At 39.3% G+C, this 72,089-nt stretch overlaps 3 protein-coding genes across 4 annotated transcripts; 1 reads left to right on the top strand and 2 right to left on the bottom strand.

Moving 5' to 3' along the window:
• Positions 1–26,292: 26,292 nt before the first annotated feature.
• On the bottom strand, positions 26,293–49,130 carry LOC309687692 (NLR family CARD domain-containing protein 3-like). 2 transcript variants are annotated; one of them, XM_082502820.1, is made up of 17 exons: positions 49,045–49,130; positions 48,829–48,937; positions 48,600–48,722; positions 48,411–48,521; positions 48,061–48,132; positions 47,824–47,955; positions 47,632–47,703; positions 47,288–47,395; positions 46,834–46,918; positions 46,499–46,712; positions 34,529–36,332; positions 34,249–34,422; positions 33,860–34,033; positions 28,598–28,771; positions 28,167–28,337; positions 28,008–28,054; positions 26,293–27,848 (listed from the first exon to the last, which is right to left on the bottom strand). In XM_082502820.1, the coding sequence occupies exons 2-17, from the start codon at positions 48,909–48,911 to the stop codon at positions 27,265–27,267; spliced, it is 4,128 nt and encodes a 1,375-aa protein (XP_082358946.1). In that variant the 5' UTR covers positions 48,912–48,937; positions 49,045–49,130; the 3' UTR covers positions 26,293–27,264. The 2 variants fall into 2 exon arrangements, with proteins under 2 accessions (XP_082358946.1, XP_082358947.1); XM_082502821.1 differs by lacking the exons at positions 47,632–47,703; positions 48,061–48,132; positions 48,411–48,521; ... (1 more) ...; positions 48,829–48,937; positions 49,045–49,130 and having other exon boundaries at positions 47,288–47,579; positions 47,824–47,903.
• Positions 36,758–44,592, top strand: LOC309687699 (uncharacterized protein). The gene is made up of 2 exons (XM_082502842.1): positions 36,758–37,364; positions 41,699–44,592. Exon 2 carries the CDS (start codon positions 41,991–41,993, stop codon positions 43,551–43,553), a length of 1,563 nt encoding a protein of 520 aa, XP_082358968.1. The 5' UTR covers positions 36,758–37,364; positions 41,699–41,990; the 3' UTR covers positions 43,554–44,592.
• Positions 49,131–51,377: 2,247 nt separating the features above from the next.
• On the bottom strand, positions 51,378–64,042 carry slc25a48 (solute carrier family 25 member 48). Its single transcript, XM_082547617.1, has 7 exons — positions 63,320–64,042; positions 61,110–61,153; positions 60,502–60,573; positions 59,267–59,519; positions 57,196–57,486; positions 54,141–54,274; positions 51,378–52,776 (listed from the first exon to the last, which is right to left on the bottom strand). Exons 1-7 carry the CDS (start codon positions 63,372–63,374, stop codon positions 52,672–52,674), a joined length of 954 nt encoding a protein of 317 aa, XP_082403743.1. The 5' UTR covers positions 63,375–64,042; the 3' UTR covers positions 51,378–52,671.
• Positions 64,043–72,089: the final 8,047 nt, after the last annotated feature.

The raw sequence follows: 72,089 nt of genomic DNA, 5'->3' as shown, positions 1-72,089 counted from the left end.
TTCACATAATGAAAACCTATACTTTGTTTCAGGCGAGTTTCCCATTCAAATGCATGTAACAGTGAGAAACGCATTGTCTTGGCGAAATAAAGCGTTTTTGAACAACTTCATATAAATCGCTGTAACTTTTGATAGAAGACTCAGACAAACATGTTTATGGCTTTATCTTATAGAACTCAATATCCCCGTGCTGGGAAAACAGGTTTTGCAGCCGTTTGAGCTAAGATTTTAAAATTATTCACATAATGAAAACCTATACTTTGTTTCAGGCGAGTTTCCCATTCAAATGCATGTAACAGTGAGAAACACACTGTCTTGGCGAAATAAAGCGTTTTTCAACCACTTCATATAAATCGCTGTAACTTTTGATAGAAGACTCAGACAAACATGTTTATGGCTTTATCTTATAGAACTCAATATCCCCGTGCTGCAATGGCGTGTCCAGCGGGGTGGCCTGGGGGGGCACAGGCCACCCCCCAAACCAGACTGGCCACCCCAGGTGCCACCCCAAAGGCAAAACGATAAAATTCAATCAAATATCAAATGTCCGATTATGTTTTCACGGTGACGCTCAGATATCCGAGTGTAAGTGAATGCAGCATCGCTTCTGCGCTATGCGCATCACGTTAGCAAAGGTAGGAGAGCCAAGCGCGAAAGACGGCACTGCAGGAAACAATTTTTCGGTGAAAGAAAATGAGGACAGAATAAATGTCCCGGTAAGTAATATCAAGTTTGTTGAGTTTAGTAAACTTCGGTGAAATTAGAATACCAAGGAAAAAAATAACACTTAAAGAATTATTGCAGCTGTGGAATATTTCAGACAGTATGCTACTGAGGGCAGCTAACATAAGAGTTATGCGTTATAAGATATAATCTAAGTCGTAACATTGCTGTATGGAGCTGCAGATTTGGTTGCAGGTTAACATAGCTGGACTGGCCATCGGGCTTATTTGACTTATTTTTTATTTTTTTTGTAACGGCATGAACAATGAGAGGTGGTGGATTGGCCAGATGCAGGTCGATGTGTAGAAATAACTCCGTTGTTTGGTGGTGGCTATGACGGGGCTTCCACAGAGGCAACAGGTGGACGAGGGAAGGGGAGGCAGGAGGAGAGACCCGAAGCAGCCGCCAGTCCGAGTGTCAGGTGAACTGAACTTCAGGTAAGAAGTTATGACCTGCAGTCTATCTGGGTCAGATATAAACCAAGTTTAGGTGGAGTTTATTTTCATGTTGCTGACTTTTTACTGTCAGTTGCAATAACTCATACTGCGTTCTAGCCAGTTTGACGGAGTTTTTATACAGCTGGGTGGGTGCTATGATGTTACTGATAGTGAACTTTATTTTATTCATAAGGTTAGTAGAGTTGCCAACGGCTCCTTAAAAAAATGGAATGGTCCCTCATTCAGAGAAAATATTACGCGTTTCGTATTGAGCTGAAAAGAGACGCAGTTTGTCCCGTACTTTAGCTAGAATGGAAAAAAGACACAAAACTGGATTTATTCTGTCTTTATGCTGCACAGCTGCCTCTTCTCTCATCCTGCCTCTCCTGTTGCTACTTCAATCATGAAACTGATCAATGATCAGCTGATCGGCTTTTCTCTCTTGTTTGTTTATCGCCCACTTTGCGCCAGAAAGAGGAAACCAGCAGATATTGCGCTAAACAACAGCAGCACGTTTAAGCTTGATCAGCTGTTGTTAGAATGTATTTAATATTAATTTCTAGTATCAGCTGATGTTTGCTGGAGCCACAGCTGTAAAGCTGCTGGTCATGATGTCTGTTTAGATATGTGGTGAGAGGGAAACATGAAGATGAAACCAGGAGATGTCCTTACTGAATCATCAGAGCTGAACAGGTGATGGAGAAACAGGTTTACCTTTTAGGTGACATGAATGAGTTGAAGTTATCAACTGTTTCTGAGAGATAAATAACACCAGGATCCTTTTTTATGTAGCTGACAGCTGGTAACTGTGCAGGGGCGGGTCTAGCAAAGTTTTGCCAGGGGGCCAGGTAGGGCATTAACAGGGAAAGGGGGGCACAAAGAAATACTTTTCTTTCTTATTCTCATTTAAAATACCTAGTTTTTATTAAATAATTATCTAAATCTTACAACCAAAGTTTTTATCTGACGTAAAATGTATAGAAATCATACATATACCAACAAGACAGTGTACATCACTGTCACAACAGCGTTTGTTTTCAGTCAAAGTCTTTATGGCTTTACTACCTGGTGGGTCGGCCTGTAGTGAAAATGCCCAATTTTTCTGTCCCAGTCCAGCCCTGCAGGTTAATACTGGCAGTGTCACCATGCCAGCTGACTGTATTTCATCATCAGCCAGTGTTGTTCTTTATCAATATTACCAAAGTTTATCATAAGGCAGCATAGAAAGTATTTACTTGCTTTCAGGTTTTATTCAAATGTTAGTCTTTTCAGTTGTTTCTCCACTTTTTTCCTGTTTCAAAATCAAACACCAGTTTGTGAGAAGATTATCTTCTTTTTTTAACAGGCAGATAAAGTTTTGCATTGGAACTGGCTAATTTGTCAATTGTTTGTTACAAATGTTCGTATTTTAATTTTCAAAAATGTTTTTGCCCAAAACATATGTGCACTATATGTCAGTAAAAATACTATGCAAATATTGATGTCCTTGAATGCTGAGTAAACACTGACAAAGCACTGATTGTATCTCTTGTACTTTATCAACGCAGTATCTAAAAACTTTGCACCGTAGTGGTTAAAATCTCATTCTAATAAGAGTTAAAAGTGCATTTGGTTATTAGGTTTATAGGATTATTGAATTATGGTTAAGGGTTGGTAGAATTTTTTTTTAAACATTATCTGCCAATTAAATCTGCCACCCTTCTCCAAATCTGTGCCCCTACCTGGCCCCCCCAACAAAAATTTTCTAGACACGCCACTGCCGTGCTGGGCAAGCAGAACAGGTTTTGCAGCCGTTTGAGCTAAGATTTTAAAATTATTCACATAATGAAAACCTATACTTTGTTTCAGGCGAGTTTCCCATTCAAATGCATGTAACAGTGAGAAACGCATTGTCTTGGCGAAATAAAGCGTTTTTGAACAACTTCATATAAATCGCTGTAACTTTTGATAGAAGACTCAGACAAACATGTTTATGGCTTTATCTTATAGAACTCAATATCCCCGTGCTGGGCAAACAGGTTTTGCAGCCGTTTGAGCTAAGATTTTAAAATTATTCACATAATGAAAACCTATACTTTGTTTCAGGCGAGTTTCCCATTCAAATGCATGTAACAGTGAGAAACGCATTGTCTTGGCGAAATAAAGCGTTTTCGTACAACTTCATATAAATCGCTGTAACTTTTGATAGAAGACTCAGACAAACATGTTTATGGCTTTATCTTATAGAACTCAATATCCCCGTGCTGGGCAAACAGAACAGGTTTTGCAGCCGTTTGAGCTAAGATTTTAAAATTATTCACATAATGAAAACCTATACTTTGTTTCAGGCGAGTTTCCCATTCAAATGCATGTAACAGTGAGAAATACACTGTCTTGGCGAAATAAAGCGTTTTTCAACCACTTCATATAAATCGCTGTAACTTTTGATAGAAGACTCAGACAAACATGTTTATGGCTTTATCTTATAGAACTCAATATCCCCGTGCTGGGCAAACAGAACAGGTTTTGCAGCCGTTTGAGCTAAGATTTTAAAATTATTCACATAATGAAAACCTATACTTTGTTTCAGGCGAGTTTCCCATTCAAATGCATGTAACAGTGAGAAACGCATTGTCTTGGCGAAATAAAGCGTTTTCGTACAACTTCATATAAATCGCTGTAACTTTTGATAGAAGACTCAGACAAACATGTTTATGGCTTTATCTTATAGAACTCAATATCCCCGTGCTGGGCAAACAGGTTTTGCAGCCGTTTGAGCTAAGATTTTAAAATTATTCACATAATGAAAACCTATACTTTGTCTCAGGCGAGTTTCCCATTCAAATGCATGTAACAGTGAGAAACGCATTGTCTTGGCGAAATAAAGCGTTTTCGTACAACTTCATATAAATCGCTGTAACTTTTGATAGAAGACTCAGACAAACATGTTTATGGCTTTATCTTATAGAACTCAATATCCCCGTGCTGGGCAAACAGAACAGGTTTTGCAGCCGTTTGAGCTAAGATTTTAAAATTATTCACATAATGAAAACCTATACTTTGTTTCAGGCGAGTTTCCCATTCAAATGCATGTAACAGTGAGAAATACACTGTCTTGGCGAAATAAACCGTTTTTCAACCACTTCATATAAATCGCTGTAACTTTTGATAGAAGACTCAGACAAACATGTTTATGGCTTTATCTTATAGAACTCAATATCCCCGTGCTGGGCAAGCAGAACAGGTTTTGCAGCCGTTTGAGCTAAGATTTTAAAATTATTCACATAATGAAAACCTATACTTTGTTTCAGGCGAGTTTCCCATTCAAATGCATGTAACAGTGAGAAACGCATTGTCTTGGCGAAATAAAGCGTTTTTGAACAACTTCATATAAATCGCTGTAACTTTTGATAGAAGACTCAGACAAACATGTTTATGGCTTTATCTTATAGAACTCAATATCCCCGTGCTGGGCAAACAGGTTTTGCAGCCGTTTGAGCTAAGATTTTAAAATTATTCACATAATGAAAACCTATACTTTGTCTCAGGCGAGTTTCCCATTCAAATGCATGTAACAGTGAGAAACGCATTGTCTTGGCGAAATAAAGCGTTTTCGTACAACTTCATATAAATCGCTGTAACTTTTGATAGAAGACTCAGACAAACATGTTTATGGCTTTATCTTATAGAACTCAATATCCCCGTGCTGGGCAAACAGAACAGGTTTTGCAGCCGTTTGAGCTAAGATTTTAAAATTATTCACATAATGAAAACCTATACTTTGTTTCAGGCGAGTTTCCCATTCAAATGCATGTAACAGTGAGAAACACACTGTCTTGGCGAAATAAAGCGTTTTTCAACCACTTCATATAAATCGCTGTAACTTTTGATAGAAGACTCAGACAAACATGTTTATGGCTTTATCTTATAGAACTCAAGGTCCCCGTGCTGGGCAAGCAGAACAGGTTTTGCAGCCGTTTGAGCTAAGATTTTAAAATTATTCACATAATGAAAACCTATACTTTGTTTCAGGCGAGTTTCCCATTCAAATGCATGTAACAGTGAGAAACGCATTGTCTTGGCGAAATAAAGCGTTTTTGAACAACTTCATATAAATCGCTGTAACTTTTGATAGAAGACTCAGACAAACATGTTTATGGCTTTATCTTATAGAACTCAATATCCCCGTGCTGGGCAAACAGGTTTTGCAGCCGTTTGAGCTAAGATTTTAAAATTATTCACATAATGAAAACCTATACTTTGTTTCAGGCGAGTTTCCCATTCAAATGCATGTAACAGTGAGAAACGCATTGTCTTGGCGAAATAAAGCGTTTTCGTACAACTTCATATAAATCGCTGTAACTTTTGATAGAAGACTCAGACAAACATGTTTATGGCTTTATCTTATAGAACTCAATATCCCCGTGCTGGGCAAACAGGTTTTGCAGCCGTTTGAGCTAAGATTTTAAAATTATTCACATAATGAAAACCTATACTTTGTCTCAGGCGAGTTTCCCATTCAAATGCATGTAACAGTGAGAAACGCATTGTCTTGGCGAAATAAAGCGTTTTCGTACAACTTCATATAAATCGCTGTAACTTTTGATAGAAGACTCAGACAAACATGTTTATGGCTTTATCTTATAGAACTCAATATCCTTGTGCTGGGCAAACAGAACAGGTTTTGCAGCCGTTTGAGCTAAGATTTTAAAATTATTCACATAATGAAAACCTATACTTTGTTTCAGGCGAGTTTCCCATTCAAATGCATGTAACAGTGAGAAACGCATTGTCTTGGCGAAATAAAGCGTTTTTGAACAACTTCATATAAATCGCTGTAACTTTTGATAGAAGACTCAGACAAACATGTTTATGGCTTTATCTTATAGAACTCAATATCCCCGTGCTGGGCAAACAGGTTTTGCAGCCGTTTGAGCTAAGATTTTAAAATTATTCACATAATGAAAACCTATACTTTGTCTCAGGCGAGTTTCCCATTCAAATGCATGTAACAGTGAGAAACGCATTGTCTTGGCGAAATAAAGCGTTTCGTACAACTTCATATAAATCGCTGTAACTTTTGATAGAAGACTCAGACAAACATGTTTATGGCTTTATCTTATAGAACTCAATATCCCCGTGCTGGGCAAACAGAACAGGTTTTGCAGCTGTTTGAGCTAAGATTTTAAAATTATTCACATAATGAAAACCTATACTTTGTTTCAGGCGAGTTTCCCATTCAAATGCATGTAACAGTGAGAAACACACTGTCTTGGCGAAATAAAGCGTTTTTCAACCACTTCATATAAATCGCTGTAACTTTTGATAGAAGACTCAGACAAACATGTTTATGGCTTTATCTTATAGAACTCAATATCCCGTGCTGGGCAAGCAGAACAGGTTTTGCAGCCGTTTGAGCTAAGATTTTAAAATTATTCACATAATGAAAACCTATACTTTGTTTCAGGCGAGTTTCCCATTCAAATGCATGTAACAGTGAGAAACGCATTGTCTTGGCGAAATAAAGCGTTTTTGAACAACTTCATATAAATCGCTGTAACTTTTGATAGAAGACTCAGACAAACATGTTTATGGCTTTATCTTATAGAACTCAATATCCCCGTGCTGGGCAAACAGGTTTTGCAGCCGTTTGAGCTAAGATTTTAAAATTATTCACATAATGAAAACCTATACTTTGTTTCAGGCGAGTTTCCCATTCAAATGCATGTAACAGTGAGAAATACACTGTCTTGGCGAAATAAAGCGTTTTTCAACCACTTCATATAAATCGCTGTAACTTTTGATAGAAGACTCAGACAAACATGTTTATGGCTTTATCTTATAGAACTCAATATCCCCGTGCTGGGCAAGCAGAACAGGTTTTGCAGCCGTTTGAGCTAAGATTTTAAAATTATTCACATAATGAAAACCTATACTTTGTTTCAGGCGAGTTTCCCATTCAAATGCATGTAACAGTGAGAAACGCATTGTCTTGGCGAAATAAAGCGTTTTTGAACAACTTCATATAAATCGCTGTAACTTTTGATAGAAGACTCAGACAAACATGTTTATGGCTTTATCTTATAGAACTCAATATCCCGTGCTGGGCAAGCAGAACAGGTTTTGCAGCCGTTTGAGCTAAGATTTTAAAATTATTCACATAATGAAAACCTATACTTTGTTTCAGGCGAGTTTCCCATTCAAATGCATGTAACAGTGAGAAACGCATTGTCTTGGCGAAATAAAGCGTTTTTGAACAACTTCATATAAATCGCTGTAACTTTTGATAGAAGACTCAGACAAACATGTTTATGGCTTTATCTTATAGAACTCAATATCCCCGTGCTGGGCAAACAGGTTTTGCAGCCGTTTGAGCTAAGATTTTAAAATTATTCACATAATGAAAACCTATACTTTGTCTCAGGCGAGTTTCCCATTCAAATGCATGTAACAGTGAGAAACACACTGTCTTGGCGAAATAAAGCGTTTTCGTACAACTTCATATAAATCGCTGTAACTTTTGATAGAAGACTCAGACAAACATGTTTATGGCTTTATCTTATAGAACTCAATATCCCAGTGCTGGGCAAACAGAACAGGTTTTGCAGCCGTTTGAGCTAAGATTTTAAAATTATTCACATAATGAAAACCTATACTTTGTTTCAGGCGAGTTTCCCATTCAAATGCATGTAACAGTGAGAAATACACTGTCTTGGCGAAATAAAGCGTTTTTCAACCACTTCATATAAATCGCTGTAACTTTTGATAGAAGACTCAGACAAACATGTTTATGGCTTTATCTTATAGAACTCAATATCCCCGTGCTGGGCAAACAGGTTTTGCAGCCGTTTGAGCTAAGATTTTAAAATTATTCACATAATGAAAACCTATACTTTGTCTCAGGCGAGTTTCCCATTCAAATGCATGTAACAGTGAGAAACGCATTGTCTTGGCGAAATAAAGCGTTTTCGTACAACTTCATATAAATCGCTGTAACTTTTGATAGAAGACTCAGACAAACATGTTTATGGCTTTATCTTATAGAACTCAATATCCCCGTGCTGGGCAAACAGAACAGGTTTTGCAGCCGTTTGAGCTAAGATTTTAAAATTATTCACATAATGAAAACCTATACTTTGTTTCAGGCGAGTTTCCCATTCAAATGCATGTAACAGTGAGAAATACACTGTCTTGGCGAAATAAAGCGTTTTTCAACCACTTCATATAAATCGCTGTAACTTTTGATAGAAGACTCAGACAAACATGTTTATGGCTTTATCTTATAGAACTCAATATCCCCGTGCTGGGCAAGCAGAACAGGTTTTGCAGCCGTTTGAGCTAAGATTTTAAAATTATTCACATAATGAAAACCTATACTTTGTTTCAGGCGAGTTTCCCATTCAAATGCATGTAACAGTGAGAAACGCATTGTCTTGGCGAAATAAAGCGTTTTTGAACAACTTCATATAAATCGCTGTAACTTTTGATAGAAGACTCAGACAAACATGTTTATGGCTTTATCTTATAGAACTCAATATCCCCGTGCTGGGCAAACAGGTTTGGCAGCCGTTTGAGCTAAGATTTTAAAATTATTCACATAATGAAAACCTATACTTTGTCTCAGGCGAGTTTCCCATTCAAATGCATGTAACAGTGAGAAACACACTGTCTTGGCGAAATAAAGCGTTTTCGTACAACTTCATATAAATCGCTGTAACTTTTGATAGAAGACTCAGACAAACATGTTTATGGCTTTATCTTATAGAACTCAATATCCCAGTGCTGGGCAAACAGAACAGGTTTTGCAGCCGTTTGAGCTAAGATTTTAAAATTATTCACATAATGAAAACCTATACTTTGTTTCAGGCGAGTTTCCCATTCAAATGCATGTAACAGTGAGAAATACACTGTCTTGGCGAAATAAAGCGTTTTTCAACCACTTCATATAAATCGCTGTAACTTTTGATAGAAGACTCAGACAAACATGTTTATGGCTTTATCTTATAGAACTCAATATCCCCGTGCTGGGCAAACAGGTTTTGCAGCCGTTTGAGCTAAGATTTTAAAATTATTCACATAATGAAAACCTATACTTTGTCTCAGGCGAGTTTCCCATTCAAATGCATGTAACAGTGAGAAACGCATTGTCTTGGCGAAATAAAGCGTTTTCGTACAACTTCATATAAATCGCTGTAACTTTTGATAGAAGACTCAGACAAACATGTTTATGGCTTTATCTTATAGAACTCAATATCCCCGTGCTGGGCAAACAGAACAGGTTTTGCAGCCGTTTGAGCTAAGATTTTAAAATTATTCACATAATGAAAACCTATACTTTGTTTCAGGCGAGTTTCCCATTCAAATGCATGTAACAGTGAGAAATACACTGTCTTGGCGAAATAAAGCGTTTTTCAACCACTTCATATAAATCGCTGTAACTTTTGATAGAAGACTCAGACAAACATGTTTATGGCTTTATCTTATAGAACTCAATATCCCCGTGCTGGGCAAGCAGAACAGGTTTTGCAGCCGTTTGAGCTAAGATTTTAAAATTATTCACATAATGAAAACCTATACTTTGTTTCAGGCGAGTTTCCCATTCAAATGCATGTAACAGTGAGAAACGCATTGTCTTGGCGAAATAAAGCGTTTTTGAACAACTTCATATAAATCGCTGTAACTTTTGATAGAAGACTCAGACAAACATGTTTATGGCTTTATCTTATAGAACTCAATATCCCCGTGCTGGGCAAACAGGTTTGGCAGCCGTTTGAGCTAAGATTTTAAAATTATTCACATAATGAAAACCTATACTTTGTCTCAGGCGAGTTTCCCATTCAAATGCATGTAACAGTGAGAAATACACTGTCTTGGCTAAATAAAGCGTTTTTCAACCACTTCATATAAATCGCTGTAACTTTTGATAGAAGACTCAGACAAACATGTTTATGGCTTTATCTTATAGAACTCAATATCCCCGTGCTGGGCAAGCAGAACAGGTTTTGCAGCCGTTTGAGCTAAGATTTTAAAATTATTCACATAATGAAAACCTATACTTTGTTTCAGGCGAGTTTCCCATTCAAATGCATGTAACAGTGAGAAACGCATTGTCTTGGCGAAATAAAGCGTTTTTGAACAACTTCATATAAATCGCTGTAACTTTTGATAGAAGACTCAGACAAACATGTTTATGGCTTTATCTTATAGAACTCAATATCCCCGTGCTGGGCAAACAGGTTTTGCAGCCGTTTGAGCTAAGATTTTAAAATTATTCACATAATGAAAACCTATACTTTGTCTCAGGCGAGTTTCCCATTCAAATGCATGTAACAGTGAGAAACGCATTGTCTTGGCGAAATAAAGCGTTTTCGTACAACTTCATATAAATCGCTGTAACTTTTGATAGAAGACTCAGACAAACATGTTTATGGCTTTATCTTATAGAACTCAATATCCCCGTGCTGGGCAAACAGAACAGGTTTTGCAGCCGTTTGAGCTAAGATTTTAAAATTATTCACATAATGAAAACCTATACTTTGTTTCAGGCGAGTTTCCCATTCAAATGCATGTAACAGTGAGAAACACACTGTCTTGGCGAAATAAAGCGTTTTTCAACCACTTCATATAAATCGCTGTAACTTTTGATAGAAGACTCAGACAAACATGTTTATGGCTTTATCTTATAGAACTCAATATCCCGTGCAGGGCAAGCAGAACAGGTTTTGCAGCCGTTTGAGCTAAGATTTTAAAATTATTCACATAATGAAAACCTATACTTTGTTTCAGGCGAGTTTCCCATTCAAATGCATGTAACAGTGAGAAACGCATTGTCTTGGCGAAATAAAGCGTTTTTGAACAACTTCATATAAATCGCTGTAACTTTTGATAGAAGACTCAGACAAACATGTTTATGGCTTTATCTTATAGAACTCAATATCCCCGTGCTGGGCAAACAGGTTTTGCAGCCGTTTGAGCTAAGATTTTAAAATTATTCACATAATGAAAACCTATACTTTGTTTCAGGCGAGTTTCCCATTCAAATGCATGTAACAGTGAGAAATACACTGTCTTGGCGAAATAAAGCGTTTTTCAACCACTTCATATAAATCGCTGTAACTTTTGATAGAAGACTCAGACAAACATGTTTATGGCTTTATCTTATAGAACTCAATATCCCCGTGCTGGGCAAGCAGAACAGGTTTTGCAGCCGTTTGAGCTAAGATTTTAAAATTATTCACATAATGAAAACCTATACTTTGTTTCAGGCGAGTTTCCCATTCAAATGCATGTAACAGTGAGAAACGCATTGTCTTGGCGAAATAAAGCGTTTTTGAACAACTTCATATAAATCGCTGTAACTTTTGATAGAAGACTCAGACAAACATGTTTATGGCTTTATCTTATAGAACTCAATATCCCCGTGCTGGGCAAACAGGTTTTGCAGCCGTTTGAGCTAAGATTTTAAAATTATTCACATAATGAAAACCTATACTTTGTTTCAGGCGAGTTTCCCATTCAAATGCATGTAACAGTGAGAAATACACTGTCTTGGCGAAATAAAGCGTTTTTCAACCACTTCATATAAATCGCTGTAACTTTTGATAGAAGACTCAGACAAACATGTTTATGGCTTTATCTTATAGAACTCAATATCCCGTGCTGGGCAAGCAGAACAGGTTTTGCAGCCGGTTGAGCTAAGATTTTAAAATTATTCACATAATGAAAACCTATACTTTGTTTCAGGCGAGTTTCCCATTCAAATGCATGTAACAGTGAGAAACGCATTGTCTTGGCGAAATAAAGCGTTTTTGAACAACTTCATATAAATCGCTGTAACTTTTGATAGAAGACTCAGACAAACATGTTTATGGCTTTATCTTATAGAACTCAATATCCCCGTGCTGGGCAAACAGGTCTTGCAGCCGTTTGAGCTAAGATTTTAAAATTATTCACATAATGAAAACCTATACTTTGTTTCAGGCGAGTTTCCCATTCAAATGCATGTAACAGTGAGAAATACACTGTCTTGGCGAAATAAAGCGTTTTTCAACCACTTCATATAAATCGCTGTAACTTTTGATAGAAGACTCAGACAAACATGTTTATGGCTTTATCTTATAGAACTCAATATCCCCGTGCTGGGCAAACAGGTTTTGCAGCCGTTTGAGCTAAGATTTTAAAATTATTCACATAATGAAAACCTATACTTTGTTTCAGGCGAGTTTCCCATTCAAATGCATGTAACAGTGAGAAACGCATTGTCTTGGCGAAATAAAGCGTTTTCATACAACTTCATATAAATCGCTGTAACTTTTGATAGAAGACTCAGACAAACATATTTATGGCTTTATCTTATAGAACTCAATATCCCCGTGCTGAGCAAACAGAACAGGTTTTGTAGCCGTTTGAGCTAAGATTTTAAAATTATTCACATAATGAAAACCTATACTTTGTTTCAGGCGAGTTTCCCATTCAAATGCATGTAACAGTGAGAAACACACTGTCTTGGCGAAATAAAGCGTTTTTGTACAACTTCATATAAATAGCTGTAACTTTTGATAGAAGACTCAGACAAACATGTTTATGGCTTTATCTTATAGAACTCAAGGTCCCCATGCTGGGAAAACAGGATTTGCAGCCGTTTGAGCTAAGATTTTAAAATTATTCACATAATGAAAACCTATACTTTGTTTCAGGCGAGTTTCCCATTCAAATGCATGTAACAGTGAGAAATACACTGTCTTGGCGAAATAAAGCGTTTTTCAACCACTTCATATAAATCGCTGTAACTTTTGATAGAAGACTCAGACAAACATGTTTATGGCTTTATCTTATAGAACTCAATATCCCCGTGCTGGGCAAACAGGTTTTGCAGCCGTTTGAGCTAAGATTTTAAAATTATTCACATAATGAAAACCTATACTTTGTTTCAGGCGAGTTTCCCATTCAAATGCATGTAACAGTGAGAAACGCATTGTCTTGGCGAAATAAAGCGTTTTCGTACAACTTCATATAAATCGCTGTAACTTTTGATAGAAGACTCAGACAAACATGTTTATGGCTTCATCTTATAGAACTCAATATCCCCGTGCTGGGCAAACAGAACAGGTTTTGTAGCCTTTTGAGCTAAGATTTTAAAATTATTCACATAATGAAAACCTATACTTTGTTTCAGGCGAGTTTCCCATTCAAATGCATGTAACAGTGAGAAACACACTGTCTTGGCGAAATAAAGCGTTTTTGTACAACTTCATATAAATCGCTGTAACTTTTGATAGAAGACTCAGACAAACATGTTTATGGCTTTATCTTATAGAACTCAAGGTCCCCATGCTGGGAAAACAGGATTTGCAGCCGTTTGAGCTAAGATTTTAAAATTATTCACATAATGAAAACCTATACTTTGTTTCAGGCGAGTTTCCCATTCAAATGCATGTAACAGTGAGAAATACACTGTCTTGGCGAAATAAAGCGTTTTTCAACCACTTCATATAAATCGCTGTAACTTTTGATAGAAGACTCAGACAAACATGTTTATGGCTTTATCTTATAGAACTCAATATCCCCGTGCTGGGCAAACAGGTTTTGCAGCCGTTTGAGCTAAGATTTTAAAATTATTCACATAATGAAAACCTATACTTTGTTTCAGGCGAGTTTCCCATTCAAATGCATGTAACAGTGAGAAACGCATTGTCTTGGCGAAATAAAGCGTTTTCGTACAACTTCATATAAATCGCTGTAACTTTTGATAGAAGACTCAGACAAACATGTTTATGGCTTTATCTTATAGAACTCAAGGTCCCCATGCTGGGAAAACAGGATTTGCAGCCGTTTGAGCTAAGATTTTAAAATTATTCACATAATGAAAACCTATACTTTGTTTCAGGCGAGTTTCCCATTCAAATGCATGTAACAGTGAGAAACGCATTGTCTTGGCGAAATAAAGCGTTTTCGTACAACTTCATATAAATCGCTGTAACTTTTGATAGAAGACTCAGACAAACATATTTATGGCTTTATCTTATAGAACTCAATATCCCCGTGCTGGGCAAACAGAACAGGTTTTGTAGCCGTTTGAGCTAAGATTTTAAAATTATTCACATAATGAAAACCTATACTTTGTTTCAGGCGAGTTTCCCATTCAAATGCATGTAACAGTGAGAAACACACTGTCTTGGCGAAATAAAGCGTTTTTGTACAACTTCATATAAATCGCTGTAACTTTTGATAGAAGACTCAGACAAACATGTTTATGGCTTTATCTTATAGAACTCAAGGTCCCCATGCTGGGAAAACAGGATTTGCAGCCGTTTGAGCTAAGATTTTAAAATTATTCACATAATGAAAACCTATACTTTGTTTCAGGCGAGTTTCCCATTCAAATGCATGTAACAGTGAGAAATACACTGTCTTGGCGAAATAAAGCGTTTTTCAACCACTTCATATAAATCGCTGTAACTTTTGATAGAAGACTCAGACAAACATGTTTATGGCTTTATCTTATAGAACTCAATATCCCCGTGCTGGGCAAACAGGTTTTGCAGCCGTTTGAGCTAAGATTTTAAAATTATTCACATAATGAAAACCTATACTTTGTTTCAGGCGAGTTTCCCATTCAAATGCATGTAACAGTGAGAAACGCATTGTCTTGGCGAAATAAAGCGTTTTCGTACAACTTCATATAAATCGCTGTAACTTTTGATAGAAGACTCAGACAAACATGTTTATGGCTTTATCTTATAGAACTCAATATCCCCGTGCTGGGCAAGCAGAACAGGTTTTGCAGCCGTTTGAGCTAAGATTTTAAAATTATTCACATAATGAAAACCTATACTTTGTTTCAGGCGAGTTTCCCATTCAAATGCATGTAACAGTGAGAAACGCATTGTCTTGGCGAAATAAAGCGTTTTCGTACAACTTCATATAAATCGCTGTAACTTTTGATAGAAGACTCAGACAAACATATTTATGGCTTTATCTTATAGAACTCAATATCCCCGTGCTGGGCAAACAGGTCTTGCAGCCGTTTGAGCTAAGATTTTAAAATTATTCACATAATGAAAACCTATACTTTGTTTCAGGCGAGTTTCCCATTCAAATGCATGTAACAGTGAGAAATACACTGTCTTGGCGAAATAAAGCGTTTTTCAACCACTTCATATAAATCGCTGTAACTTTTGATAGAAGACTCAGACAAACATGTTTATGGCTTTATCTTATAGAACTCAATATCCCCGTGCTGGGCAAACAGGTTTTGCAGCCGTTTGAGCTAAGATTTTAAAATTATTCACATAATGAAAACCTATACTTTGTCTCAGGCGAGTTTCCCATTCAAATGCATGTAACAGTGAGAAACGCATTGTCTTGGCGAAATAAAGCGTTTTCGTACAACTTCATATAAATCGCTGTAACTTTTGATAGAAGACTCAGACAAACATATTTGTGGCTTTATCTTATAGAACTCAATATCCCCGTGCTGGGCAAACAGAACAGGTTTTGCAGCCGTTTGAGCTAAGATTTTAAAATTATTCACATAATGAAAACCTATACTTTGTTTCAGGCGAGTTTCCCATTCAAATGCATGTAACAGTGAGAAACACACTGTCTTGGCAAAATAAAGCGTTTTCGTACAACTTCATATAAATAGCTGTAACTTTTGATAGAAGACTCAGACAAACATGTTTATGGCTTTATCTTATAGAACTCAAGGTCCCCATGCTGGGAAAACAGGATTTGCAGCCGTTTGAGCTAAGATTTTAAAATTATTCACATAATGAAAACCTATACTTTGTTTCAGGCGAGTTTCCCATTCAAATGCATGTAACAGTGAGAAACGCATTGTCTTGGCGAAATAAAGCGTTTTCGTACAACTTCATATAAATCGCTGTAACGTTTGATAGAAGACTCAGACAAACATGTTTATGGCTTTATCTTATAGAACTCAATATCCCCGTGCTGGGCAAACAGGATTTGCAGCCGTTTGAGCTAAGATTTTAAAATTATTCACATAATGAAAACCTATACTTTGTCTCGGGCGAGTTTCCCATTCAAATGCATGTAACAGTGAGAAACGCATTGTCTTGGCGAAATAAAGCGTTTTCGTACAACTTCATATAAATCGCTGTAACTTTTGATAGAAGACTCAGACAAACATATTCATGGCTTTATCTTATAGAACTCAATATCCCCGTGCTGGGCAAACAGAACAGGTTTTGCAGCCGTTTGAGCTAAGATTTTAAAATTATTCACATAATGAAAACCTATACTTTGTTTCAGGCGAGTTTCCCATTCAAATGCATGTAACAGTGAGAAACGCATTGTCTTGGCGAAATAAAGCGTTTTTGAACAACTTCATATAAATCGCTGTAACTTTTGATAGAAGACTCAGACAAACATGTTTATGGCTTTATCTTATAGAACTCAATATCCCCGTGCTGGGCAAACAGGTTTTGCAGCCGTTTGAGCTAAGATTTTAAAATTATTCACATAATGAAAACCTATACTTTGTTTCAGGCGAGTTTCCCATTCAAATGCATGTAACAGTGAGAAATACACTGTCTTGGCGAAATAAAGCGTTTTTCAACCACTTCATATAAATCGCTGTAACTTTTGATAGAAGACTCAGACAAACATGTTTATGGCTTTATCTTATAGAACTCAATATCCCCGTGCTGGGCAAACAGGTTTTGCAGCCGTTTGAGCTAAGATTTTAAAATTATTCACATAATGAAAACCTATACTTTGTTTCAGGCGAGTTTCCCATTCAAATGCATGTAACAGTGAGAAACACACTGTCTTGGCGAAATAAAGCGTTTTTCAACCACTTCATATAAATCGCTGTAACTTTTGATAGAAGACTCAGACAAACATGTTTATGGCTTTATCTTATAGAACTCAATATCCCATGCTGGGCAAGCAGAACAGGTTTTGCAGCCGTTTGAGCTAAGATTTTAAAATTATTCACATAATGAAAACCTATACTTTGTTTCAGGCGAGTTTCCCATTCAAATGCATGTAACAGTGAGAAACGCATTGTCTTGGCGAAATAAAGCGTTTTCGTACAACTTCATATAAATCGCTGTAACTTTTGATAGAAGACTCAGACAAACATGTTTATGGCTTTATCTTATAGAACTCAATATCCCCGTGCTGGGCAAACAGGTCTTGCAGCCGTTTGAGCTAAGATTTTAAAATTATTCACATAATGAAAACCTATACTTTGTTTCAGGCGAGTTTCCCATTCAAATGCATGTAACAGTGAGAAATACACTGTCTTGGCGAAATAAAGCGTTTTTCAACCACTTCATATAAATCGCTGTAACTTTTGATAGAAGACTCAGACAAACATGTTTATGGCTTTATCTTATAGAACTCAATATCCCCGTGCTGGGCAAACAGGTTTTGCAGCCGTTTGAGCTAAGATTTTAAAATTATTCACATAATGAAAACCTATACTTTGTTTCAGGCGAGTTTCCCATTCAAATGCATGCAACAGTGAGAAACACACTGTCTTGGCGAAATAAAGCGTTTTTGTACAACTTCATATAAATAGCTGTAACTTTTGATAGAAGACTCAGACAAACATGTTTATGGCTTTATCTTATAGAACTCAAGGTCCCCATGCTGGGAAAACAGGATTTGCAGCCGTTTGAGATAAGATTTTAAAATTATTCACATAATGAAAACCTATACTTTGTTTCAGGCGAGTTTCCCATTCAAATGCATGTAACAGTGAGAAACGCATTGTCTTGGCGAAATAAAGCGTTTTCGTACAACTTCATATAAATCGCTGTAACGTTTGATAGAAGACTCAGACAAACATGTTTATGGCTTTATCTTATAGAACTCAATATCCCCGTGCTGGGCAAACAGGTTTTGCAGCCGTTTGAGCTAAGATTTTAAAATTATTCACATAATGAAAACCTATACTTTGTCTCAGGCGAGTTTCCCATTCAAATGCATGTAACAGTGAGAAACGCATTGTCTTGGCGAAATAAAGCGTTTTCGTACAACTTCATATAAATCGCTGTAACTTTTGATAGAAGACTCAGACAAACATATTTATGGCTTTATCTTATAGAACTCAATATCCCCGTGCTGGGCAAACAGAACAGGTTTTGCAGCCGTTTGAGCTAAGATTTTAAAATTATTCACATAATGAAAACCTATACTTTGTTTCAGGCGAGTTTCCCATTCAAATGCATGTAACAGTGAGAAATACACTGTCTTGGCGAAATAAAGCGTTTTTCAACCACTTCATATAAATCGCTGTAACTTTTGATAGAAGACTCAGACAAACATGTTTATGGCTTTATCTTATAGAACTCAATATCCCGTGCTGGGCAAGCAGAACAGGTTTTGCAGCCGTTTGAGCTAAGATTTTAAAATTATTCACATAATGAAAACCTATACTTTGTTTCAGGCGAGTTTCCCATTCAAATGCATGTAACAGTGAGAAACACACTGTCTTGGCGAAATAAAGCGTTTTTGTACAACTTCATATAAATAGCTGTAACTTTTGATAGAAGACTCAGACAAACATGTTTATGGCTTTATCTTATAGAACTCAAGGTCCCCATGTTGGGAAAACAGGATTTGCAACCGTTTGAGCTAAGATTTTAAAATTATTCACATAATGAAAACCTATACTTTGTTTCAGGCGAGTTTCCCATTCAAATGCATGTAACAGTGAGAAACGCATTGTCTTGGCGAAATAAAGCGTTTTCGTACAACTTCATATAAATCGCTGTAACGTTTGATAGAAGACTCAGACAAACATGTTTATGGCTTTATCTTATAGAACTCAATATCCCCGTGCTGGGCAAACAGGTTTTGCAGCCGTTTGAGCTAAGATTTTAAAATTATTCACATAATGAAAACCTATACTTTGTCTCAGGCGAGTTTCCCATTCAAATGCATGTAACAGTGAGAAACGCATTGTCTTGGCGAAATAAAGCGTTTTCGTACAACTTCATATAAATCGCTGTAACTTTTGATAGAAGACTCAGACAAACATATTCATGGCTTTATCTTATAGAACTCAATATCCCCGTGCTGGGCAAACAGAACAGGTTTTGCAGCCGTTTGAGCTAAGATTTTAAAATTATTCACATAATGAAAACCTATACTTTGTTTCAGGCGAGTTTCCCATTCAAATGCATGTAACAGTGAGAAATACACTGTCTTGGCGAAATAAAGCGTTTTTCAACCACTTCATATAAATCGCTGTAACTTTTGATAGAAGACTCAGACAAACATGTTTATGGCTTTATCTTATAGAACTCAATATCCCGTGCTGGGCAAGCAGAACAGGTTTTGCAGCCGTTTGAGCTAAGATTTTAAAATTATTCACATAATGAAAACCTATACTTTGTTTCAGGCGAGTTTCCCATTCAAATGCATGTAACAGTGAGAAACGCATTGTCTTGGCGAAATAAAGCGTTTTTGAACAACTTCATATAAATCGCTGTAACTTTTGATAGAAGACTCAGACAAACATGTTTATGGCTTTATCTTATAGAACTCAATATCCCCGTGCTGGGCAAACAGGTTTTGCAGCCGTTTGAGCTAAGATTTTAAAATTATTCACATAATGAAAACCTATACTTTGTTTCAGGCGAGTTTCCCATTCAAATGCATGTAACAGTGAGAAATACACTGTCTTGGCGAAATAAAGCGTTTTTCAACCACTTCATATAAATCGCTGTAACTTTTGATAGAAGACTCAGACAAACATGTTTATGGCTTTATCTTATAGAACTCAATAGCCCCGTGCTGGGCAAACAGGTTTTGCAGCCGTTTGAGCTAAGATTTTAAAATTATTCACATAATGAAAACCTATACTTTGTTTCAGGCGAGTTTCCCATTCAAATGCATGTAACAGTGAGAAACGCATTGTCTTGGCGAAATAAAGCGTTTTCGTACAACTTCATATAAATCGCTGTAACTTTTGATAGAAGACTCAGACAAACATGTTTATGGCTTTATCTTATAGAACTCAATATCCCCGTGCTGGGCAAACAGGTTTTGCAGCCGTTTGAGCTAAGATTTTAAAATTATTCACATAATGAAAACCTATACTTTGTTTCAGGCGAGTTTCCCATTCAAATGCATGTAACAGTGAGAAATACACTGTCTTGGCGAAATAAAGCGTTTTTCAACCACTTCATATAAATCGCTGTAACTTTTGATAGAAGACTCAGACAAACATGTTTATGGCTTTATCTTATAGAACTCAATATCCCATGCTGGGCAAGCAGAACAGGTTTTGCAGCCGTTTGAGCTAAGATTTTAAAATTATTCACATAATGAAAACCTATACTTTGTTTCAGGCGAGTTTCCCATTCAAATGCATGTAACAGTGAGAAATACACTGTCTTGGCGAAATAAAGCGTTTTTCAACCACTTCATATAAATCGCTGTAACTTTTGATAGAAGACTCAGACAAACATGTTTATGGCTTTATCTTATAGAACTCAATATCCCATGCTGGGCAAGCAGAACAGGTTTTGCAGCCGTTTGAGCTAAGATTTTAAAATTATTCACATAATGAAAACCTATACTTTGTTTCAGGCGAGTTTCCCATTCAAATGCATGTAACAGTGAGAAACGCATTGTCTTGGCGAAATAAAGCGTTTTCGTACAACTTCATATAAATCGCTGTAACTTTTGATAGAAGACTCAGACAAACATGTTTATGGCTTTATCTTATAGAACTCAATATCCCCGTGCTGGGCAAACAGGTTTTGCAGCCGTTTGAGCTAAGATTTTAAAATTATTCACATAATGAAAACCTATACTTTGTTTCAGGCGAGTTTCCCATTCAAATGCATGTAACAGTGAGAAATACACTGTCTTGGCGAAATAAAGCGTTTTTCAACCACTTCATATAAATCGCTGTAACTTTTGATAGAAGACTCAGACAAACATGTTTATGGCTTTATCTTATAGAACTCAATATCCCGTGCTGGGCAAGCAGAACAGGTTTTGCAGCCGTTTGAGCTAAGATTTTAAAATTATTCACATAATGAAAACCTATACTTTGTTTCAGGCGAGTTTCCCATTCAAATGCATGTAACAGTGAGAAACGCATTGTCTTGGCGAAATAAAGCGTTTTCGTACAACTTCATATAAATCGCTGTAACTTTTGATAGAAGACTCAGACAAACATGTTTATGGCTTTATCTTATAGAACTCAATATCCCCGTGCTGGGCAAACAGGTTTTGCAGCCGTTTGAGCTAAGATTTTAAAATTATTCACATAATGAAAACCTATACTTTGTCTCAGGCGAGTTTCCCATTCAAATGCATGTAACAGTGAGAAACACACTGTCTTGGCGAAATAAAGCGTTTTTGTACAACTTCATATAAATCGCTGTAACTTTTGATAGAAGACTCAGACAAACATGTTTATGGCTTTATCTTATAGAACTCAATATCCCCGTGCTGGGCAAACAGGTTTTGCAGCCGTTTGAGCTAAGATTTTAAAATTATTCACATAATGAAAACCTATACTTTGTTTCAGGCGAGTTTCCCATTCAAATGCATGTAACAGTGAGAAACGCATTGTCTTGGCGAAATAAAGCGTTTTTGAACAACTTCATATAAATCGCTATAACTTTTGATAGAAGACTCAGACAAACATGTTTATGGCTTTATCTTATAGAACTCAATATCCCCGTGCTGGGCAAACAGGTTTTGCAGCCGTTTGAGCTAAGATTTTAAAATTATTCACATAATGAAAACCTATACTTTGTTTCAGGCGAGTTTCCCATTCAAATGCATGTAACAGTGAGAAATACACTGTCTTGGCGAAATAAAGCGTTTTTCAACCACTTCATATAAATCGCTGTAACTTTTGATAGAAGACTCAGACAAACATATTAATGGCTTTATCTTATAGAACTCAATATCCCCGTGCTGGGCAAACAGGTTTTGCAGCCGTTTGAGCTAAGATTTTAAAATTATTCACATAATGAAAACCTATACTTTGTTTCAGGCGAGTTTCCCATTCAAATGCATGTAACAGTGAGAAATACACTGTCTTGGCGAAATAAAGCGTTTTTCAACCACTTCATATAAATCGCTGTAACTTTTGATAGAAGACTCAGACAAACATATTTATGGCTTTATCTTATAGAACTCAATATCCCCGTGCTGGGCAAACAGGTTTTGCAGCCGTTTGAGCTAAGATTTTAAAATTATTCACATAATGAAAACCTATACTTTGTTTCAGGCGAGTTTCCCATTCAAATGCATGTAACAGTGAGAAACGCATTGTCTTGGCGAAATAAAGCGTTTTTGAACAACTTCATATAAATCGCTATAACTTTTGATAGAAGACTCAGACAAACATGTTTATGGCTTTATCTTATAGAACTCAATATCCCCGTGCTGGGCAAACAGGTTTTGCAGCCGTTTGAGCTAAGATTTTAAAATTATTCACATAATGAAAACCTATACTTTGTTTCAGGCGAGTTTCCCATTCAAATGCATGTAACAGTGAGAAACGCATTGTCTTGGCGAAATAAAGCGTTTTTGAACAACTTCATATAAATCGCTATAACTTTTGATAGAAGACTCAGACAAACATGTTTATGGCTTTATCTTATAGAACTCAATATCCCGTGCTGGGCAAGCAGAACAGGTTTTGCAGCCGTTTGAGCTAAGATTTTAAAATTATTCACATAATGAAAACCTATACTTTGTTTCAGGCGAGTTTCCCATTCAAATGCATGTAACAGTGAGAAATACACTGTCTTGGCGAAATAAAGCGTTTTTCAACCACTTCATATAAATCGCTGTAACTTTTGATAGAAGACTCAGACAAACATGTTTATGGCTTTATCTTATAGAACTCAATATCCCGTGCTGGGCAAGCAGAACAGGTTTTGCAGCCGTTTGAGCTAAGATTTTAAAATTATTCACATAATGAAAACCTATACTTTGTTTCAGGCGAGTTTCCCATTCAAATGCATGTAACAGTGAGAAACGCATTGTCTTGGCGAAATAAAGCGTTTTTGAACAACTTCATATAAATCGCTGTAACTTTTGATAGAAGACTCAGACAAACATGTTTATGGCTTTATCTTATAGAACTCAATATCCCCGTGCTGGGCAAGCAGAACAGGTTTTGCAGCAGTTTGAGCTAAGATTTTAAAATTATTCACATAATGAAAACCTATACTTTGTTTCAGGCGAGTTTCCCATTCAAATGCATGTAACAGTGAGAAACGCATTGTCGTGGCGAAATAAAGCGTTTTCGTACAACTTCATATAAATCGCTGTAACTTTTGATAGAAGACTCAGACAAACATATTTATGGCTTTATCTTATAGAACTCAATATCCCCGTGCTGGGCAAACAGGTTTTGCAGCCGTTTGAGCTAAGATTTTAAAATTATTCACATAATGAAAACCTATACTTTGTTTCAGGCGAGTTTCCCATTCAAATGCATGTAACAGTGAGAAATACACTGTCTTGGCGAAATAAAGCGTTTTTCAACCACTTCATATAAATCGCTGTAACTTTTGATAGAAGACTCAGACAAACATATTTATGGCTTTATCTTATAGAACTCAATATCCCCGTGCTGGGCAAACAGGTTTTGCAGCCGTTTGAGCTAAGATTTTAAAATTATTCACATAATGAAAACCTATACTTTGTTTCAGGCGAGTTTCCCATTCAAATGCATGTAACAGTGAGAAACGCATTGTCTTGGCGAAATAAAGCGTTTTTGAACAACTTCATATAAATCGCTGTAACTTTTGATAGAAGACTCAGACAAACATGTTTATGGCTTTATCTTATAGAACTCAATATCCCCGTGCTGGGCAAACAGGTTTTGCAGCCGTTTGAGCTAAGATTTTAAAATTATTCACATAATGAAAACCTATACTTTGTTTCAGGCGAGTTTCCCATTTAAATGCATGTAACAGTGAGAAACGCATTGTCTTGGCGAAATAAAGCGTTTTTGAACAACTTCATATAAATCGCTGTAACTTTTGATAGAAGACTCAGACAAACATGTTTATGGCTTTATCTTATAGAACTCAATATCTATGGGGCTGTTTTTCTGCCAAAGGGACAGGACGACTGATCCGTGTTAAGGACAGAATGAATGGGGCCATGTATCGTGAGATTTTGAGCCAAAACCTCCTTCCATCAGTGAGAACTTTGAAGATGAAACGAGGCTGGGTCTTCCAACATGACAATGATCCAAAACACACCGCCCGGGCAACAAAGGAGTGGCTCCGTAAGAAGCATTTGAAAGTCCTGGAGTGGCCTAGCCAGTCTCCAGACCTCAACCCCATAGAAAATCTGTGGTGGGAGTTGAAAGTCTGGTGTTGCTCGGCGACAGCCCCAAAACATCACTGCTCTCGAGAAGATCTGCATGGAGGAATGGGCCAAAATACCAGCTACTGTGTGTGCAAACCTGGTAAAGACCTATAGTAAACGTTTGACCTCTGTTATTGCCAACAAAGGTTATGTTACAAAGTATTGAGTTGTATTTTTGTTATTGACCAAATACTTATTTTCCACCCTAATTTACGAATAAATTCTTTACAAATCCTACCATGTGAATTCATGGATTTTTTTTTTTCACATTCTGTCTCTCACAGTTGAAGTGTACCTCTGGTGCAAATTACTGACCTCTGTCATCATTTTAGGTGGGGGAACTTGCACAATCGGTGGCTGACTAAATACTTTTTTGCCCCACTGTGTGTGTGTGTGTGTGTGTGTGTGTGTGTGTGTGTATATATATATATATATATATATATATATATATATATATGTAATCCCCCCTGCAATCCCCCCTGGCTTCTGCTCCGTGGCTGCTGAGTGACCCCTCATCTGGGGCTCTCCTCAGCTCTTTCTGGGATAGTGGCGCGGTTGCCCCTCTGTTGATCTTCCTTGGTCTCTTATGTTCTGAGGGCCTCTGGATGTCTGGAGTTTTGATTTCCTCCATTACCTGCTTCATGCCCTGGAGGACGGAGCTGTGGCTCCCCACACCCTCTAGCAGATCATTACATGAAGGAACCTTTTAAATACAAGCGTGCTCATGCTCACAGGTGTACACATGGGTGCTCACACACACAAACTACACCCTTTGTGGCTCCTACCTCAAAGCACACTGTGCGCTGTCGATCTTACGTGCTGCACAATGATGTTTAATATTTACTGTTATAATCACATAGATCATCGTGATGTTGTTTATTATGTTGCTCTTTTTTTTCTTCTGCTTTTCTTTTTTCTTTCTCAACAGGTGATCCAGGTGATTGTTATATGTATTTTTTTTGTCTGCTTATTTTGTTGGTTTTTGTTTTTTGCCCTTTATCCCCGTCCCTCTTCCCCGCTGTTTTTCTTTCCCTCTTTCTTTCTCCCCTTTCTTTTCCCCAGTCAAGTCTGTCCCGTATTTAGCAAGTGAAAATAAAATAAACAAAAGGTGAATCAAATAGACCATTACAGCAAGGCTGGGATGGTCCATTTGGCAAAGTAAATCCGTTGGGCATCTTTCTTTGCCTTTAGACAATAATTCTGATGGCAAAAGAGCCAAACGGGACAGGCAAAAAAAAAAAAAAAAGTCTCATCAAGTGTGATAAGTCCCAGCTGTGCTCTCCTCCTGTGTCCCATTCCCTTGTTATCCCTCAGTGTATTTTAGCCCTGTCTTTCTCTCTGTCAGTGTTGCGTCGCCCCCTCATGCTGTGTGTGTTTCCCTCTGTGCTCCTAGTCTCTTGTCTCCAGGTTTCTTAGAGTTTAGTTTTAGTTTCAGCTTGTTTTTTTGCAAGTTTGTTTTTGGAGTTTTGTCCTATAATTGCAATAAAGCAATTGAATTTACAAAAAAAAAAAAAAGTGATTTAACTCACTTTTTTCTTTTTTAAAGAAACCTTTATTGCATTGAGATGTCAGTGTATTTATGCAAGTAGTCTTTTATTGCTAACAACAACTCAGCTTCAACCTGGGACATTATTTCTGTTTGCAATATTCAAATCCATACAAACACATTTATATTTGAGGTGAATTTCACGAAGTTTTAGTTTTTCTGGATTGAGCAGTTTGTGCCAGTGTTACGTTCCCCTGAGGGGTCTAGGCGGTGAGGGGAAAGTAACAAAAAGTGACCGGGTCAGAAAAAGGAGTCAAGGAGGCAAAAGGGTTAAATCAAAGAGTTTTATTAAAGTTCCCTTTCAAACTCAACTAAAAGAGACGGACAAGCCGCTATCACCATTTAAGAAAAACCAAACTCAGGCATTGGTCAATAAAGTAAAACGTAAGCCAAAAAGAAGGAGAGCAGCTCACTAGCTGCAAACCACAATAACACAGCTCACTAGCTGTAACCACTCACAAACACACACACAGCTCACTAGCTGCAACGGCACTCTGGCCCAGAGCTCACCTTTCCCTGGGCTTAAATCTCCTTAATTACTGACGTGAGTCAGCTGTGTAAAAGGGAAAGGTGGCACCTCAGGCAGAAGAGGTAGTGTGACACGCCCACACAGGCACCTTCAGGAGGAGGCCCAGCTAAGGCCGTAACACCAGTGAACAACTGTTTGAAACTTGCTGGTGGCAAGGAAACCCACTTTGTGTTGAATACAAAACGACATACGTTCCAGAGTCGTCTGTTTCTAATACCAGTTGTGCTAACAAGACAGCACAAAGACAGAAGGTGTATTTCAAGAGTTGTTTTTTCCCCTCTAATACTAAATAAAATGATTTATACATATCTACAACACACCCTTCTATATCAATTATATAATACTGCATGTATACTATGTACATAAACTAGTGTTGTAAAATAAACGTTTAAAGTTTCATTTGGTCTTCAAAGTTTACGTTTTTGATTTTGTCTCATTTCAGAGAAAAAAAAAAGTGAAACTATAAAACATACACAGATGCTCCAAATATTCAAACAAAAAGTGAGAGTGAACATGAAAGACATCTATCTTTAAACAACCAGGCAGGTCAGAATTGTTCACATAAGACACTAAAGACACTCAGCAGTTACAGAATCACTGCAATAATGAGACACAATCTTTAAATTCTTAAGAAATCCCTCATGTAGACGTTAAACGTGATTCTGAGTCCATGAGAGCCTGCAGATTTGTCTGTGCATCTGCAGTTACACAGCTTATCTAACAGAAGGAGATACTTCTACCTGCACAGAACACAGACGCACTGAGGAACCACATGAATGGTGCCAGACTCCAAAGCCAGGATAAAGAGGTTCAGTGAATGTGGTGTTGAAGGTGTGGAGGTGGATCAGAGAGTCACTGGAGACATTGTAGAAGGACAGAGTGCCAGCAGGACAGTCCACATACACTGCTACTCGCTTAGGGCCACAGGAAGGGGACAAGGAGGATGAGGGGTGAATGACTGATATTCTCTGATTGTGATACACAGTGTAGCCGCGGGCATTAGAGCAGTCCAGACTCCAGGACTGAGGATTCTCTCCAAATCTGCAGTTTTTTCGTTCTCCTTTCCTTGCAATTCCTCTGTAACTTACTGATATGTCAACCTCACCTGTCCACTCCACCTCCCAGTAACACCGACCATGTAAAACATCTTTACACAGCAGCTGACACCAGTCAACAAATCTGTCAGCATGATCGGGATATATGAAGTTGTTTCTCGTATGTGTCACCTTCATGTTATTCATAGACAGTTTGAGATTTTTGTTTATTGTATTTGTGTTGACTGTAAGTTTAGAGAGATCTGTCAAGAAAAGAGACAATGCAGCTGGAGTTAATCTACCAGCTGTTCCTTTAACACTTCACAATATCAGTGATAATCTTAAGAGAATGACACCAAAATATAAAGACAGCTTAATATTTACTGTTTTATCTTTATGAATTAAAAAAACAAAACACTTACACTTCTTCAATCCTGGTTTCAACCACTCTGCTCCAGCAGGTTCCACCCTGAAATGACAAATATCAGCACCATATCTTTCAACATGCAAAAACAGAAATTACATCCAGTGTATCAACACCCATTGTGCTCAGTCATTAACAATAATGTCATCTCATCGACCTTAGGTTTTCCAGTTTCCAGCGTTGATCCTTTACTCCAGTCTGAAGCTCTACTCCTGCATCCTCTGGATGATTGTAACTCAAGTCCAGCACTTTCAGATGAGAGGTGTTGGAGTTCAGAGCTGAGGCCAGAGAAGCACAGCCATCCTTTGTGATCAAGCAGCCCGAAAGCCTGGAGGCACACAAAATGAGGCTGGATAAGCTACTAAAGCAACAAAACGCTGACGTACTGTGATCTATCATTTAATTAAGCTGATTATTATCATCACATTTTGTTTCTTTAATTATAATCCAGACCATTAACTTCAACCAATAATCAGGTGTCCCAATAGAAAACGTAATAAAAATAAATATTATAATATAACAATGTAAGCAGAGAAACAGTCATCTTAATTCACAGTGTAAATACTGATTGCAGAGGCTAATCTTAACCTGAGAGTTTCCAGTTTGCAGTGTTGACTTTCCAGTCCAGTGGACAGTGCCTTCACTCCTGTATCCTTCAGGTTGTTGTTATTCAGGTCCAGCTCTCTCAGACTCGATGACTGGCAGGAGAGAGCTGGAGAAAGAGCTTCACAGCTTTTTTCTGACAGGTTGCAGACACTCAGTCTGAAAAGACAATAATGAATAGGACACAATGATTGGTTTGAATAAACAAATAATCTAAAAATGAGCATAAAATCTTATCAACTACAGTGGTATGCAAAAGTTTGGGCACTCCTGATAATTTTCATGTTTTTCCTTCATAAATCATTGGTTGTTTGGATCAGCAATAGTGTGCAATAGTTACTTAAACTAAATTAGGCAGGTGCATAAATTTGGGCACCCCAACAGAAAAATTACATCAATATTTAGTAGATCCTCCTTTTGCAGAAATAATGCCTCCAAACACTTCTTATAGCTTCCAATGAGAGTCTGGATTCTGGTTGAAGGTATTTTGGACCTTTCGTCTTTACAAAACATATCCAGTTCAGTCAGGTTTGATGGTTTCCGAGCATGGACAGTCACACCATAGATTTTCAATAATATTCAGGTCTGGGGACTGAGATGGCCATTCCAGAACATTGTACTTGTTCCTCTGCATGAATCCCTTAGTAGATTTTGAGCAGTGTTTAGGGTCTGGCGCAACATATTAGAAAACAAAATTGGCTTTTAAGTTATCTTACTGTCAAATCATACATTTTTATACAGATACTTTAAAAGTCTCAGATTATTTGTAAATAATAGGCTCAGATTATTTACAAACTCTACTGTACAATACATTTTTTTCCCATAATTTTCTATGAGGGTCATAGTGATGTACAAATACAGGTAGATGTTTTGTTGAAATCACATCCCAGACAATTTACACAGGATCAAATTAGGTAAGGGTAAAGCACAGTAAGCTGAACTTTTCAGGGGACAGCACTAGTTCAGAATTCATACCTTGTGATTTAAAAGGCACTGAGAGAATTTTTAGATAATATCTTGTATAAATAACTGAATTAAGAAAACCATGTACCCATAAATTGAATAAATATATTTGATTTATGCAAGCATGTATACTGTGGTTAAGTGCTCTATATGCCATTAGCAATCATGAAGTAACTCAAATGGCTCCAGATGGCCAAATATAAAAATGTTGGTACTTGTATCTGCTTTTAAAGGATCGATAAAGTTTTCTGCTGTGCTGTTTTACTCCCACAGCTAGTCCTCAAAGTCACAACATTCAATTTAATTCAGTTTTATTTATACAGCATCATATCACAACAACAGTGTTCTCAAGTCACTTTATATTGTAAGGCATCCCCCCTTCAATAAATCTGTGGCTATATGAAAATCTGTGGCAATGTCAGACTCCCCCTCCCCAATCAGACCAGGAGTGACATGTTTAGCCGTATGTTCTCCTTAAATTGCTGGCTGTCTGAGTGGTGTCCCAGAAACGATGTGGGCTTCATAGATAATTGGCAGACCTTCTGGAGGAAACCTGGTCTTGTTAGGAGAGACGGCATTAATCCCACTTTGGATGGAGCAGTTCTCATTTCTAGAAATATGGACAAATTTATTAAACCCCCCAAAATATGACTATCCAGAGTTGGGACCAGGAAGCAGAGTTGCAGTCTTACACGCCTCTCTGCAGCTTCTCTCCTCCTGTTACCCCCCTAAAACCCCATTTCCATTGAGACTGTGTCAGCTCCCAAACAGACGAAAAACTAAAAACCAGCAATAAACAAGTTAAACATAAAAAAATCACAAAGAAAGAACAATACAGTATCCACATCTGAAACAAAGAGTAAAACAGTGAAATGTGGATTATTAAATATTAGGTCTCTCTCCTCCAAGTCCCTGTTAGTACATGACTTAATAATTGATCAGCAAATCGATTTACTCTGCCTTACAGAAACCTGGTTGCAGCAGGATGATTATGTTAGTTTAAATGAATCAACACCCCCGAGTCATTCTAACTACCAGAAATCTCGAAGCACAGGCAGAGGGGGCGGTATGGCAGCAATTTTTCACACCAGCCTATCAATCAACGAAAGACTGAGACAGACTTTTAATTCATTTGAAAGCCTGATGCTTAGCCTTGTCCACCCCAGCTGTAAACCTCAGAAACCAGTCTTACTTGTTATCATCTATTGTCCACCTGGACCTTACACAGAGTTTCTGTCTGATTTCTCAGACTTTTTATCTGATTTAGTGCTCAGCTCAGATAGCATAATTATTGTGGGTGATTTTAACAATCATGTAGATGCTAAAAGTGACAGCCTCAACATGGCATTTAATCTGTTATTAGACTCAATTGGCTTCTCTCAAAATGTAAAAGAACCCACCCACCACTTTAATCACACTCTAGATCTTGTTTTAACATATGGCATAGAAACTGAACATTTAACAGTGTTTCCTGAAAACCCTCTCCTGTCTGATCATTTCCTGATAACATTTACATTTACAATAATTGATTACACAGCAGTGGAGAGTAGACTTTATCACAGTAGATGTCTTTCTGAAAGTGCTGTAACTAAGTTTAAGAATATAATCCACCTACAGTTATCATCTTCAATGCCCTGTACCAATACAGAGCAGAGCAGCTACCTGAACGCTACTCCAACAGAGGTCGATTATCTTGTTAATAATTTTACCTCCTCACTACGTACGACTCTGGATACTGTAGCTCCTGTGAAAACTAAGATCTCAAATCAGAAGTACCTGACTCTGTGGTATAGTTCCCAAACACGTAGCCTAAAGCAGATAACTCGTAAGCTAGAGAGGAAATGGCGTGTCACAAATTTAAAGGATCATCATTTAGCCTGGAGAAATAGTTTGTTGCTTTATATGAAAGCCCTCCGCAAAGCCAGAACATTTTACTATTCATCACTGATTGAAGAAAATAAGAACAACCCCAGGTTTCTCTTCAGCTCTGTAGCCAGGCTGACAAAAAGTCAGAGCTCCAAAAACAAAAAGTTGAGCCAACCATCCCTTTAACATTAACTAGTAATGACTTCATGAACTTCTTCACAAATAAAATTTTTATCATTAGAGAAAAAATTACCAATAATCATCCCGCAGATGTAATATTATCTACAGCTACTCTTAGTACCATTGATGTTAAGTTAGACTATTTTTCTCCAATTGATCTTTCTGAGTTAACTTCAATAATTACTTCCTCCAAACCATCAACATGTCTTTTAGACCCCCATTCCTACAAAATTGCTCAAAGAAGTCCTGCCATTAATTAATTCTTCAATCCTAAATATGATCAACTCATCTCTAATAATCGGCTATGTACCACAGGCCTTCAAGCTGGCAGTAGTTAAACCCTTACTTAAAAAGCCATCTCTAGACCCAGCAGTCTTAGCTAATTATAGGCCAATCTCCAACCTTCCTTTCATATCAAAAATCCTCGAAAGAGTAGTTGTCAAACAGCTAACATCATCTGCAGAGGAATGGCTTATTTGAAGAGTTTCAATCAGGTTTCAGAGCTCATCACAGCACAGAAACAGCTTTAGTGAAGGTTACAAATGATCTTCTTATGGCCTCTGACAGTGGACTCATCTCTCCGCTTGTCCTGCTAGACCTCAGCGCAGCGTTCGATACTGTTGAGCATAATATTCTATTAGCACGATTAGAGCACACTGTAGGTATTTCAGGTACTGCGCTGCAGTGGTTTGTATCATATCTATCTAATAGACTCCAATTTGTGCATGTAAATGGAGAGTCCTCTTCACACACTAAGGTCAGTTATGGAGTTCCACAGGGTTCAGTGCTAGGACCAATTCTGTTTACATTATACATGCTTCCCTTAGGCAGCATCATCAGAAGTCATAGCATACATTTTCACTGCTATGCTGATGACACCCAGCTCTATCTGTCCATGAAGTCAGATAACACACACCAATTAGTTAAACTGCGGGAATGTCTTAAAGACATAAAGACCTGGATGGCCGCTAACTTTCTGCTTCTTAATTCAGATAAAACTGAGGTCATTTTACTTGGCCCTGAAAATCTTAAAAATGTGATATCTAACCAGATTCTTACTCTAGATGGCATTACCTTGGCCTCCAGTAACACTGTGAGGAACCTTGGGGTCGTTTTTGACCAAGACATGTCCTTCAATACACATATTAAACAAACATGTAAGACTGCTTTCTTCCATTTGCACAACATCTCGAGAGTTAGAAATATCCTGTCTCAGGGTGATGCTGAAAAAATAGTTCATGCATTTATTACTTCTAGGCTGGACTACTGCAATTCATTATTATCAGGATGTCCAAAAAACTCCCTGAAAAGCCTTCAGTTAATCCAAAATGCTGCAGCAAGAGTACTGACAGGGACTAGAAAGAGAGAGCAGATTTCTCCTGTTTTGGCTTCCCTTCATTGGCTTCCTGTTAAATCCAGAATTGAATTCAAAATCCTGCTCCTCACATACAAGGTCTTAAATAATCAGGTCCCATCTTATCGTAATGATCTTGTAGTACCATATTACCCTATTAGAGCACTTTGCTCTCACACTGCAGGCTTACTTGTTGTTCCTAAAGTATTTAAAAGTAGAACGGGCGGGAGAGCCTTCAGTTTTCAGGCCCCTCTTCTGTGGAACCAGCTTCCAATTTGGATTCGGGAGACAGACACGATCTCTACTTTTAAGATTAGGCTTCAAACTTTCCTTTTTGCTAAAGCATATAGTTAGGGCTGGATCAGGTGACCCTGAATCCTCCCATAGTTATGCTGCAATAGACGTAGGCTGCTGGGGGATTCCCATGATGCACTGAGTTTTCCTTTCCAGTCACCTTTCTCACTCACTATGTGTTAATAGACCTCTCGGCATTGAATCATATCTGTTATTAACCTCTGTCTCTCTTCCACAGCATGTATTTCATCATGTCTTCCTTCTCTCACCCCAACCAGTGGCAGCAGATGACCCCGCCCCTCCCTGAGCATGGTTCTGCTGGAGGTTTCTTCCTGTTAAAAGGGAGTTTTTCCTTTCCACTGTCGCCAGAGTGCTTGCTCATAGGGGGTCATATGATTGTTGGGTTTTTCCTCTGTATCTACTGTACAATATAAAGTGCCTTGAGGCGACTGTTGTTGTGATTTGGCGCTATATAAATAAAATTGAATTGAATATGTAAAGAGCAGAGTTTTTTGCACACACTGAAAATCCTCAAAAAGGAAACAAAGATACCAAAAAGAGAAAAATTAAAAATAATCATAAGAACTGACCTCAGAGTTTCTAACTTTCGTAACGAATGCTCTAGTCCATCTGACAACAGTTGTACTCCTGAGTCCCCTGGATTATTGTAGCTCAAGTCCAGTTCTTTCAAGTGGGTAAGGTTAGAGTTGAGAGCTGAGACAAGATACCTACAGCCATCCTCTGTAATCTGACAGCCTGACAGTCTGCCGAACAAGAAAACAACACAAGTCCAATTTATTTTCATTTTCTATTTTCAGTATCCCGAGCTGAAAAATTTGTAAAGGATGGTGCTTAGTTAGGGATGAAAGAGGGAGGACACATGACACTCATTGTGATTCCATAACCTGTTTTTTCACAGGTTAAAGATTGTTACATGTCTGATCTGACCATATCAGTTATTTATATTATTTATCCATACCTTAGAGTCTCCAGTTTCCAGTGTGGGCTCCCCAGTTCAACAGAAAGTGCTTTCACCCCAGAATTCTGCAGTGTGTTGTTACTCAGGTCTAGCTCAAGCAGACTAGAGACTGGGTTACTGAGAACTGAAGTCAGAGCTTCACAGCTTGTCTTTGAGAGGTTACAGTCAGTCAGTCTAAAAACAGAATGTGAAAAAACAAACAAACAGATTTTTAAATACTGAAACAAAAGAAATGCTGCTTTCCTGTTTTCAATAAATGTGTACCTGTCTGTGTACTTACATGGCTTTTTTGGAGGCTTTGATCACTGGCAGCAGCCTCAGAAGAGCCTCCTCCGAAGCAGAGTATTTCTTCAGGACAAACTCATCCAGATCATTTTCTGATGACAGTAAGATGAAGACCAGAGCTGACCACTGGGCAGTAGACAGTTTATCCACAGAGAGGGTTCTTGAACTCAGGGACTGTTGGATCTCCTCCACTAGAGAACGGTCATTCAGTTCATTGAGACAGTGGAACAGATTGATGCTTTTTTCTGCAGACAGATTCTCACTTATCTTCATCTTAATGTACTGGACTGTTTTTTGATTGGTTTCTGAACTGCTTTCTGTCTGTGTCTGCAGGCCTTTTAGAAGATCCTGATTTGACTGCAATGAAAGACCCAGGAGGAAGCGGAGGAACAAGTCCAGGTGTCCATTTGGACTCTGCAAAGCATTGTCCACAGCACGTTGGTAGAAGTCTGTTTTTACAATCTTATTTTTAGGCGTTTCAGATGTCTGAGATGCTGTTTGTTCCTCTGGTAGCACGCTGACTCCAGAGTTGATGAAGGCCAGATGGACATGAAGAGCAGCCAGAAACTCCTGAACGCTCAGATGGATGAAGCAGAACACTGGGTTCTGATATAGCCCCTTTTCCTCTTTAAAGATCTGTGTGAACACTCCTGAGCACACTGAGGCTGCTCTAATATCAATGCCACACTCCGTCAGGTCTGATTCATAAAAGATCAGGTTTCCTTTCTCTAGCTGGTCAAAAGCCAGTTTTCCCAGAGATTCAATCATCTTCTTGCTTTCTGGACCCCAGTGACAATCTGTCTCAGCACCACCATCATACTTGATCTTCCTTACTTTGGACTGAACCACCAGGAAATAGATGTACATCTCAGTCAGAGTCTTAGGTAATATTCCTCCCTCTCTGGTTTTCAACATATTCTCCAGAACAGTAGCAGTGATCCAGCAGAAGACTGGGATATGGCACATGATGTGGAGGCTTCGTGATGATTTGATGTGGGAGATGATCCTGCTGGCCTGTTCCTCATCTCTGAATCTCTTCCTGAAGTACTCCTCCTTCTGTTCATCGGTGAACCCTCTGACTTCTGTCACCATCTGAACAAACTCAGGAGGAATCTGACTGGCTGCTGCAGGCCGTGTGGTTATCCAGACATGAGCGGAGGGAAGCAGTTTCCCCCTGATGAGGTTTGTAAGAAGCACACCCACTGAGGCGGACTGTGTAATATCAGTTAGAGTTTCACTGCGGTGGAAGTCCAGAGGAAGTCGACACTCATCCAGACCATCCAAGATGAACACAACTTGGAAGTGTTCAAACCAGTAAATTCCTGCTTTTTTGGTTTCAGTAAAGAAGTGATGAACAAGTCCCACCAAGCTGAACTTTTTCTCTTTCAACACATTCAGCTCTCTGAATGTAAATGGAAATGTAAACTGGATGTCCTGGTTAGCTTGTTCTTCAGCCCAGTCTAGCGTAAACTTTTGAATTAAGACTGTTTTCCCAATGCCAGCCACTCCTTTTGTCAGCACTGTTCTGATTGGTTCATCTCTTCCAGGTGACTTTTTAAAGATGTCTTCTCGTCTGATTGTTGTTTCTGATCTGTCTGGCTTCCTGGATGCTGTTGCGAGCTGTCTGACCTCATGTTCATTATTGACTTCTGCAGTCCCTCCCTCTGTGATGTAGAGCTCAGTGTAGATCTGATTCAGAAGGGTTGGGTTTCCTGCTTTAGCGATCCCCTCAAACACACACTGGGACTTCTTCTTCAGATTACTTTTAAGTTTACGTTGACATTGTGGAGCAAAAAGTTCTAAATGGACAGAAATTGCATCAGTGAGCAAAAATCTACCAAATAAAAGCACAAACAAAGTTTACAGTTGTAACAGTACTGTATATGCCTTGTGAACAGTAGGTGCTGTTATTTTCCCATCTTGGGATAATAATGGCAGAAGAATTCAGAAGGTAGCAGAAATATAATGAAGTACAACAGAATATGCTGTTATGGTTCTTCTCTTGTTATCAATAAAAGAGTAAATGAACCAGTAATTTAATTAAAGTTAAAAAAAAAACGAATTTGAAAAAAAACCCCAAAAAAAACAGTGTAGTATAATTTCTTGTTCGTTTAGTGTTATTGGATACACTTAGAAGAGATTCTCATTTAATCTAAAATGTTCAGTTCCTATTTTGGGAATGAGAGTGTAACCTAGGTTATTTTCACATTTTTCCATAGTGTTACAGGAAAAATGATTCTATGTTTCTTTACCTTCTTTTAAATGTACAAAGATGCCTTTTGTCTGCCCTTTGCCTATGGTTAGATTAGTTTAGAATTATCTTTTTAGACTTTCTCAGCAAAGACATACTGTTTTGGGACATATTGTTTTAGATTGTTTTATCTCTCACAGCCTTCTCCCAGCTCTCTGCTGACGAGACTAGCGCCACATATGGAGTTGTTTATTTTATTTGTTTTGTATTTTCTTATCCTGTTCTCACTGTCTTTCCTATAAAAATTACCAAGCCACTGTGCATGGTGTGAGTTGTTCTTAGCAGCTCACCCGTGTACACGTTTGATAAAGAAAGTAACTTTGTCTCATTGTGTCTTTATTTCTCCTGGGTCTTTTACAGAGTTTTCCCCCAACATTTCTTGGTCCTTCGACAGCCGGATCACCTCCATCGTGTCCCATCTCCGTGACCAGTCCACGTTGTTCGCCTGTCGACAGCCCACACACCAGGTGTGTGGAAAAAGACCAAGAGCGTTAAATTCGGGTCTTGGCCAACGTCTTAGAAAGCGACCCACGGTGGTGGGACCCGATCGAGGTGGACCAGACCCGGCGACACCGACCAGGTAGATACAGACACACTGACACAATCTTGCGTAAAAGCGCATTTTGAATTCAGGGAATTTAAAATAGCGGAAGTAGCTCGTCGACTGGTAGCTCTGGGAGCTCGTCGACTGGTAGCGTAGCTCGTCGACTGGAAGCTTTGGAAGCTCGTCGACTGGTAGCTTTGGAGCTCTGGGTAGCTCCCCCAGCTGGGTCTAGACTGGGTCTAGGGAGTAAGTAGCTCTGGGAGCTCCCCTTATTATAAGGGTTCCGGTCGCGCGCGTCGAAGCTGTGAATGTGAATGTGTGTGTGTGTATTGTTTTAATTAATGGAGCAAGCTGAATTTTCACGGTCCAATAAGAGACTGAGCTGCTCCTACTGTGTTTTTCTTTTACTGCTATTCACTGACGTGCTGGTGAGTTGAGAGAACGGTCGAGTTCCGTCTCGTAAAGTTCACACCGCTTTTGGAAATAGTCCGAAAGTAGAAGGGCGTGTGAGCAACCACTCTCGTCTCTAATACCAGCGAAGGTGATAGCAGCTGTATTGTGTATATATTACTTAAACAAAAATAAGTAAATACATAAATAAGATGGGTAATCAAGCAAGTGAAATTAAAACTCACTCCTGCTGACGAGCAGTGGTGAGAAAAGAAAAGTCCAGACGCCGGACAAAAACAGTGTCTGTAAACTGAGAGATTTAAGAAAACAAAATATAAACAGTCAGAAGAACAGAACTCAACTGCCAGTTTAGTAAAACCAGAAGACGAGACACTGTGCAGTTCCCACAATCCCTTTAGTAAACCATCACCCACTCCTGCAGCCGCATCTGCAGCACCACCCATATCAGGAAGAACTTAATAATCCCTTATTAAGTGAAAACTAGAGATCACAGTAGTTTGAAGTAGTTTAAAAGGGTTGAAAACAGACCCCACTGAGTAGATATAAATATAAAAAGTACGAAATAAAGATGAACAAAGGGAAAATTACAGTAGAAATTATCTTTAGAGTACTTGAAATTAATAATAGCAAGGATAACAACCTGTAAAGTGATATTAACAATGAAACACAGTTGACATGATGACCATGCCCAGCATGTATAAAATGAATATAAAGCAAATAATTCACACGAAAATATTTTAATAAGGTATATTAAGGCTGTGTCATTGTTCAGCCAAGGACAGTGTGTGAAAAGGTAACTGTCTCCACCCTGGGAAAAGGATGATTCTGCAGGTCATCTGAAGCCCTTGATGGATACAAAATAAAATATAAATAATATATTATAATAGAACTGCCTGGTCCGCCATGCAACAGAGAGAACAAATGTGACCGCAGATTGGATGAATTCTAAATTATCTGTTTGCTGAATAAGATGATCCTAACTAACAAATTGGCTCAGTAGTAGTATAATGGTACACACTAATAAAATATTATAATATGCTATTGCTGTTATATAAGACAAAGATGATAATATTAACAATGACATAATATTAATATGAAGAGGCACCTTAGTCGGTTATGATGTGAGGTGGATAATTGTTACGCAGTAGTCTGCATCAAGCTTAAGGTTTGCTGAAACTCAGTGTAATGACATGTGAGATGAAGACAATACAGAGAATAACTAAACTAATGAAGTGCATAGAGGCACTTGACCAGCTTGAAACTTATCATTCTAGAATGACACATTGCTGAGATATAGAGCACGCCTATAATAACAACCAATAAGCAAAACCCTGTAGACAACAGCTAAAACTACAGGATTGAGAAGCTGAATTAAATATGTAGACACTGCTAAGCTGATGAGCATGTTACACATTTTCTTTTCTTTTTATTTATTTGTTTCTTTTAGAGCAGAAGCTGCTGTAACACACCCAAAGAAAGACTGTAGGTCTGACCAACCGTCTCAGTCATGGGCAAAAAGATGTCAGTCAATAAAATTCTAAAAGATAATTTATTGACGAAAAATATATCAAGAGATAAAAGATAAAACAGTCCAGTGTCCCACTTAAGAATTGTATAAAAACACACAGTCCCAAGGCCAGAGACAGCTATGACACACGGCCAAGTTGCACTCCACATGTTGCCTTTAACAGGGTTAGAAGTCGTACTTGGAGACCCACCACCCTGCAAGCATATAGTCAGTGGTCACTCAAGCCTCTGCAACCCAGCTGCCTTTAGGCTGTGGCATATAATAGGCCCTGGACTGCACAGAGAGACAAAACGACACACTTAATATAAAATTCATAGCGCAAAACCAATCCATCCCAAACATATCTGATTTCATCACATTACATACCTGCACAGAGAGACAAAACAACACAGCAGTGGTTGTAGTGTGGGCTATAAGTAGACCAGTGTATCAGTGCAATCAAGTACACCTGCCTCTAATTAGTCCAACCTCATTCCAGCCATTGGCTCACCAAAAATGTGACAACCACAAAACCACTCCCAACCCAGTGCAACTTCACCCAATAATATGGAGCTGAATTAACACAGGCACATTAGTCTACCATGTTACAAGCTGCATGCTATTAAAAGCCAACATATGCAGACTTCTGCCTTGTTCGGGTGGCAGCATTTTTTTTTTTTTTTTCTTTTTCTTTTGTGTCCTGACACGTTTATGTTTTTTGTTTTTGTTTGATTATTTTGTTGGTTTTGGAAACGAATTTAAACGAACTTGTGACCATACTTGAGAATCACAGTGACACATAGTGATTAGGCATATGATTGAAAAATGCCTAGGTTTAGAGCTGTGAGCTATGAGCTGTGAGCAATGCAAAGTTAAATATATATATTTGTATAAATGGGAAACAACCCTAACTTGAAAGTTTGAAATGTGTGAGATCCATGCATTGTTTGAAGAACTAGAAATTATCTAAAACTGCCTTAAGTGAAAATGTAGAGTTGCATCTATTCTCCCAAACAAAAAAAACAAAAAACAAAAAAAGGGAAAAGCATTCTGTAACTTAAAAATAAGGCTGACTGTTGACAACAGACTAAAACACTAATTCGCAGGTGGCTATCAGGAACAGAGAGGCGAGCAAAGTCACAAACACCAAGGCCGCAGACAGCCACGCAGAAACAGCAGATAACATAGAGACAACGCCTGCTAGAACCGTGGAGAGGAAGGTCACTTCACACGAGATTGTTGCGCATGTGAAATACACAAAGATAAACAAATAACCATTTATATAGACAGCCAGTATGTTTTCTCTGCTGTGCATCATTTTGCAAAAAATCTGGAAAACCAGAGGAATGATTACACCAATTGGCAAACCAGCATGCCAACCTCTTACAACGCCTACTGACTCTTTCATTACTACAGGCAACAATTTTGCTGACAGAGCAGCAAAATAGGCGGCACAACAGGCAAACATGACATTGATGGCAGTAAACACACATCAGATTCCACTGGATGTGTTGAAAAATGAACAAAAAGCAGCAAGCACAGCAGAGCAGGCAAAATGGCTAAAACACGGTGCAGTTCTGACAAACGACTTAATGATGTGTTATGGCAAGCCAGTGTTGCCAAAATTCCTCCACAAAATGGCGGCATTAGTGACTCATGGCTGTACGCATTTGTCAACGGGGGGACTAACCAGTATTGTCAACTCTCATTTCTACACTGTAAATTCTACACTGTAAATTCTACACTGTAAATTTTGAAACTTCAGCAAAACAATTTGTCAGAACGTGCATGACGTGTCAAAAATATAATGCTCAGGGTAACCTGCGACCACAAAGAGGCCGTTTTCCAACTCCGCCTCATCCTTTTCACACAATTCATATGGATTTTATTGAACTAAGCGAATGTCAAGGGTCAAAATACGCCCTAGTGGTTATAGACGTGTTCTCAAAGTGGCCGGAAATCTATCCAGTGAAAAAGGCAGATGCAATTTCAGTAGCAAAGTGCCTGTGCAATCACTTCATACCCACATATGGCATCCCAGCTTTGATACGGTCAGACAACGGCACTCATTTTGTAAATGATGTCATCACTAAGGTCTCTGAAGCACTCGGTTTCAGCATAAAACACCACTGTGCTTATCACCCTCAGAGCGCAGGCCTTGTAGAGAGAACTAACGGCACTATAAAACAAAGGCTCAGGAAATGCATGGCAGAAACAGGAAGGCCGTGGCCTGAATGTTTGGGTTTAGTGAAAATGTGGATGCGCTTAACACAAGGCTCCCATAAACTAACTCCATTTGAAATCATTCATGGCAGGCCGTTTCCACTGCCTATTACCAGTCAACCAATAGACAAAGCAATCAGAGAAAACACATTAGCAGAATGGATGTCTAAGCTGTTAGAAAACAAAGAGATCGTTGTACATAATCAACAACCTGATGATGTTTCTCCAGTGTCTTGCAGACTAAAGCCCGGTGACTGGGTTCTGATCAAGGTGCTCCAAAGGAAAAACTGGAGCACACCCAGGTGGGAGGGGCCATACCAAGTCCTCCTCACTACACCGACCGCTTGCAAAATTGCGGAACGACCATCCTGGATCCATCAGAGTCACTGCAGGCGAGTCAGTGAAGCCATCTAAACACAGCTGACGGCAGGCTTGCCCGCTTGTTGTGATCTCGCCCGGTGGAGGGGTCAGCTTTCCTGGCCGGGGGGTCTACTCGCGACAGGAGGGTGTGTTCCGTCGTCATGACGTGGTGGCTCTTATCAACTGCAGCGGCCCTGACCATGGCCGGGCTCCTCACCTTTGCTTCCGTGAGGGACAACAAGTCACGCTACATGGAGAAAAGGCAGACACTGTATGACAAAGGAAAGTACACCAAGTTTCCCCATGGATACGCCACTAACTTCTGGTGGCAGTTTATGAACACTACAGCTCACTTGAATAACAAAACTGACTGCTATGCATGTACCCATATGCCCCTATCCTCACAGACGTCTGGCATGTGGCCGTACAGCATACCTGAAGATCGCAGTTGGTGTCTGTTGGGCCTGGCAACACATCCAGGCTACGGTACTCTTTGGTCCAAAGCCAACTACAGCATCCCAGCAAAAGCAACCTGGAGGTCATCATCACTCACAAATGTGAACTGTTCCGGACAGACCTACCTACTGACCTGGCCCCAAGTCTCAGACCCACTGCCTGATGTAATTCTACTGAACAAACTGAACGCATCACAACTGCCAGTATGTGTGATGAACAATGGCTCGCGGGCAGTGGGGGAGCTGCCTACTCACCTATGTAAGTCCATATACACTTTCTGCCCACCAAGGAACGAGAGGAAGTGTATGGCCTGTTCAATCAACGCCACCTGTGCCAGTAACACGACGCTGATGGGCCTAAACTGTCGCTCCGACTACAGCTACCGAATGCCACTACAAACAAAGACTCAGTACCAGACAGGATGTGCACGGACGGCACCCAGCAGCAGAGGAACCAGAGTTTTGGCTGACTGGTACTTCCTATGTGGCAACAAGGCTTATCTGTCACTCCCTGAAGGTTGGGGAGGTCTGTGCGCCCTGGTGGAATTATCAGATCACGTTTTCTTCATGCAAAGTGTTGCACATCACCCAAGCAGCCGGCAGAGACGTGAAGTGGACATCGCCTCCCCCAATTCTTTCGGCATTACAGTGGACACTGGAGTGCCGGGAGAGTTTCGCATCTGGGGAGGAGGAGTGAAATTCTTACAGAGCTTGATCCCCGGCATTGGAGTTGCCGAGGTGCGGGATCACGTGGAGATCAACCGATATGCTCTGCTACGACACATCAACTTGACTAAGACCCTGGGAACTGCCTTAGCAGGAGAACAGCAGGCCATCAGAACGATGGTGCTGCAGAACAGACTGACACTAGACCTGCTAACAGCATCACAAGGAGGAGTTTGCAAGCTGATCGGGGAAACATGTTGCACTTTTATCCCTGATGGATACGAAACTGGAGGAGACATTTATGAAGCTTTGCAGAATTTGACCGCTCTGCAAAAATATGTCACTGACCACACACCTGGAGCAGCTACAGCACAAGGCTGGTTTGACTGGCTGTTCAGCGGTTCATGGCTGGCTACTGTAGCAAAGCCATTTTTTCTTCTAGGTCTCATCATGATAGCACTGCTCATATTAGTGTTGTGTGTGTTGCCATGCCTAAGAGTAATGATTTCAAAGATGATAACAACTACAATGACTGCTTATATTGCCGTGCCTCAAGAAGAACAACATCCCGTTGCAATTCTATTAGAAGAGAACTTGTACTAGCTGCTAATAAATGACGTGGTGATTAAAAATGACTTGTCAAGTGATCATGCACTGATTAAAACATTAGTAGGTTATGCAAGTTTTCATGCTTTTATTTTTTTGAAGTCTTGACTTTTAAACATGAAGTTTTTCATTTTTATAACATTTTCATACTCTTATTTTTTTTTTGAAGTCTTCAGTTTTAAACATAAAGTTTTCATTTTAAACATGAAGTTTTCATTATTTTACATATAAAGTTTTCAATTTAAGGTTTGCATCATTTTAAATATAAGGTTTTCATCCTTGTATTTTTTGAAGTTTTCATTTTACATATTAGGTTTTCATCATTTTTAAATATAAAGTTTTCATTTTACTTTTCATCCTTTTATTTTTTGTAAGTTTTCGTTTTAAAATATAAGGTTTTTATCCTTTATTTTTTGTAGTTTTATTATTTTTTCTTGTTTATTCCACTTGTTATTTCATTTACTATGATTTTCATTTACTATGTTTTTCTTTTTATTTTCTTTTGTTTTATTATGTTTTTCTTTTTATTATTTTCTTTTGTTTTATTCTTTAGACCAACTGACTGCCATTTCTGCTATGCTGACATTTTGAAGATTTTTGGAAATTAAAAATTGCCTAAGATACTTAATAAATAATTTTCATAGACAATTGTTGTATACATTTAAAATAAGTTAAACAGGGGGGAATGTTACAGGAAAAATGATTCTATGTTTCTTTACCTTCTTTTAAATGTACAAAGATGCCTTTTGTCTGCCCTTTGCCTATGGTTAGATTAGTTTAGAATTATCTTTTTAGACTTTCTCAGCAAAGACATACTGTTTTGGGACATATTGTTTTAGATTGTTTTATCTCTCACAGCCTTCTCCCAGCTCTCTGCTGACGAGACTAGCGCCACATATGGAGTTGTTTATTTTATTTGTTTTGTATTTTCTTATCCTGTTCTCACTGTCTTTCCTATAAAAATTACCAAGCCACTGTGCATGGTGTGAGTTGTTCTTAGCAGCTCACCCGTGTACACGTTTGATAAAGAAAGTAACTTTGTCTCATTGTGTCTTTATTTCTCCTGGGTCTTTTACAGAGTTTTCCCCCAACACATAGCAACTGTGATTCAAGTCCAATGTGGTGGATGACACTTGAGCAACCTCTGCATGGTGTCATGTGACAAAACTCCTTAAAAAAAGATACTGAGCATTTTATTGATCCTTGCAGGCAGCGCAATTTATAAGTGCAAGTAAATAAAGGACATTTCATATCCTTCTTTTTTAATGTGTTACTGTAACCAATTATAGACCACCTAATTTGAAGTCTAAATCTACTGAAACAAGGTACCAGCAGCAGCAGCGCAATAGTAGTGACACGTAAGCATAAATGTAGCTCAGGTAGTGTTTTCACTGGAAATTTCAGTTATAAAACAACTGCTAAATACTTTATTTTAACAACACCTAAAGTAACTAAAACTGGTAATTCTTTAGGAACTGCACAATAATATCACATTATGAAACATATTTTACATAACAAGAAAGAGAAACTGTCAAAAAGTTAACAGAAGGAGAGGGAGAGAGAGCCTGAGCCCGAGGACGGCCATTGCAGGGACAACCGCAACCCCTACTCAGAGAAGAGCAGAGGAGAGCCCCGCAGGCTCCACCAGAGCAGTCTGAGCTCCAGGCACACAGACCCGAGACCCAAGTGCCATCCACCCCGCAGCAGGGGCCCAACAGTGCCAGGGGGCCCATGTCCCGCCAAGCAGTTTAATTTTATTTATACAGTGCCAAACACAACAGTAGTCACCTCAAGGAGCTTTATATTTTATACCAGGGGTGGGCAAATCCAGGCCTCGAGGGCTAGTGTCCTGCAGGTTTTAGATATCACCCTGGTTCAACCCACCTGAATTAAAGGATTAGTTCATTACTAGGCCTCTGGAGAACTACAAGACATGTTGAAGAGGTAATTTAGCCATTTGATTCAGCTGTGTTGGATCAAAGACACATCTAAAACCTGCAGGACACCGGCCCTCGAGGCCTGGAGTTGCCCACCCCTGTTTTATACTGTAAGGTAAAGACCCTACAATAATACAGAGAAAACTCCAACAATCAAACGGCCCCCTTGAGCAACAACTTGGTGACTGTAGGAAGGAAAAACTCACTTTTAACAGGAAGTAAACTAAAAACTGAGACCAGGTTCAGAGATGGGCAGCCATAGTTAGTGAAAAAACTAAGACCACTCAGTGCATAGGAGGTCTCTGAATGGTCTGGATATGGACCACCAGTGACGCTGACCCCAGCCAAATCCAAAACCAGTGAAAAAAAAAACATCAGAAAGGATGAGGAGAGAAAAATGTCAGTTTCTCCACCTTTTGGGTGTTGCCTCATTGTTCCCCTTCTAGTACACCTGTTGTTATTTCTTGAACATCAAAGCAGTTGAAACAATCCCCAGAAGTTGAATTAACCTGTTCCTTTGTTATTTTTTGGGCAGCGTTGTTTCTTTGGTACTATATTGCTATTAGATGCTGACAGTTTGCAGACATGCCTGGGTTTGTCTCATGCACTAGGGAACTTAAATTGCATTGCTGTAGAAATTATATCATGATGCGACCCTTATATCACATACTAACTTATATTTACCATAGACAATATGATATTGCACAGCCCTATTTAAGAATTTCTACACTCACAAAAATCAGTTATTAGGGTTTTTTTTGGGGGGGGGGGGGGGGGTTAGGACCAAAACTGCTAATGTGATGAGTGCTAATGTGCTAAGTGAGGAATTTTCTAAATAAAAGACAGAATCGGTATATGGTTCAGGAACTGAATTTTTAAATAATTGCACCCAAACAGATCAAATATAGTACAATGTGCAATTTCTGTCAACTGCTCATCCATGAAAACACTGATAAATGACTGCAATGATCTGTCACATTTACTGATCAGGCTCATTTTACTTACTGTTCTGCAGATAGTCAGCCATGCCGTTCTGTTCCATTTTCCTCAGGAAATGCAGGGCGAGCTTCACCAATGCCTCTCTGTTCTTGTGTTCTTCACCCTCGCCCCCCAGCAGCATCTCTTCCTCCATCTGACTCTCTGAGTTATCTGGAAACAACACCTTCTGGATCTTCTTCAGCTCATTTTTCACAAAAGTGATAATGTTGTCCTCCAGCAGCTTGAACAGGATATAACAATTAATGAAACCAGATTTAAATCATCACAATGACCATCAGACACAAGTGCAGCATGGAGATGACTGAGAATAAAACACATGTAAAAGAAGTTGTTGTACACACCATAAAGATAAAGACTGAGTCCGGATGTGATTGATGCTGCTGGGCAGGCTGATCACTTGGAGCCTCTGTACTTTCCTCGTCAAATCTGGAAGAATTGTGAAAAATTAGCTCCCATCATATCTGTTCACACAAAAACAACCACAAGGCAAAGGTCCATCTAGTAACATTTGGTCTCAAACAGTGAATGTGAGTGACTGTGAGCAGTGAGTGATGCTGAAGCTTTTAAGAATTAACAGGTTTCTGTAGCTTTCAGCATCCTCAGCTGGGTCTAGTCCTAACAGCTTGCACTAACTCCCCCTCCTTCACTGTAAACTTCTGAAGTTCTCTGAAGCAAGTCATCTACAACCTCCTACTGCTCCTCTTTAGGTTCTCCGACTGGTTATACTGGAAACTTCAACGTTTCACTAAGATGAGCGCTAGTATTCAGTTTTCACTATCATCCTGAAGTACTTACGCCTCGTTAACAGAGTCGAGTTCATCGCTGGAGTTATGAAGAACAGATTCATCGCACGTTGTGGGTGCTGATGAATCAGGTTCAGAAGATGCTGGTATCTGTTGTAACCTGAATAACAGCAGATAAGGTTAAATGAAGAAGAAAAGATGCCCCTTGGCTGCAGTGAGTGACAGATGTTATTGTAAACAGCTGATGTCTGGCTTGGTGGACAGATGTGCTACCACTACATCTCTATGTTCAGGTTTCTTTTAGTCACAACATTCTCAACCACATGCTTCGTCTCCTTGCAGCTCTGTAGAGACAAAAACAATGAATAATTAGTAAGATGTAATGCAACGACTTACTGTTTCACAAATAATCTTTGTAATAAATTCACGATCGCATCCATGATCCAGTTCTTTATGAAGGATAACCAGCTGCATATGGGCAAGAAAACACATAATTACAATGAACAGCATGAAGTTAATTAACTCCTGGTTAAAATGTTTTATTTGCTAAAGTCCAGTTAAATATTTCTGGTAGCTTTCCATCCTTACCCTTCATTAGCAGGCAGGTTCTGACTGTTCTCTGTATCTCGGCTGAAATCAATATATCGCTCATTTGAGCTGCTGCTCATCGTGGACACACAGACGGGTTCAGGTTTAGGAGATTTTTTTCTCCGATGTTTCCTGATAAAATATCGGTAAATGTATCAAAGGTCACACATTCAGCTTAACTGTAAAACATTTTAATAGAGAATAAATTGTTAAGTTTTAATGCTGACAACAACTCACTTTGTGTCTTGTGATCCTTGTTTGAAGTCAATATGTCGCTCATTGGACTGGTCGCTCATCATTGACACACAGCTGGGTCCGGGGAACAATAGGAAATGTATCAAAGGTCACAAATTCAGTTTAACTGTCACAGATTAAAATAATATAATAAATAAATACAGTGGTTTGAAAAGTATTTGCCTCCTTTTCTTTGTAAAATTTACATGTTTCTGGCACACACTTGACTGCAGTCTACGCTGCCAAGGGTGGCACAACCAGTTATTAGGTTTAGGAGAAAGTACTTTTTCCACAAAGGGCAGGTAGATTTGATAGATTTTTGGCCTAAATAAATTTAAATTTAAACAACTCACCTTGTCTCCACTGGTGCTTGTTTGAAATCAATATATCGCTCATTTGAGCTGCTGCTCATCGTGGACACACAGACGAGTTCAGGTTTAGGAGATTGTTTTCTCTGACGTATCCTGATAAAATATTGATAAATGTTTCAAAGGTCACATATTCAGCATAACTGTTAAGTTTTAATGCTGACAAAAACTCACTTTGTTTCCTGTGCTCCTTGTTGGAAATCAATATAGCGCTCATTTGATTGGTCGCTCATCACGGACATACAGTTGGGTTCAGGTTCACGGTGGGCTGTGTGGGGTCTGTGCTGCTTCTCTGGGCTTCACACACACAGTTTTACATGTGAATAAAAATGATGGTGCAGTGATTTAAATGCAGAGCTGTAGCATGCAGAAGAGTCCCTGGCAGTAAAGAAAGTCATCTGACCTCTGAGCTTTGGTGATCTCGTCTCCACACAGAGTGGCTTTAGAGGGAGGAGGAAGCTCCACTTTGTTCTCACACAGCGACATCACAGAGTCAGCTGAAGCACAGAAACCTGCAGAAAAAAAAAGATTTCTCCTCATTCTGAGTGTCACAAACTCACCGCTCTGAGTGAAGCAAATCAGAGTCAGAGCCCAGCAGTGAACCGTAGGCCTTACTCACCTCTACACGGAGACAATCATCTGCAGCTTCACAAAGACATAAAATGAAAGTAAATAATAACCAGGAAGCGATGACGTCACTGCAGGCTGCTACGACTCTTCTTTTATTCTTTTAAACATGTAGGAGCAATACTGCCCCCTGCTAGGCTGGAGTGGGCAGGATAGGCAGGATTTTTAAATGGGCCAAGAAATTCATCCACAAAAACATAAAAAAGAGCTACTTTACTGTGCTTCATGTCACTCCATCAAAGTTTGTTCATAACTTTAAAAATGAAACTTTTTGCCTACAGTTTATACCGAGTGCCTCAGTTTGACCAAACACTTCACAGTGTAGAAATGTTTTCCTTTTGTTCCACGTGCTACTATTCTTCTCAGTGTCCACAGCAAACTCCTGAGACGTGCATTAAAAATGAAGGCAGAAGTTACAGAGAGGGAAGGATAAAAAAAAAAAAAAAACCCACAAAATTTAAAATTTTGCAGCCACAATAAGTCAAAGTGTGTCTCACAGTTTCACCGGTTTTATTTGTCAGCCAAGCAGACAAATCGTCTCTTCTCCTTGAACTTTGCGTCTGCCACACTAACACCAACACCCAAAACAACTAAGTGCTGTATCCTACCAGACCTGAGTCCACCTGGGTCGCGGGGGCAGCAGCCTAAGCAAAGAGGCCCAGACCTCCCTCTCCCCAGCCACCTCCTCCAGTTTATCTGGGGGAACTCCAAGGCGTTCCCAGGCCAGCCGAGAGATATAATCTCTCCAGCGTGTCCTGGGTCTGCCCCGGGGCCTCCTCCCGGTGGGGCATGCCTGGAAGACCTCACCCAGGAGGCGCCCAGGGGGCATCCTTGTCAGATGCCCGAACCACCTCAGCTGGCTCCTTTCGATGTGGAGCAGCAGCTGCTCTACTCTGAGCTCCTCCCGGATGGCCGAACTTCTCACCCTATCTCTAAGGGAGAGGCCAGCCACCCTTCGGGGGAAGCTCATTTCTGCCGCTTGTATCCGCGATCTCGTCCGCTTGTATCCACTTGACCTGAGTCCACATTAAAGGAAAATCTGTTTTTATGTTTTAAATAATATTACAGATTTGTTTTATGTGTCTCTGTGCTGTATCAGTAATAATCTCAGGCTGCCAGCCCCTATTAAAATTCTCTTGCTCCCCCCACTGCCTGTCAGCCAGGTCAAAGCAAGAATTTATGAACCCATTATTGCTTGAAGTGAGACAAATATAATAACTAATAATATAAACTAATAATATATTTTTTTTAACTACATGCATGAGCATCTGTGCCACAATCAAAGCAACACTGCATGAATATTACTGGTCAAGTCAAAAACCATAAACTGTGCACAGTATTGTTTATCTGCTAACCAGAAGATTTTCCATAATAATAATTATAAAAAAAAAATAAAGTTATACTTGCAGAGTTCTTGCAGCATAACGTTAATGCAGTATTTGCTGGGATATGCAGTATTTACAAAGGTTGATTACAGTTTATTCCACAACATGGCGATGTACCACCCTAAATGACACCAACACGCAGCTGTTTTCATTATTAGGCGGTTTTTCTTAAGGAGGACCTGCTGCAATAGAAACTCTGCTTGAAGTTCCAAAGAAGAACGATTTACATTAACAGTGTTCATTATTAAACTGTTATATGAAAAATGTGTAAATGACTAAAAATAAGCCTTCTTACTGTTACAAATTGACTACAGAGTTTCAATTTAATTTATTCATTTTATATTATTTATACAGCGCCAAATCACAACAACAGTTGCCTCAAGGGACTTTATACTGCAAGTTAGTAATACAAAGAAAACTCGACCAATCAACCTTTGATGAGAGCAGAAAGGAAAAACTGTTTTTAGCAGAAAGAAACCAGTCCCAGTATCAGGGATGGGGCAAAGGCACGCTATGGAAGAGAGCCACAGATTAAGAGGAAACACTCAGTGCATCGTGGGAAGATTTGTGCGAATAGCCGCTTCATTGAGTTGTGTTGCTAGATGCTGCCCTCTAGTGGGTGTTGTGAGCCCTTAGAGGGAAGTTGAGGTGAAAATAACAAACAGCTTTCACTGTAGTTATGAGAGTGACTTTAGAGCTCCAGGTTCTTATCAGCCGACTGCAGGCAGAAAGTCAACGTCTGTCTGCAATTCTACTGAAGCCAGAGTCTTCGCTTTAGGCCTCAGATATGACATGAAAATCAGCTCTCGTAGCACGTGTCGACATCACGGAGTATTTATCTGACAGCAGGCCCCTATCTCTAAGTAGACGAGCTGTCACATGAATGTCACATTATTCTGAGAAGAGCCGATTCAGAAAAGGAGAGCAGTGTGATTAAAAGCTTTTATTTATGTACAATAAGAAATTTCTGGCTCCCTGTCATGTGGAATGGCAGCGAACATATTTACACATATTTACATGTCAGGGTTTTAAAAACAATAAATCCTGTTATAATTTTAATCTGACTTCAGAGCGAAACGCCAAAGCTTTTAACTGCAGTCTGTGGAAAGTTTGTTAGCAGGACGTAATTATAAACTTGTAAAACTCACTTTTCTTAATATAAGAAACACACAAACAAATGTACAAGAGGACGTTAGTGTGCAACACACATACAGTCCGCATGGAAGGCAACATTTCATGTTATGACTCTGTGGATGTGCCATTTTCAACATAAACAGGATTTTAAAGTACAGAACGAGAGAGCAGAAGAAAGAACATCTAAAACTCATTAAAATGATGCGTTTAATCATTTTGAATATATGTAAGGTACATCCAGTTCATAAATTAAACCTACAACTAAGAGGAAACAGAATATGTTGACCCTCTGCTTGTGTTGAAAATGTCAAACTCATCTTTTCACATTGACTTGGTCAATTGAGCTTATCTCTCTGAGATAAAGTGCAGCACATAAAGGCCAGATAAACACTTCTACATGTGGAGGTTACAAAGTGAAATAGCTAAGTTATACATGAGATCTGTTTAAAAATCTTTTAGCTGATCGTATTCAGTATGAAACATTATGCGCTGATGACTACACATGACATCTATGTCAGTTTTACTCCTCATCACCGGACTTCCTTTCTTTTCCCTACAGATCACCAATCACATGCTAACAGTGCACTACTGTGTATTAACACAATATTACTGTGCACATCACCTCCATACTGACCGTCTTTTTCACAGGAAGTTCAGACTTGCCCCAAAAACAAACCTCGGAGGAACACACAGAGTTCTTTGGTAAATATGCAGCAAAGAAAAATTCAACTTCAGTAAAATTCTGACATCAACATGTCATTCAACTATTATACTACACATAACAAGAAGATACTTTTTGATTTGACCAATAATTGCAATCCACCTGAAACTGATCCAATTTATAAAACTATAAAAATAGCTCCACACAATCACTCTGCAGCACCAACACTAAAATCTTTAATCTCTGAATAACTCAAGCAGCATTGCGTAACATCGCTGGCCACCGGTGTGATAAAACTGTCTGTGTGACTGAGCTAAAGGTTTGATCAGATGACTTACACTGTCACCAGTCTCTCGTTTCAGAGACGCTGGGCTCTATTTGCTTTGTGCTCATTTTTCCAAGTAACTCAGTGTGACTCCTTTAATTAGTAAAATGTGTCCTAAAGACCCCTGAAGAACCGCAGAGAGAGTTCATAGGTCAGGAACATGGTGGAGCTCATTGGGAAGCCTCGGATGGCGTTCACTGATGCTCCCCTGAAGAACACCTGAACATTAAAAAAAAAAAAAAGAGAAAGTTGGAATTAAATATGTTAAACTGTCTACACACATCTGTTATCATTCCAGATCTTTGGTGCCGCGCTGACAGGAAACATGAGTGAAGGTGAACACAGCCCACAGACCGCAGTGTTACGTTGATTTTTCTTTGGGGACGCTGGCCTGTAGTAACCCAACTCACTGACCTCTGTTCACATCAACAGTCCAGTTTACTTTCTCAGAACCTGACCCCTCCTGATTTCTGGACACTGCGATAGCTTGTCTACAGTTTACAACCTTTGACATTATGAACAGCACGAATCAGACACACAGATGCAACATTTGCTCGTCTCAGGCCAGGACACCAGCCGTGTGACAAATGCTGACCTGACATAACCCCACATAAGGTTTTCTGCAGCATGTGGCCCGTTTTATTTTATAAGAGGATATTTTTTTACAACGAGGAGTTTCACTTTTTCATCCTGTACAGGTCTTAGCAAAATTATTAGACCACCACCCAAAGTAAGGTTTGTTGCCACAGCTGCCCAAAACTAACAATACTGATAATTACTGCAATTATCAGCAGTATGAACGGCCTCTTTCATGGAAATATTTTTAATCCTAAAATATAATTCTTGTTGTTTGTCCATGTTAGGGTCTAGAAATCTCTGGAGGTGCAGAATGAGTGGAAACACCAAAGGGCAACTTTCAGCAGCATCTCTGACATCACTTTTGGTGTTGGCGGTGACAAAGGCAGGTGTAACAGGCCTTTTAAGCCTCGCTGGGGAAGAGGTTTCATGCCAAGTATCTGAAGAGAATTCTTTCCTTGTAATTTAAATATTTTCAGCAGAAACATTTGAGGAACCAAAAAGTGAACTTCAAACTTCACACATGTGAGAGCATTCAGTCTGCTTATTGGACAGATGTCTGTAGCAGCTATATGGCCCATTGATGCCCAGGGAGTGTCATGACTTACCCATGTGGAGGCGTGTCATTGAGGCTCAGTTTGGTAAGATGTTTGTAAAATTTCTTTTTTCTTTAAAATAGATATTGATACGATTTCAGGGACAACGTGTTGACCCAAGCACACACAACATTCGTTCAGGAAGCCCTGAGATCGGTACTGCAGTGTCTCTGATGGACAAACTTTGTGCATCTTGGTTGATTTCTTCAGGCAGAAGCTTCAGTGTTCAAGCTGCGGTAACTTGTGTGCTCTGCTGGATCCTCAGATACAAAGCTCACATGGACACAGCTAAGTGTCCAAACACAGCGGGTAGCTGAGTTTGCATTGTGTTTTTGCTGTTTGTGTGGAGCCAGATCGAGGTGCTTAAAAACAGTGTTCTTATAGTTCTGGCTGGTTGAAGTCATTACTCACCTGTACTCCCTCTGTCTTGTAGCTGTGGATGATGCAGTGTAAAACTCCCTTGTACTTCCTCTGCAGCTGAGCATCAGCCTGCATTCGACTCTTTACCACGTCGGTTGGTGTGGCTGTGACCCAGGAAATGGACCCTGAGAAAGAGGAGAGAGCTCTGAACTTCCTGCTGATGTCATGGTGCAAGGACTCTAAACCAGGTGGAAGTCACATATGGAACCAGACAAGGACTAGAGCAAACACATAACAAAATCTCAGACTGTGAAAGTCTCCTCTGATACTGAGATTTTGTCATTTTATTGTGTAGGTCCAAAGATCACAGTTCAGCTCCTGGAACCTTTTACTTTTGCCAAAAATGAGGATCTTTAACTTCCTAAGACCCGAACTCTTCCCCAGCATGCATTTTTAATTGCCCTTTGATATTGGGCATATTGGGGCCCGATGAATGCAAAAACAAAAAATTAGCAGATTTTTTTTACCTTATTTTTGTTTTTAAGAAAAATAAGAGCCACATATGAGGATATTTGTTTAAAATTTTGATAGAACAGTAGCAGTATAATGTCCCCGTAAGTGGATATCAGGCCCATGTAGAGCAAAATTGAGTATTTTGGTCAAAATAACCCAAAATGTGATGTCCACATATGTGGACGCCAAGTCCTAGGAGGTTAAATGAGGGTTACAGGGCTCAGCACAAACTTCACATGCTGCGTTCAGGCGCTCCTTATAACATCTGTAATAGATTCACTCACACAGCCAGCAGTAAAGAAGAAATGACTTGACATCAGCTGATACACGAGTTTAAGGGTCATTTAGACTTTAAGACGTACAGAACATAATTAAAACATTTACTGTAACTCATTGTTGAAGGTTTGGAGGAAAAATCATCAGGATATTGTCCGAGTTTTAGTTCAACTACGACGGATTCAGGCCTAATGGGGGGCTAAACATGGCAGCATTTCAGATTTATGCCGTCCAGCTGACCGAAGCTCTCACACTACATTTTTCACTCAGTCAGATGTTCACAGCTGGCTGGTCTGCATGTGGAGCCTGCTTTAACCTCTGAGACCAAACAACCCTGAAACTCCAGCCTCCGACTCCATGCATCCGTTTCCACCAGCCAGAACTTGATTGGCCTCAGATGTGTTTGCTCATATTGATTTCTTGCTATTGCAGTTCTGTGGAACCTACGAATGAACAAAGATAAGGTCACATGTACAGTCTTCGCCAGGTTAATAACAGCCCACGGACGTCATTCAGAGGCCGGTCAGACAAACAGAAACCACCCACAGCTCAGTCTGACCTGCTCAGATCAATACTGGTGTTTATGTACAGAGCAGAAGGTCTGGGACACAGCAGGACAATGATGTGTGTCAGCAGAGGAAAGTAAAGGAAAAATAAAGGTACTGAAAAAACAAAGTTACCTTTAGGTCTGGATTTTATCCCCAAACCCTCTGAACCGAATAATAACAGTGACCTATTTACAGCCAAACTGTCGGAGGCAATGATTCTCCACATTTGAGGCCGTTCCAGTTCATACCTTGTTAACAGTGTGTGAACATTACAGCTTGAACCAAGTTTAAAAAGGACTTCATCACATTTTAGCCTCAGTGTCATGAATTGTTAAAATAAGACGCAACTGAAGAGCTGCGACGTTTCATCAATAACTGAATCAGAGGAGCGAGGGCAAAGATAATGTGCAACTTTAGTTTTTTTGGTCATTGAATAGATGCTACAGTGACTTAATTATGTAAAAGTATTGATCAATAAGTATCAATAATAGCACTGATCTGACCCCAAACTAAAAATATCTCAGACTTTATGTGTTTTCTGTCATTTTATATAAGAAAAGAAAACGGTGTCAGCTGTTGTTCTACAGTACAGTTTCATCCGAGTCTATCAGTTCATAAAGCTGAAGAAAAAAAACAAAAAAAAAAAAACAACTGTCAAGAATCGGCTTCTACAACGCTGATAGGATAGAAGGGAAAAAAAAACAAAAGTAACATACTCAAAGATTTATCACTTAATGGAATTACTGGTTTGTCTGTGCTCTAGTCCCATTTGACAAACCAAGAGTGATTTCTGACCATTGTTCAGAAGTTCTTGATTTCTTGCCAAATTCCTTGTAATTGGGGGTTACTGCTGGCTCTGGTTGTGCAACAGTTTGGTTTAATGCCGACTGGCATCAGCGGAGGAGTTTACTTATATCTTATTAATAATTAACTTTTATTATCTCTGTGAGGTTCTGCCAGTGTAACTGATACAAGTAGGGAAATATAAAGAGGTTTTAGCAAAAATACGAAAGAAGAAAACCTTAAGATCTATTCGCTTTTATTCTCAAATGTTCAGCTGACATCGACCCCCTCTGGTTCATTACTAACAGAAGGACAGCTCTGAAGAACAAGGTTATGTTAAGGTTAAGGCAGACACTTCAGAGTGTGTGAAGGTCTCAAAACATTTTCAAACGTGTTGGACTCTGAAATAAAACCTTAAATAAATAACAAAGGTTTTAATAGCAGGTTTAACTGTGCTCTGACTGTGCACCTAAGGCTCGTCTAATTCTTCTACCGCTGCAGCGCTGCCACATCACATCCAGTCCAGTCAGGCTCACATTGAAACTGCCACTTCAATCAGAAACACGCACTTCATTAACCTCCATGTTAGCACTGACTCAACACGCTGCTCTTCAGGACAGCGTTGCCACGCCCCTCGTTAAAGGGTCAGAACTGCTGCATTGACATCACAGGTTAATGTTAGCTACTGTGTGTCCTAACAAAGTCATCAGCTTCCTCCCAAAGACCCAGAATCAGCACTTTGAGTACGGCCAGCTGTCTGTTCACTCCTTTTCTCCTTTGTTGTTAATTTGGTGCACAGTGACCCATCACCCAGCTCAGCGGTGAGTGGACGAGGAAAGAACTTCCACAAATGTTTTCCTGTACATCTGACTCACAGGTCTGTGGCAACAGGCATAAATTTAACTGACGTCTAAAGTCACCAATAACTCAAACAACGCTAATGACACTGAAAATATCATAGGAAACTTTGTTTTGGTGACATTTACCTGCCAGTCCTCCTGCCAGCCAGATGGAACATGGATGTGGGCTCGAAGTGTTGTCTGGCCTCAGCAGGTCGCAGAAGATGGTGTAAGGGATGAAGTAGAGCGTGTATCCAGGTACGTCCCTCAGGATCATGGCTCCGGCTCCTCTGTACAGGCCCTGGAGGCCCTCGGTCTGCAGGATGCTGCTGATGCAGTGGATGGGCCCTCGGTACAGCTGCTGCTGGCTGGGAATGCTGACGGAGCGCAGACGGATGTTGGTGCCATTCGACATGTTGCCCGCAAGGTGGAGGTTCTCTGTTTAAAAAACAAAAATATATGAGAGTGAAGTCAGTGAGCAGGTTAGTTAGGGATCTGCTTCATCCAGTTTGTTCTCCTCTCCGTGTCCTCGTCTCTGGGAACTTTAAGCAAAGGTGTTTCAACTTCAGGGGATTTTCAGTCTCAGCAGAACGTTTTTCAAACTTTTTTCTTTCTTTCTCACAGTCCAAAAATGTTGGTGTCTGAAACACAGGAAGGTGCTCGAGTCTTTCCATATCACGTGGAAAAGAACCAACCGACAAACGCAATACCATTAATATGTAGCAGTCCTTTTACATTAGAGTGAAATGACTTTCTGTTTTAGTGACGGTGATCATACCAAGTATCGGGCTTAGTAAGTCAGTCATGCTAATCGCAGTATGGAATGCTGAGTTTACAGTGAAATGGTTTCCTGATCCTGGCTGAACTCGCTGACACTTTGCTCCATCATAAAAGAGTCGGCTCTATTCAAAGTCAAGTCCAAAGTATCACTGAGGAAGATAATGAAAGAAATGTGACTAATCCCAGTGACCGGTGGAAGATGTATGAGCCTGCCAAACACTGTAAACATGTAGAAAGCTATAAATGTCTGACTGGAATCCCTCTGTGCTCGGCTTTATTATTTTATTGTTTAACAGAAAGACGCAGGCCAGAAATCACAAGACCAAGAAACAATATAACGACAGACTTTGTATTCATGCAAGAATGGGTTCCTAACTGTGGAGAAAATTGACATTTAGTCCTTAAATCCATCATTCAAAGGTCCTAAAAATGCTACAAACACAGAAAAATTCGATTTTGTTAGAAAAGAAAAATCTTTGTACACAATATGACAGCACACTTAAAGACCAGGACCCTCTACCAGCACTGCATCGGTGCATATGAGGGATAAAGGGTTAATAAGTAGAACTGAAGGGAAACTGTGTTCTTCTAATGGCTCAGCTCCTCAGATCTCTTTTAGATGAACAGTTACCTCTCTGGCAGCTGTTTATGGCCACTTTCATATTAAACGTTCTTTATTAATATTTACCATATGCTGTCAAACATCCTGATACACTTATAGATGCTGTAATGTTATTCTGTGTATCAGTGAATATCAGCATGTAGTTATAGAAAAGATGACACGAGCAGAAATGTTTTCTGAAGCATGTTTTGATGTCTGTGTCATCAGGACATATTCATATTGAGTTCTGAGGCTATGTTACCGTGACACTCAGTCTAGATAGGTCTTGCTCGATTTAGATAATAAATAAAAAAGTAAACTATTTAAAAAAAAAAAAAAAAAAAAAAAAAGTACTCCTACTGGCAACAATTCTGCAACCAGCTGGTGAAGTGTGACTATCAAAGACAGCAGCTCGGCGAGAACTTTGTATCCCCAAAAGCTCATGGTGTAATAAGAAGGAAACATTGCAGAACAGAAGCTGGAGCTGTGTCAGCATTTCATGTATTAATGTCATCTGATGAACGCCACATGGCAGTTTGTGGCTGGCCTGTAATTAACGAGCAGAAAGGGCACAGCTTAACTCTCTTTGATGCGATCCTTAGTCAACTTGTTCTTTTTGAAATTTTAGAAAAGAATGAGGATTAAAAACAAAGCCATTATTTGAGCTTCCTCTGACAGAGGTGTATTTGGGACAAAGTTGTTACTATGCTGACAAGGCTGCTTTTTATCTGGGCGTGTGCTGTCTATGTGCCAAAATCTTAGAGAAGTTAAAAAGAGCAAAACTTTTTTTTCAAGGCTAAGCCTGAAAAAACCTGAAAAAAGTGATCCCCACGTTACCTGCTAGAACCATCTGCGTTTGCATTTGGAGTCTGATCTTAACCAAATCCACTGGAGCTCCCAGGCTCACGGACATCAGTCCGGTCAGCATGCTGGCCATGGTCAGGTCCAACATGCTGCAGGGATGCTGCCCGTCACCATAGCGATAATTGCTTATGAATCTTTGAGTGTTACTGAAGAAGCCAAACACGGCCGAGTTGTAGACCGTGATGCTGGCCAGGGGGAAAGACATGCCCTTAAAGAATCCTGTGACCTGAAAAAGAGTCGAGAGGGAAGCAAGAAGGTCAGCACAACATGTGAAAAAAAACATACATATGCACGGGTAAAAGCAGGAAAAGTGTGGAGGGAACAGTAAAGAACTGTAAGTGAGGCGTTTACACTGATGACATGCACAGAATTAAATACAGGGTGCAGCTGCTGCCAAATAGTATGGAAACCTTTCCTCGGGCCAACCTGAGGAGGCGGTTACAGTCTGGGGAGACATATGCTGGGAATAAAACATAGCTGAATAAATCATGTGACCTCTGAGAGCAGCAGGCCTGTGATTTGTAACGGACACACCGAAAACTTCTTATCATATGACACCCCAAAGAGATAAAACCGATAGATGCAGCTTAAATTCAACCTTTTGCACATATTTAGCCTCACCTAAATGGATTATTTTTCTGTAAAATAAGCTGCTATTATCACTCAGCTGGTTTAAGCTTTTCATGGTGGTGGTAAACAAAAGGTCCAGCTTAAAGCATCCAGCTGGGAAACTGGGTCACAGGAGAAATAAAGCGACTGGGAGCTGTGGAAACAACTTAAAGCGACAGAATGACTGTGGATGTTTGCATATTGTGCAGTGCTGGCTCTGAGCTGAACGTGGTTTTAGGTCCAATCTATAATGAAATGATTAACTCGATCTTAGGCTCTGAAGTACCACATTTTGTGTCCAGATCCTATAAATCTGTCCTAACCCTGGCTCTGAGGGACTCTGATGTACTGACTGGAGTTGTGTGGAAAAACACTGGGACAGATACAATATATCCAAGTTTCTGATTGCTGCCCAGCATTTGTACTGCCATAGCTTCAGCCAAGTTAAAACACACAACAGAGCCAACAAAGCATTTGGTTAAATATACTGCAGGGTGAATGAAAAGCATATTTTCAAAGCATGTCAGATAACTTATTACCGTTTATACTGTTTGGAGCGATGCAGAAATGGAGGAAAGAGAAGAAGTTTGAATGTTTACCGTTTCCTTCCTGTAGATGGTGAGGATGCAGTGCAGAGTGTTTTTGTAGCCATTCCCTGCCTGGAGCCGAGTCTGAAACAGTGCCACTGACTTTATTCAAACAAGTAATTTCCATATGAAGAATAAATAAAGTTGATTTGGGGGGTTTTTTCCCCCCCGAATGTGAAACATAGGTTTTCAGATTTCTTATTTTGGAGTTTGTTGGACAAAAATATTCAGGCTTTTCACCTTGGAGTCATTGCACACATCTCTGACTAAAGACAGTTCATAACACTCACACTGGTTTTGAGCACATTCAGATCATTTCTGATAAATGCTTCCTTCCTTAGCTGCTACACATACTAAATTATTTTTGGCAAAAGACATATGTGACATCAAAACATCAATTCAATTATAATTATAGGGAAGAAACTGACTCTGTGTGTCATACAAACACAGATCCTGATTTGTAGGATGGATAAGGACGTAAATAAAAAAAAAGTGGCCCAAAAGAATGTGCAACAGAGTGTATATGACTTGATGAGCTGCAGGCTTGATCATTTTTATAACAGCTATAACACAAAAGTGGAGGAATGCTGTAGTAAAATGATTCCAGAGGTCTGACATACCTTTACTGTATCCAGCGGATGGCCAACAACCACACTGGAAGCTCCTGCAGCCAAAACAGAAAGAAAAGAGGAATGAAGCACAAAATGCCAGAGAGAGAAAAACAGAGACAACTTTCCACAAAAATCTCAAGAGTTTTACTCATAACCAACATGCTGAAAGGCAACGTGTCTCAGCCAAAAACTAAAGCGTCTTAAACTGTTTTTACTGCAGGACATCAGACCTGCATGTTTGCAGTCAGGGCTTAAAGTTTACTTCAAATGAGCAGCCATCACAGGGGGGAACGCGAGCTACTGTGTGTGTGTGCATGAGTGGGTATCAAACACACACAACATACATGCCACAGGATCTCGCTCAGTTGTTGCCCAGATAAGAACCAGGAGTGCATGGTCATCAGGACATGAATATTGTATCAATGCAAGGACACCAAATATCAAATAAAAAAAAAACAAGAGGGTTTGCTGCACGCACCGCCATCAGGAAGCAGAGCAAACGTAACATTACATCAAAACCATCCACACACAGCTTGATGAAGGTACCTCATAATTATTCCACCTTCTGTGACCAACTGGAGTGTGGAGACTAAATAATTACCCACAGCTTGAAGGTGTTGCACACTGAGCAAGACTTAGATCACATGGTGACGGCACAGGTGGGCCGATAGAAGCAAACCTTTCTGCAAACAGTCACAGTCTGACTGGATTTTTAAAGGTTTTTAAATAACTTCTGTCTAATTTATGAATGCAAACAGACTGACAGCATGCTGCCACCAATCTGAAAGATTCTTTATCATCGAGCACAACTTCAGGGGACTAGACTCAACTGGCTGCCAGCTGCTGGTATTCTGGTTATACTGCTATAGAACTGGAAGGTTGGTCGACATATTGCAAATATTAAAAATCACAGTGATTTCATATTAGTGCTTTGTTAGCAGTGTAACCCAGCAAAATTTATATATATATATTTTTTAAAAACGTCAGTTCACCTTTGCTGTGAAGGCAGTGAAACACAAAGTGAAGCTGCAAATAAGGCCGGACATGTTTCTTAACATTTTATAACATTCAGGGAAATCTGTGAGATATTCTTTAAGGTCTATTTCTAGCTTTCTATTCTTCTTCTTTTTTCTTTTTTTTTTAAATTTAAAGTTAACTGCATTTTGCAAAGCAGCCAAAAAAACGTGAAATCTTGGTGATGACAGAAAAATGCAATGCGCCCCTGGACACTGTAGTTTAAAATCAGATTAGAAGTCCTGCACTTGAACCAAACTTGTGGGGTTTTTCTGAGTTCATCATCGGCCTCCAAAAAGCTTTTATTGATAGGATCACTGCTATTGCTTCGGCTGAACATTTGGAGAAAAGAAGTAGGTCTACATAGATTTCCGGCATCAGCTCGTTGTGTAATCTTTTCTTTGTGACTGCAAAAGCTCCACGGCTGTGACTCTGACATCATAATAATGCAATGTCCAACTGGCAGCATGGCTTCACATTGCAAAATAAAGCTTATCAAAATTAATTAATAAGCCCAGAGACTGTCTTAGCTTTTCAGCTGGAGCTAGTTCCCATCCAAACCAGACTTGCTGAATATTAACAATGTCAGTGTTTTTCTGTGTTTTGTATTACAGCTGGGATTTAGAATATCACCATATGACAGCTTAAACATAATGTGTTTTTGCAGGGCTTTGTGCTTTTTTGTTTTACATCTTTTTATAATTTCAGTTTCATAGAATAATTAAAATAAAGCCCCTAGCGGCTAGCCCTGACGCAGCACGCATTAAGCTTGTAAAAGGCGAATTTTTGTCCTTAGAATAAAAACGTGCGCAGACTGAATCCTGTAGACTGACCGAGGGGAGAGAGCATTCAGCGAGCAGCTTTCCGAGTAAACGGAGGCGGTGAGCCTGCGTTGCAGTGACACTGTGGGAACATGAGGGGTTCGGGTGGGGGTGGGAGTCTGCGCAGAGCCTCCACTGTTTATCTGGATGAGGATGCACGCGGAGCTCATGACGTTTTTTCCCCTGATAAACGTGTTTTTACAGTACAACAACGGAGGATTGTGCGTATCTGTGGAGCTCTGTGTGAAGCTCACTGGACCCAAACAAACGCGCTGTTGAGCCTCCCTTCACCTCCCACCCATGCCATCTTCAGTTCGCCCCCACACACCCCACAAAGATCCACTGAAAACACGCATTGACGGAGTGTCTGACTGAGGAACTCACCTGCAATCCATCCTGCGATGAAATCATCCACGCGGAAACTTTTGGAGGTCTGCATCTTCCACTCGGAGCTGCTCTGCGCGCCCCACGCCAGTAATCTCACAGTCTGCGCGCTCTCCACGGGACAGAACACTTACTGCTGCTGGTTGCTCCCGCTGATCACGTATCGGCCCAAACTTTTTTCACAAGAAGGCAAAAAAACGGCTTATAGAAGGTAACTCCGGGAGTTGTCACTAGCAACCAATCAGAGCAAAGCCTGAATCTGTGAGGCCGTTCTGCTGGCCAATCAGGAGTGAGCTATCCAAAGCTATGCGGCCTATAGAGAGGCCGGGATGGAAATGAGCCATGAGGAAAGCTGAGCAGAAAAACAGATACTGCTGCACATTTTGACCTTTCTCCTACTTCACTTCAGCCTGCCCAATAAGAGTAAAACTCTTAAAGACCGACAAGAAAAAGTAACTTCCTGTATGTGCTGTAAAATGATCATCATGGATGTAATTAAAGCAGCTTGTGCTTATATTGATCTTCTATACACTTCATATATATGAATGGTGGAGTGTGATCAGTGACACAGCTGTGAAACAGAGCTGCACTCAAACAGACTGAGCTGGATAAAAATTGTCTGCTGAAGGGAAAAGTTAAAAAAAAAAACAATAATAAAGAGAACATCACAGAAGGTGTTTGATGAAGATCTGATTTCTTTAAAAACAAGAAGGGTTACAACAGGGGTGGGGAATTCCAGCCCTCAAGGGCCGGTGACGTGCAGGTTTTAGATCACCCTGGTTCAACACACCTGAATCAAATAATTAGTTCATTACAAGACCTTTGGAGAACTTTAAGACATGTTGAGGAGGTAATTTGGCCATTTAAATGAGCGGTGCTGGATCAAGGACACATCTAAAACCTGCAGGACACCGGCCATTTGAGGCATGGAGTTTCCCCACCCCTGGGTTACAAATTGAAGACTGCAGTTACACAAACTGCTTATAAATATGATTTCAGTTTTATTTTTGTGGCATCAACAACAGTCACCTCGATGAACTTTATACTATAAGGTAAGGATCCTCAAATCATATAACAATACATTGACCTCAAGACGTCACATGATACGGTGGGGCTAGGTTTCACAGCAGGCTCATCCTTGGCTGATTGTGACCAGTGCTGGGGAGTAATGGAATACATGTACCGCTGTTACGTATTTAAAATACAAAATATGAATAACTGTATTCCGTTACAGTTACCATTTAAAAAGGTGGTATTCAGAACACAGTTACCTGTTTGTCCTATGTTAGGCTGTGCCTAACATAGGACAAACAGGTAATTCCACGCCAGTGGAAACCTAAACAAAACGCGCATTAAGAGGGTCTAATGCCTGGGTCTCAATCTCGCGGCCCATGTCACCTCTATTTGTAGCCCACAAAATGACATGAAGAAATATAAAAAAAAATATTCACAAAAATAATTTAATAAGAAGGTAATAGGCAGAGTGTTACAGGCATAGCCCTAAAGAATGTAGCCTCATAGGCAGTGTAGTCCGTGCTGCATGGAGAATGGACTGCCGTACCCGTTATGTGTCTGTGAGTGCAAGGAGAGAGAAAAAGGACAGTGGAAAAGTACGAGTTGTCACCGGGCCTGACGCGCCCAGTTGTATGTAAGCTATAAAGACTCGATGGACTGTACAGTTTGTTCGTGTTTTCCTCCGAAACAATAAGTTCCGTTGCAGCAGCCTTTCAACGCCTCTCTCTGTCTCTCGCTAGCAAATTTGACCCAGACAACAAAGTAAAGCTAGTTTTCAGCTACAACCCGACGTATTAGCTAGAGGTCACTTTACGGTTTTACGCCTTTACGGTTTGGAGCAGTGGACCTGTTTTATATACGCGCGGAATAGTTTTCTATACGAGATCGCTGCAAAAGTGCAGCCTCCACCCTACTGTTGCTCATTTTATATTAAAATTTAAAACTCTAGTTGGCATTGGTATGCCAGTAATAGTAATAAATCACACAGCAATAGTACATTCATGTAGTTGTAAAAAGCATGATAATATATTAAGTAATCCAAAGTATTCACAATACGTTACTCTCACTTAGGAACGCAACGGAATGCCTTGCAAAAATACATTTTGGGGCATGTATTCTGTAATCTGTAGTGGAATAAATTTTAAAAGTAACCTTCCCAACACTAATTGTGACCTACACCCATTTTCACACCTTGGCTTGTGTGATTAAGTAAAGGATCAACAGGGGGTTCATGACCCCCTTGGGGGACACTACGACTTAAATCTGGGACTCTCCACCATTTGACCTTAGAACTGAAGAAGCTTCTCTGATGAGAGGTGAAACGTCTTCAAGCAACTTAAAGAAGTCCAGACGCTTTTCTTTCCAAGCTCTTTAGAGAACAACACAGAGCTATTCAAAAGGTGCAATGCTGAATGCACAACGTATTAAAAAAACGGACTTATATCGCATAGGCCACAAAACATCTCAGTTCAGATAAAAGTGAAAATGTATTCGGCCCTGAAAATCTTAGAAATATGGTATCTAACCAGATGCTTAATCCAGATGATAGCTTGACCTCCAGCAACACTGTGAGGAACCTCAGAGTCCTTTCTGAGCAGGATATGTCCTTCAATGCACATATTAAACAAATATGTAGGACTGCTTTCTTCTATTTGTGCGATATCTCTGAAATGAGAAACATCCTGTGTCATAGTGATGCTGAAAAACTAGTTCATGCATTTATTACTACTTTACAGTATTCCAGCGTTTACATGATAATGGCCATCTCTGAATTGAGGAGAAGGGAAATCTGTCACAAACTTACAATGCTGTGATTATAGCCAGCTCTCTGGGAATGTTATTCATGGTTGCTAATCAATGGTCACAACAATTTGCATATTAATGACCATGAAACTTGACCTTTAGTCATGGTGCTGGTGTCAGCCGTTATGCAGAAGCATTGTTTATAAGGTTGGGGAAACCTGCAGTCAGCTGAGACTGATGAAGTCACTCAGATGTTTCTTCCACTGAAAATCCAACATCCAGATGAGCAGAAACAACTTCCTGTGTATTGTAACTCACTGTTATAGGGTCGCTCCCATGTTATCTCTCATATTAGCTTCTTTTCATTGGTTCCTTGCTACATTCAGAACTGAATTCAAAATCCTTCTCCTATAATTCAGAATCCTGAATTATCCTAACAGAGCTCTTCACTCTCGCACTGCAGGCTTACTTGTTGTTCCCAGAGTATTTAAAAGTAGAACGGGAGGCAGAGCCTTCAGTTTTCAGGCCCCTCTTCTGTGGAACCAGCTTCCAGTTTGGATTCAGGAGACATAAACTATCTCTACTTTTAAGAATAGGCTTCAAACTTTCCTTTTTGATAGTTAGGGCTGGATTATGTGAACTCAAACCACCTCTATGTTAAGCAGGTTCAGGCTGCTGGGTGATCTCCTTTGGCTGCTCTTCTCTGTATCACTCCTACTGGAGATATATGGCAAAACTGCACGGCATTATTGTTGTGTCCTCTGTCTCCTGTATCTTTCTGCCCTTCAGCTGCATGGAAAAGGAAACTTTTCGTCCGTTGTCTTGTAAAAGGTCTTTTTAAGTTAACTGAAGTTAATTATTAGTTCCCCGGGCTTTTGTCCTTTGCTTTTGACCTTCCTTGTAATTATTAAGAAGGAAACAGGGTGGCAGCTCGGAATCATCTCCACTTTTCAGCTCACTGCTTTGGTGAAAAACAACATTTCAGGCACCAGATGTGAGTTACTGGGACAAAAGTGGAGCTTTGTTTCTATTTTATAACAGAGGCTGATATCAACGTTGTATCGATCCTTCTTATTTTGTCAAAATCCTGCAATATTTTTCAACAACAGCTGGAAATAAACTCAGACAACAAAAAAGAGATGTTAGATATTAAATATTCATATGAAAACTTTGAACACAAAAACCAACAACAAAGTGCTACAAAAACACATCAACTTCAGTCTGTCACAAAAATGTAAATTACTGAGGAAACATTCTTGTGTATTATACAAGTGTAACAATGAGCACAGCATTCATACTCTGTCCTTTAATTTAAGGATCCAAATGAGAAGACATCTAAACTTTATGTGCTTAAACTCTGTGCTGTGCTGGGAGTGAACACACAAATATAATTTAGCCTCAAAGAAAAAAGATAAAACAGAAACCAGCTGAACGTAAACTGGATGTGAAGGGGTTAAATCATTTGTAAACACATGTACTTCCCCTGAAATCACATGACCTTATGTCTTTGTGGTGAACACTCCCCCCTTTCCTCCTGCACCTCCACATGTGCTCCACCCTGCGATAAGACGCTGATAACAGAGACACAGCGCTTTCGTACTTTATGGAAAATTACCAGAAAACACAAGTGAGTCAAGTTTGACCGACAAAGGTTTAAAAAAAACAACCAGCAAAGAGCAGCTCCTCTATTTCCCTCCTCCCCTTCAGCTTTCACTGAAATGCAAAAAACCATACATGAGCTCAGTGCTGATCCATTAATGTCCATCTGTAAAAATAAAGGGAACATCATTTAGAAAATATTCCTAAAGTTGAGAAACTCAAAACAACAAGGCAACCATTGATTCTGATATGTTGAAGTTATTGAGGCTTTTAATTTGACAGGATCTCAGATGTTTTTGGTACGATTCCAGGAGGGAACTTAAAGTGGATAATCAGGCTGGGTCAGGGACTACATCCACTGTGATATCAGGGCCAAATAAAATATACAGATCTACCTGCTTGGGAAATAATAAGGAACAAGGAAGCAGCCAAGAGGCCCGTTGACTTATCCAAAAAATAAATAAAGCAAAAACAAAACAGTGTGTTTGTTTCTCCTGTCACTCTTTTACTACTGATTGAGGCAAGCATTACATCATTTCACGTAAAAGTCAGTCTGAAAAGCCCAAACATTTATCTCCAGAGTTGTATTATTAGGACAGATTTTGATACAATGACAGTTTTGGTTTGTTAACTTAGAAAAGTGAGTAAAATGAAAGACACTGCCCCAAGTGAGGGGAGAGGAGGGGAGAGGAGAGGAGGGCTGAGAGAGAGCGAAGTGGCTGATTCTTTTATCCCACCCTTACATATAGACACAAGCTCTGCGTGGTGTCTGAACGAATGAGATAGAAGATAGGAGTGTCAGAAAAGAGCTTCCTCAAAGGTGGGTGGGCTCAACCTCAGGGCCCCATTATGGTTCCTTGTAAACAGCAGACATCAACATTTCTCTCTGAGGCCGTGGGTACCTGCTCATGAATGATGGGTGTCACTGCTCAGACAAACATTCATATCAGCGCTGGTAGAGGAGAACTGTCCTCCAGGAAGTCACATCTCCCAGCTGTTGCAGCATCTCTCTTTGTAGAATCTGAGTCTGAACTTCTGCACTGATAGATCATTGAAGCAGCAGTAAAACAAGCTGGTTAGGAAGGTAGCAGGTGTACACCTGTTGGGTTATAAACTGGAGAGATGCATTATTGGCCGAAGTTACACCAAAGTGCAGTTCTCGGTTGTTTGTGAGGATGACAATAATGAGCCCTTCAGTTTTTCCTTCCCACTGTCGACAAAGTGCTTGCTCATAGGGGGTCATATGATTGTTGTTTTTCTCTGTATGTATTATTGTGGGGGCTACCTTACAATATAAAGCACCTTGAGGCAACTGTTGTTGTGATTTGGCGCTGTATAAATAACATTGTTTTTCATCCATCCATCCAATTCAATTGAATTCAATCTACAGGTTGGTTAGTATTGTAAACTTAGAGGGGTTTCCTTGCCATAAAGAATAAATGTACCCCACGTCTGATCTGTTTTGTCATGCTTTCATACACGGCTGTGTCATGTATGTTGTCATATCATATAATGAGCTTTCATTCAGTGTGAAACTTAGAAAAGCAGTAATACTAAACTGTGAAACAGAGGTGCACATTACATTTTTGAACAAAAACCTCTGGAGTTCCTGTGTATCCACGAGTACATGCTATTGGCCAGTGTGAGGTATTGTCTCATATATCTTAAATGAGTGACCGGTAAACTTTCATTGGCAGCAGAAACACAGAATGAATTATTTGAACCATATTTCACAGGTTTGAATGAATGCCATCCAGGCCAGCTGTCACAGAAAGATGAAAACTTTTTTGGCTGTTTTGTTGAAGCTGCAATTATTCCAGTATATTATCTGGACAAGTGGCTCAAAAACTTTCCATTGCCTGAGGGTAATGCTGTGCAGGGGAGGGTGAAGAAAAATATTAACCGCACAGTCTTAAAAATAGTTTTTTAATAAAAAATACTTCACGCGTTCATTGTGATGAAGAGAACAAAGTGGAATTCTCAGTGTGTCTACACAAAGTGATCACTTCATTTTTACATTTCTTCACTGTGAAAGTTGAGAAATTCTATGACTCACAAACAACTTTGTCACATTTACCAGAGGCTGACAGCAGTTTTAAAAGCTTTATTCACAGGAACTCAAAACTCAGTACTGCTGGGAATGGCAAAAGGAATTTATGCAGACATGTTTCTCTGAATACAGAAGCTCAGCGAGAGAAAACAGGTTTTAGACTTCACCACAATTATTCTCGAAACCTATTGTATGAATTCTTTTTTTGAAAAATAAAGGTTTTCTAAAGTAAAAGTGTCTCCCTCTATCAGAACATAGAAAAAAGGAGATGTACAGAACAAATTAAAGTGACATGCTATTTTCCAATTGAATACATTTTTGGAAGGAATCAAACTACAAATGACCAAATTACAAAACGTTAAATTCCTTCTGTATTAGCTGGACGGATAATATGGACCTGGTAAAGGTGGACTGGTCACCAGGAAGATGGTCAGACAGATAGAAAATGTGGTGTGTGTGTGTGCATGTTTAGACATCTTTGTGAGGACAGAAAATTGGCATGCCTCTCTACTTATGGGGACCAAATGCCCGTCCCCACAAGTTTAAGGCATTTTTTGAGGTTCAAAATGTGGTTTTAGTGTCAGGATTACACTTAGGTTATGGTTAGGTTTAGGCTGAGGGTTAGGCATTCATTTTTTATGGTTAGGGCTATGGAAAGTATTATGTCAATTAGATGTCCTCACTAAGATATGAAAATATGTGTGTGTGTGTGTGTGTGTGTTACACTAAAAACCGTGGATTGTGTCACAGCATCATGTGACTTCCAGAGATTATAATAGATGATCTAACCCACTGAATCTTTTTCTTATATCATAGTTCTTCCAATCAAATGTATGGCGCTCAACACTGCTGCATCCAGGTTAATCACATCAGCGTGAGCCGACCTGGTAACCGGTACAAACACTCTCTGATTTGGCTCAAAAACATTTACTTCCACAAAATCTGAACAGGAACAAAACCGCTGAAGTGTTTGAGTTATATAAGTGATAACTGGTCATTCTCTTAAATTTAGACTAAACAGTGACTGGCTCGATGAGCGAGGCGGTGACATGATAGTAAACGTCAGCAAGTCACGGCCTATATAATAGAAAAGAAAAATAAGTGTAAAATGTACCTGCCTCCTGCTGACACTAGAGGGCAGAATAACTTCATCTTTGAGTTTCAGGGGGCCAGTTAATTATCCTTCTGTTTTACCTCTTCAATGTCATTTTTTCAATTACGGATGACCTTTTCCGCCTCCCGTAGTAGCATTCTTGCGACAGAACATGTGATTCCAGAGGAATTCCTAAAGTGATCCAGTAAATAAAGTAATGGTAATACACATTATGACTCATGGAGTCCTGAAGAAGCAGCATGGGTTTAAAAGCACACTGCCTGTAAACTCATGTTGGTATAGAAATGTCCTTATTGGAAGAAATGTGAAGAAATTTATCCACGCTTACTGCATAGACATACATTGCCTAATAACGCTTAATAATTGACATTATTTCAAATAAAAGCAGTATTAAAATGCTTTTTGTTTTTGTTCCTTTCTCTATTTATGCAGAAGCTATAGCTTCATAACATGCACATACCTACAGTATAGAAGCTTGGTTCAGTTATTAAAACAACAAAAATGTGGTCAACAAGTCAAAACTTTGGGTTATTATCTCAAAATCTCAATTTAGCAGCTTGAATTTTTCTGTTATATTCTCAAAAATGTAAAGTAAATGTAAAGTGAGTAAATAAGTCAACGTTTTTAAGAAAATAAAGCTTTAGATTTTAGTTTAGTCACTGAAATGTAATCAATACCTTTTCCATAAAGTAATACTTTCATTTCTCACATTTAGTTCCGTTGTGCTTAAATTTGTGTATGAGGACCCTGCTGATAGCTTTAGTGCAATCAGTGCTGGGGAGTAATGGAATACATGTACAGGCGTTACGTATTTAAAATACAAAATATGAGTAACTGTATTCTGTTATAGTTACTGTTTAAAAAGCTGGTATTCAGAATACAGTTACTTTGTTGAAATAAATGGATTCATATGTTTCATATGTTATGCTATCCCCTCTCTAATTTTGGTAATTCCATGCAGGTGTAAACCCCAAAAAAACCACACAATAAGAGGCGCTAATGTAAGCGTCCTGTTAATGTTGTTGGTGTCAGTTACACCACGGACCCGGGGCCAGCACAACAGAGCTAGCAGGAATGCATTTCTTACTTGGAAAATCAGAAACCACTTCACATTTAAAGAAGAAAGGGATGAAATCTGAGCAACCAAGCTGCTCTCTCAAAAGACTCCAACCTAAAGAAATATCTGGAAGTAAGTTCATTTTTAAAAACTAACGTTAGCCTGTTGCAGCTCCCTTGTTTTACTTGTGGTA

The sequence above is a fragment of the Aulonocara stuartgranti genome (assembly GCF_965226115.1).
Source record: "Aulonocara stuartgranti genome assembly, chromosome: 2".
Classification (NCBI taxonomy): domain Eukaryota; kingdom Metazoa; phylum Chordata; class Actinopteri; order Cichliformes; family Cichlidae; genus Aulonocara; species Aulonocara stuartgranti.
Note: the sequence above shows the minus strand (reverse complement) of the source record. Positions and strands in the feature narration are given on the sequence as shown.

Coding starts and splice junctions, on each gene's coding strand:
- slc25a48 (XM_082547617.1), bottom strand. CDS start 63,374: ATGCAGACCTCCAAAAGTTTCCGCGTGGATGATTTCATCGCAGGATGG. Junction 57,487..59,266: donor AACGCAGATGGTTCTAGCAG/GTAACGTGGGGA, acceptor TTTTTTAAACAG/AGAACCTCCACCTTGCGGGC. Junction 54,275..57,195: donor GCTGGCAGGAGGACTGGCAG/GTAAATGTCACC, acceptor CCTCTTTCTCAG/GGTCCATTTCCTGGGTCACA.
- LOC309687699 (XM_082502842.1), top strand. CDS start 41,991: ATGACGTGGTGGCTCTTATCAACTGCAGCGGCCCTGACCATGGCCGGG.
- LOC309687692 (XM_082502820.1), bottom strand. CDS start 48,911: ATGTCGCTGTGTGAGAACAAAGTGGAGCTTCCTCCTCCCTCTAAAGCC. Junction 36,333..46,498: donor GGCTGACTATCTGCAGAACA/GTAAGTAAAATG, acceptor CTGTCCATTTAG/AACTTTTTGCTCCACAATGT. Junction 27,849..28,007: donor GAAACCAGGATTGAAGAAGT/GTAAGTGTTTTG, acceptor TTTTCTTGACAG/ATCTCTCTAAACTTACAGTC.